Source organism: Glycine max, chromosome 18 (genome assembly GCF_000004515.6).
Source record: "Glycine max cultivar Williams 82 chromosome 18, Glycine_max_v4.0, whole genome shotgun sequence".
Taxonomy (NCBI): Eukaryota; Viridiplantae; Streptophyta; class Magnoliopsida; order Fabales; family Fabaceae; genus Glycine; species Glycine max.
This window is the reverse complement of record NC_038254.2, coordinates 40,299,584-40,360,531: the sequence shown is the minus strand read 5'-3', so window position 1 is coordinate 40,360,531 and position 60,948 is coordinate 40,299,584. Positions and strand designations below refer to the sequence as shown.

At 37.2% G+C, this 60,948-nt stretch overlaps 1 pseudogene; it reads right to left on the bottom strand.

Annotated features, from left to right (window-relative positions):
* Positions 1–432: 432 nt before the first annotated feature.
* Positions 433–26,562, bottom strand: LOC100779156 (uncharacterized; annotated as a pseudogene).
* Between the last annotated feature and the right edge of the window lie 34,386 nt (positions 26,563–60,948).

Genomic DNA, 60,948 nt, shown 5'->3' with positions numbered 1-60,948 from the left:
TACACGGGATCTAATTCGCCAAAATTGAAATTATAGTTGTATTGGTATTTGTATGTCTCAGATGAGATGGATCAAATCTGAAGCATGTAGCTTACATATTTGAAATCTCAATTTTCTAGTTCAAGCTACACTCTTTAGTCCCAATTATTTTTGAATATGGCTGATTTTCAGAAAACATTCACAAAGTTGAACCATGAAAAACATGAATTGATTGAACATGATATATGAGTTGATATAAAATTTTCTGATATATATCTTTAATTCCTAATAATAAAAACCGTTTTAGAATTGAGTGTGTTTTTAAATACTCTTTTCCAGAAATCCTAATTCACCCATTTTTTCTTCTCCCTCCTCCTCCTTCCTCATTTCACTTTCCCCGCCACCACCACAAAGCCTTCACGTTCGGTCCCTCTGACACTTCATTTGGCATCCTCATCGCGTTGCTGGAGAAGACCACACCTCCCCGAACGAATCATACTTCTTCCACCAATAACCCTCAGTTTCTGTCTCCGTCTCCATCTCGCATTCCTTGTCCTCATCCTCCTCCTTTGACGCGCGCCTTATTCCAACGATGCTAAAACCCCGTCGGAGCGGACTCCCTCCTCCTCCTCCTCCCTCGAGTTCTGCCAATCTATGCCGGTGAATGTACTGCTTATGCCAATGAGAAGACACCACCGCCTCGACTTTGATGGCGACAACGGTGACAACTGATGCAATCCTACCCCGCAAGGGCATTGGATAGAAGACTCCAAGTAGATTGGGCCAGAGATGCAAGAGAAGGCCTTAGGGTTCTCATGAACCTTAGCGTAGATTTCGGACCCATGGGCTAAGTATGAGCCCACTTATCTTTGTACATATTAGATTAAGGTTTCATTAATTTTGGGCCTTGTATTTAGGGCTCCATAATGTAGGTAGGATACCCTAGAAATGTAGGATTTTTCAGCCCTTGTATTTTAGGGCACCTAGACTAGTTTTTGTATTAAGGGTAGTTTTGTAATTTCACATGCATTAAGTGAATATTTGATGTGTGTGTTGAGAAATAAATTTAATTGAATTGGGAGAAGCCCAATCCAATTAAATTTTAGAGGGGGGGTAAGAATTTTCTTGCTACACCCCATTGCCACATCAGATAGTCACACTTTCTGCAAATTGAAGAGTATTCGATAAAGTGCAATAAAATCCCTGTGGAAACGATACTCCGACTTTTGAGGATTACTACGTAGAGTGATTTGGTACACTTGCCAAACACCTCAACAGTTATTCAAGATAATTGAGAATAAGCAAACACAAATTGTAACTATCTAAGCCTTAAGCAACATAAACACTACTCTTGATTTCTAGGTTCAAATCGCTGGTGCTGGCAACTTGAACATACGAACTTGTATAAATTACTAGGAATTGGTCACTATGGATTTTGGGCTGAAAAGTTTACTGAATTTTCTAGACATCTAGACCAAAATTAGAAAAAAAGAACCAAGTGATTTGGATAAAAGGAACAAATAAGAAAAATCACATAAGTTGGCAGGAAAATCAGTGTCCCAGAAAAATAAAAGTGAAAGGGAAGTGTGCTTGTTGTTTTGGCTCGAAATCTGTTCTACAATTGGTGCCTATTTTATACCAATCTCAGTTCTGAAATCTCAATTGAAAATTAGTGTGGAAACAAGTGTCAAAACTAGAGGTTTCTTGAGTCTTATTTTTTTTTTGTTTTTTTTACTATACTCTAGAGCCATTCTAGGTTTCTCTTTGAGTCCTAGATTGCTTTTGTGTGCTTTTTATTGTTTTAATTGTTGAATAATCCTTGAAAATTTGTCTTGTTAAAACTCTATTGGTTTAGCTTGCATTTCATTTTTTGGTCTTTGGTTATTACTTGTCTCTTTGTTTCGTTGTTTGTGAGTTACCATATAGGGAATTGGAAAGGAGGATTGGTGCCAACTCTTGAAGAATTTGAGTCAAGAAGCAAGGGGCCAACCACCTTAAGAGCTATTGGACTAAGAAGCACTCCAAATTGAGTGAAATAGTAAAGAGAGAATAGCCACCACAATTGAGGACTTTTTTTTTGTAATTTTGTAATTGGCAATTTGCTTTGCTTTCAAATTTTGTAACAAAAAGGTCTTTCATTGGAAGTAAGTTGGGAGCCTCCAATAGGTCACCCTACTTCCATTTGTGTGTAATAATTTTAGGCAATTTTCCCTTAGGATAGTGAGTGTTTTGTTGGGAACCTTAAATGAGGTCATCCAAACACTCTTAGGATCCGCCTAGTGTGCATTTCTTGCACTTTAACTTGTTGCTTACTTTCATTGCTTATTTCCTTTACCTTCCATTGTCAAACCACCTAGATAGCTTTCCTTTTACCAATTAGTTTTTATCTTATCTTTCACACCTCTTTTAGTGTTTATTTTGGTTAGTTTCAACCATAGTTTCTTTGACCTTTTCTTTCCAAACCCCCAACAAGAAAGAACCACAACTTATGAACCAACATGAGTCTTTATTCTTCATCTAGTGTTAATGGTGAGCGTTCTACTCCTAAGGACCCCTTGTATAAGATATTAGATGAGTTGAGATCCCTTAAGTTGTGAAAAGAAAAACAAGAGAGAAAAGAAAAAGGAAAAAAAAGATTGGAAGAAATAAGTCAAGATGAAAGAGAGAAAACAAGAGAGGAAGAAAGAAGAAAAATAATGAAAGAAATGAAAAGATAAAAACACGCTCTTTAGTCCCAATTATTTTTAAATATGGCTGATTTTCAGAAAACATTCACAAAGTTGAACCATGAATTGAGTATGTTTAAGAATTCCTAAGAATAAAAACCGTTTTAGAATTGAGTGTGTTTTTAAATACTCTTTTCCAGAAATCCTAATTCACCCATTTTTTCTTCTCCCTCCTTCCTCATTTCACTTTCCCCGCCACCACCACAAAGCCTTCACGTTCGGTCCCTCTGACACTTCATTTGGCATCCTCATCGCGTTGCTGGAGAAGACCACACCTCCCCGAACGAATCATACTTCTTCCACCAATAACCCTCAGTTTCTGTCTCCGTCTCCATCTCGCATTCCTTGTCCTCATCCTCCTCCTCTGACGTGTGCCTTATTCCGACGATGCTAAAACCCCGTCAGAGCGGACTCCCTCCTCCTCCTCCTCCTCCCTCGAGTTCTACCAATCTATGCCGGTGAATGTACTGCTTATGCCAATGAGAAGACACCACCGCCTCAACTTCGTTGGTGACAACGGTGACAACTGATGCAATCCTACCCCGCAAGGGCATTGGATAGAAGACTCCAAGTAGATTGGGCCAGAGATGCAAGTGAAGGCCCTAGGGTTCTCATGAGCCTTAGGGTAGATTTCGGACCCATGGGCTAAGTATGAGCCCACTTATCTTTGTACATATTAGATTAAGGTTTCATTAATTTTGGGCCTTGTATTTAGGGCTCCATAATGTAAGTAGGATACCTTAGAAATGTAGGATTTTTCAACCCTTGTATTTTAGGGCACCTAGACTAGTTTTTGTATTAGGGGTAGTTTTGTAATTTCACATACATTAAGTGAATATTTGATGTGTGTGTTGAGAAATAAATGGCCACGGCGCGGCCAAGACATTTAGAGGTAGGGGCGGAGCGTTGACATTGTTTGCGAATGTCTGGCATTTGTGACACTTCCTCACATGGAGATAGCAATCGCTCTACATGGTGAGCCAATAATAACCCGCCCTCAAGATTTTTCTAGCCATGGCGTGCCCATTAGCGTGCGTACCAAAAGAGCCTTCATGAACCTCCCCCAGCATGTTTTCTGCTTCCTTAGCGTTCACGCAGTGTAGCAGCACCATGTCATGGTTTCTCTTGTATAGTATGCTTCCGTTCATGAAGAAGCCGACTACCTATCTCCTCATTGTGTGGGTCTGCCACGACACCAGAATTCAATGTACGGTAGGTCCCCGTGCGGTTTTAGCTGGAACATGGACACTAAAGTGGTAAGCGCATCTGCCATCTGATTTTCCTCTCGGGGAACGTGATGGAAGGAGATCTCATCAAAGAAACCAGCCAATTCCTTGATATAGGCTTGGTAGGGTATCAACTTGTGGTCTCTAGTTTCCCATTCGCCTCTCAGCTGGTGAATCACCAGTGCTGAGTCCCCGTACACCTTGAGTAGCCTGACATTGGAGTCAATTGCTGCCTAGATGGCCAGGGCGCACGCTTCATACTCAGCCATATTGTCCGGAGAGACCAATACTGCCCCAACACCATGGCCTAGAATGTTTGACGCTCCATCAAACCACACAATCCACTTGTCCCGGTCCTCGTCTAGCTTTTCCTCAAACAAGGCCATGATGTCCTCATCCGGGAACTTGGGATGCATGGGTTGATAGTCGTTGAGAGGCTGCTGAGCCAAATAATCTGCCAAGGCACTTCCTTTTATCGCCTTTTGGGTGACGTAGACTATATCGAACTCGGATAGCAAAACCTGCCACCGGGCGATCCGCCCTGTGAGAGCAGGCTTCTCAAAGATGTACTTAACCGGGTCCATCTTGGATATTAACCAGGTGGTATGGCTCAACATGTATTGTCTTAGATGGTGGGACGCCCAGACTAAAGCACAACACGTTCTTTCGAGCAGGGAGTAGTTCATTTCACAGGCCGTGAACTTCTTACTCAAGTAGTAGACAATGCGCTCTCTCTTCTCGGACTCGTCATGTTGCCCCAGCATACATCCCATCGACTCATCCAAAATCGTCATATACAAGATGAGAGGCCTTCCGGGTACCGATGGCATAAGCACGGGAGGGTTCATGAGACACTGTTTAATCCTTCCAAATGCCTCTTGATAATCCTCGTTCCAGCGGACGGATTGGTTTTTGCTTAAGAGTTTGAACAACGACTCACAGATAGCGATGAGCTGTGATATGAATCTGGCAATGTAGTTCAAACGCCCCAGGAAACCTTGGACCTGCCTCTCGGTGCGTGGTTCTGGCATCTCAAGGATGGCTTTCACCTTTTCGGGGTCCACCTTTATCCCTTTCTGGCTTATGATGAAACCTAGCAATTTCCCTCACTTGACCCCAAAGGTGCACTTAGCGGGGTTTAACCTCAATTGATATTTCCTAAGCCTTTCGAACAACTTCCGCAAGTTGACAAGGTGTTCCTCCTCGGTCTTAGACTTGGCAATTATGTCGTCCACATAGACCTCGATTTCTCAGTGCATCATATCGTGGAACAAAGCCACCATAGCCCGTTGATAAGTTGCCCTAGCTTTCTTGAGTCCAAAGGACATCACCTTATAACAGAACGTCCCCCACAGGGTGACGAAGGTAGTCTTTTCCATATCCTCTGTGCCATTTTTATTTGATTGTAACCGGAGAACCCATCCATGAAGGAAAACAAAGCGAAATTGGTCGTATTATCCATGAGGATATCCATGTGTGGCAGAGGAAAATTGTCCTTGGGACTGGCCCGATTCAGGTCCCGATGATCTACGCATATTCGTACCTTCCCATCCTTCTTAGGGACTGGTACAATGTTGGCAACCCATTCTGGGTTTCGAGCGACAGCCAAAAAACCAGCGTCAAATTGTTTCTTTACCTCTTCTTTTATTTTCAAAGATGTCTCGGGCTTCATCCTCCTTAGCTTTTGTTTTATCGGGGAACACTCAGGATTTAGAGGTAATCTGTGTTGTACGATGTCAGAACTCAAACCAGGCATATCTTGGTATGACCATGCAAAGATGTCTTGGTAGTTTTTTAGCAGGGCCATCAATTCTTCACGGATGGGTGCGGTCATACCCGTGCCTATCTTCACTTCCTTTTTCCTGCTGCCTGTTCCTAAGCCTACTAGTTCCATCTCTTCCTGATGAGGCCCCATCTCTTGGTCCTCATGGGCAACTATTTTCTCCAACTCCGGGGGAAGTCCCACATCCTCATCTTCTTCACTCTCCGTCTGATCCGTTTCTTACTTGAAATCGATGGTGTTTTCAGCGTAAAGAAATAAACATGCAAATGAATGAGAATGGGTAGAGGCACAGGAACAGATGAAGAAAGATCTTTATATTATAAATTCAGGAACAAAAGACATAAAGCCTTAACAAAAGGAAACTCTAAAGCCTAGGCCCAACCATAGAGTTTAAAAGCCACAAAGGGTTACATTATGCTTGTCGCGTAAATGTCCGGGTGCTCCTCCACTTGCCAATTTCCTAGTCGAAAACTAGGAGGGCATGGTCGTACAAAATCTGACCTACTCGGAGAGTCATCCTCGCATATCGCAATGAGTTGGCCTTCATGTCCTAGACCCGCACTTATAAAGCTCGTACTGATGTGGCAGGGCGGGCCCCCTTCGACTTTTCGTCCCAATTGCTAACCTTGGCTTCCGCTCTTCCTTCCTGCGACACTTTTCCTTATGTCCGCTTGCGTGGGTTTATAGCCTAATCCAAACTTCCCACGATTTCCTCTGGTGCTTATTAGGCTGGTTCTGTCGTCGTTGTTCTTGCCTAAACCCATTCCGGGCTCGTAGCCATTCCCCAACATCACCCGGGCCACCATCATAGTCGTATTGGACAAGCAAGGTTGCCCAGAGAAGTAATCTACGAAGGCAATGCTTACTACCTCAAAAGATTGGAAGGTTGTTTCCAATGACTCCTCCGCGGCTTCCACATATGGCATAGAGAACGGGCAACTTACCAAGATGTCTTCCTCCTCCGACACAATGACCAAATGCCCCTCTACTATGAACTTCAGTTTTTGGTGGAGTGTAGAGGGAACGACTCCCACCGAGTGGATCCACGGGTGTCCCAAAAGACAGTTGTAAGTCGGGTTAATATCCATTACTTGGAAGGTAACCTGACAGGTATGGGGGCCTATCTGTACAAGGAGGTCGATCTCTCCCCTCACCTCTCGACGGCTGCCGTCGAAGGCACGTACCACCATGGAACTTGGCCTTAGATGGGAAGCGTTAAACGAAAATTTCTCCAACGTGCTTTTAGGCATTACGTTTAAACTAAAACCATTATCGATGAGTACCTTGGCCACGACGTGGTCCATGCATTTGACTGACACATGCAAAGCCCTGTTATGCCCTCTCCCCTCGACAAGGATTTCTTCTTTAGCGAAGGCGAGATAGTTGTTGGTGGTGATGTTATTGACGAGTCCTCCAAAGCCTTCTACGGAGATGTCTTGGGCTACATGAGCTTCGTTCAAGACCTTCATTAGAAAAGCCCGATGAGGCTCAGAGCTCATGAGGAGTTCCAAAAGAGAGACTATGGTCGGGGTTTTGTTGAGCTGCTTAATGACTTTGAACTTGCTTTGCTGAATAATAAGGAGGAACTCGCCTGCCTCTTCTAGCGATACTTCTTTCTTGCCACAGCCATCCTTTTTCTCCGGAAGACCTTTCACTGGAATATTCTCATTTGGAGTGGGGATTATTTTGTCATCTTGTCCTTCCGTTATCTTTGCCTTCCCTTTAACGTTTGTGGATTGTGTCAGCAGGTCAGGGGGTGCAAACACGCAACCGTTGCGGGTCACGCCGCTCAGTCTCGTGATATTGGTTACCTTGGCCGACAGCGAGCTGATGTCAGTGGCTTTTTCCTTCCTTTCGCTTGGGTGATGTTGCACGTACTGATGGGTACCGTGAGAGGTCTGCGGTGGCTTGATCCATGCGGGGGCTGAAGTGACAACATGGGTATCTCCTTCCTTCCTTTTTGCCCCAGTTGCTCCGATCCTCCTAGCGTTGGTACTTGTGGAGGAGACGTAATCGAACTTCCCTCTCTTCAAACCTACTTCAATTCTTTTCCCAGCGAATACCAAGTCCGTGAAGCTGGAGGGCATGTAGCCCACTAACTTCTCATAGTAAAACACCGGCAAGGTGTCTACCATCATGGTAATCATTTCCCTTTCGACCATGGGAGGAGCCACTTGTGCTGCCAGATTCCTCCACCGCTGAGCGTACTCTTTAAAGGTCTCACTTTCCTTTTTAACCATGTTCTGCAGCTGAGTCTGATCGGGAGCCATATCGGAATTGTACTGATATTGCCTAAGGAAGGCAGTATTCAGATCCTTCCAAGTGCGGATGCGGGAAGCTTCCAGATTAGTGTACCAAATGATCGCGGCTCCAGCCAAGCTTTCTTGGAAAAAGTGCATTAGCAACTTTTCATCCCTAGAATGCGCCCCCATCTTGTGACAATACATCTTGAGATGGTTCTTAGGACAAGTCGTCCCTTTGTACCTGTCGAAATCAAGTACCTTGAATTTTGGGGGGATGACGACGTCCGATACTAAGCAAAGATCCGCCATGTCCGTGAACGGATAATCGCCAAGGGCTTCAATAGCTCTCAATCTCTCTTCGATGAGATCGAGTTTCCTTCTTTCTTCCGCTGTCGGGGGTGGTCCTTCTGTGGACAAGAATATTGGCTGTGCTAGGAGGTTGGGCTGAGGCAGTATGTTAGGTGCCGGCCCCTCGACGGGGACCGGGGGGTAGAAATCGATGTCTCCTTGGGCATACTCTCTACGATCCTCGTGAACCTCGTCCGACTGTCGAGGAGGCTCCCCTTCAAGGATGGGGGAAGGGACATGACCCGTGTCATCACGCATGACTGGTGGCGTGTAATTAGGTGGTAATCCATAAGGGTAAGCCACCTGGTTGTATCCCAAATGGGGGTTGCTGATGTGCCCCAGTGTGCTTTTTTCTCGTCTTACCACGTTTGGGAGAGGATGGTGCGCGGTAGCTGGGAGAGTTGGGTCTGCTTCGGCAGCCGAACTAACAACGGCAGCACTGGCCACGTTATTCTCCATGAGTTGTCTCATTCCTATCATGGCATCCATCATGGAAGCCATTTGCTCTTTCAAAGCCGACATGTCGGCTTTCATCTATTCCTATATCTCCTCTTGGTCACCCATCGTCCTAGATTTGGATCTAGTGCAATTGGAATGCCTTGGGGCGCGTTTAGTTATGGCGTTTTTCCTAAAAAACCAAACGTGAGGAGTAGGTAAAGAAAAATGAATGCATGCTAGAGATAAAAATGTGGAAGTGATTTGATTCGCACTGATCTTTGGAGTAAAAACTCGGGATAAACTCATTTTATTTAGAAAGTTATAACTAGTCAAGATTTGAGTGACAATACAAACTTCCTAGCGGTTTCTAATTATATGGGCCATTAAGTCTATCATATGCTGACAATAGCTGAGAAGTTCGTGGATCTCCTCGGGGGCGGAGTAGGTGTCCGCCATTGCTTTGGCCTTGGCTAGCAATCGGGGAAGTTCTTGACTCCCATTCAAAGTAAGAGCAAATCGGTCCATCCACATTGTTGCCTCTTGATGTAACGAGTCGATCACCCTTCCTCTAGCCTCCTTTTCCGCGTACACTCGGGCATACTCGTCTGCCACTTTGTGCTCGTGGGCCATAGCTAGATTTAATTCTTCTTGGTACTTGCTGACGATGGCTAACATGTTGGTCTTTGTCTCGCATAAACGCTGAGACAAACTTCTCTTGGACCTTGAGCAAGCAGCTAACTCCTCTTTTAAAACCATGCTATGTGCTCGTGACTGGTCTCTCTCTTCCTTTCGAAGCTTGAGCTCATTGTTGCTGCCCCACAAAGCTCCACATAATTTGTCTCGGCCATGCTCTTCCTTGCGAGCCTTCTTGGTTTCTCGTTCAAGGGCTCTTACGGTAGCTGCATTTTCTTCTCGTAACCCGGCACACTCTTTCCGGACGTTTGTAGCGACTAACTTGAATTTTTCTTTGGCAAGTCTTGTTTTTCCTAGTTCTATTTTTAGAGCTCGGACTTCTTCATCCTCTTCTAGAGCTTCGAAGTTCTCCTCGTTGATAATTTTCAACTTGGAGAGCCAATCTAACCCTCATGTACGAACTTTCAGCCATTCATGATAACCACCGATGATGCCATTACGGATGCCCATAAGTTCTTTATCTTTCCATAAAGGGCTTTCCCACGCCTTGTGGACTCTTTGTATAATCTTGAAACTTTGCACGCCGAAATCTCTCACAAGGAAAGGAGAGAGGCTCTCTTTCGTCGGTGCTCCCCTCATGGGGTACCCTAACTGTCTTATAGCAAGTGCGGGATTGTAGTTAATACAACCCCTCGTCCTTATCAACGGGATGTTTGGGTAGTCCCCACATGAGAAGAGAACTCCCTCATTTCCTTCCTTCCATCGAGGAAACCAGTTGATTGTTCTGCCTCATATCCCAGCCAAGTGTTGGTCCCAATTTACTCTTCTCTTTTTGACACACGAGCGATGGGTTCAGGGCGGACATGGGTGTCTTATGTCTTGTTGAAATAGGTGCGAAACCAACCATACACAAAGAGCGGGTAAGAAGAAATCGGTCAAATGTATCAAATAAGTCCACCAAGATAGCTACCACTGGGCTCTCTTTGCTATGGTGATATGCAAGGAAAGCATCAATCGCGGCTAGGTCCACCAAACCGTCCACGTTTGGAAAGAGGAAAACCCCAAAGATTAGCAACGCTAATACGTCCACAAACGGGACCCACGCCTCTTGATTCGCCATATCCCTTGCCTTGCCTTCCAAGTACTTCCGTGGTAGGCCCACTACGCCATTTCGAGTTTGCTTTACACGATCCAACTCTCTTGCGGAATCCCTGACCACAACTGCAATCTTGCTCAAGGAAGGAGGAAACCCAGAGAAAAGATACGGTTTTCTTCCCCCAAGAGGACATCCTAGAATTTCCTCAAATTCTTCAACAGTCGGTACTAATTGGAAGTCTCCAAACGTGAAGCATCTCAAATGCTGGTCATCGTATTGGGTGAGTGATACAACGGCCTCCGTGAATATCTCCGCTATGGTCAAATCTAAAATCTTTCCATACGCCTTGCGGAAGGCTTACATTTGGAGAGGTCCCATCAACCGCCCCAACTCCTTAAGGCTGGTGACATCTAGGCCCTTAATCTTGACTTGATAGAATCTTTTTCCGGTTTGATTTGTTCCCATGTTTTACTAAAGTGAAACAAAACCAGTGCGAATCAAAACTCCGACATCTATCATGGGTGGAATGGATGAATGCATGAAGAAATGCATATGACACAAATGCAATTTTATGAATACGGGAGCCCGGGAAATTGTCTCCTTATTAGATACAACATTTGGGGCAGCACGGCGCCCGACGTATGTATTTAAGAAGGTGACACAGACCCTCCGTTGGTTTGCCAAAGTGAGGGGATCAAGACGAAACCCGCGCAAGATGCCTATGCGAAAGGCACAACACGGGGATGTACATAGTACGACAATATCCACAAACAAATATAATCAAAGGGGTACATGACATTTGACTACATGCATGGCAATGTAAAAAATGGCACGCAGCGTGTTTGCTTCACGCCCCTATTTTAGGGACCTACATGGGAGGGAGCTAAAAGGGCTTTTAGTGATAATTCCCAAGGTGGTCATATCTCTCTTGATGGTCTCTAGAGGTATCATCCCCTTCGAAGAACATATTGCGACAGTAGTGACTACTAGCAATAATATGTTATCAAAGAGAAAAACTCTAGATGAGGGTTCACTGTAATCAAGCAAGTCGGAGACCTAGCATGACCACAGATTCACCTCCTCTCCTTATGTTCCCACAAACCCGGGTATAGGGCCCTTTTTCAACTCACCGCGTGTGCAAATAGTGTTGGTGTTTGTGTGCATCAAATGAATAAATATTTACCTCATGCATACCTCTTAAAACACACTAAAAGCATCAAAAGAGTTTATATACACAAGAACATAAGAAAAAAAAAGGCAAAGAAAAAGAACAAACGAGAAGTCATAGTAAGGAAAGCACACTGATTGATTGGCCTAACTCTCTAACAATAATCCCCAGTGGAGTCGCCAACTTTCGCAACCTACCCTTCCGCCGGAGGGCGACACGAGGCTCACGGGTGCATCTTCCAAGGAAGGAAAACGTGCGGAGTCGCCACCAACATTTATTCGAGGAAAACGTCGGAAAAATCGGAAAAGGCGTGGTCTACGAACTTTACGTGTGAAAGGTTCGGGAGTTGTATTTACGCACAGGGAAGGTATTAGCACCCCACGCGTCCATCACAAGGGACGACAACCTTTAATCAAGTGTGCAAACATGACTTGAATTTATTTTATTTTCCCTTTTTTACGTTTTTATGTCTTTTTATGCCTTTTTGTATTTTTTATCTTTTTGTGGTCGACAAGGGTGTTTCCCTTGCTCCTACGTATTCCTCAATTGTGATAAGGAAATCAGACCTACGTAGTTCTTTGAGAACTAAACATTGGTTAAATTGTTTTTATCCTTTTTTGCAAGATATATTTTGATTGAATAAAAGGTCATTTAAGGCGTTGGACCATTAAACGATCTTTCGATTTTTTTTTAAAGTAGCGACAAAGTTATGCGTTGGTTTTAGGCTTTTGAAAATCCACGTTTAACCAATAAAAGCGAAAAAGACCATTTCAAGGTGTTGGACCTTAAAAATGGTTTTTAGGTGATGACAAAAGCTTGATTTATGAATTGATTTTAGCCTTAGTTTCACTTTGGTTATTAGTCAATTCAATTAAGAAAGAAAATCCCAAAGAAAAAACGTCAGATTGATTTTTTTTTATTATTTTATTCAAAGATATTTTTTGATTATTATATTATTATTTTGACTCTTTTTGGTTTTAAACGTGGTTGCGGCATGACAGATCGGTCGAATTTTATTCTAACAGAAATTAAAAGATGTTACAACTCAAATGATCGGTGGAAATTTATTTTATTTTTTATTAGGTGAGAAAATGACTTAAATAAATTATTAAAGCACGTCAAAAAGGTGAGAAAATGACTTAAATAAATGATTAAAGCACGCGAAACAAGTGGGGACCACTAAGGGTACATAGAATGAATTGAAAGGTTCAATTTCAGGAACTTACCGGTTGAAGACCGAAGAACGACGAAGAACGATGAAGAACGGTGGAAAACCTTCGCGAAATCGCCCACAGAAACGTTACGGAAGCGCCTTAGCTTGGATTTTCTTCACGAAAACTATTTTTCTCACTAATTTTAAGTGATTCTCAGATACCAGGAGGGTTGAACGAATTTGTTCTGCCCTCCTCCCCTTATTTATAGGGGAAAAGAGGGAGGTGGTTGCCACACAGCTCGCCCAGGCGAGCTGGGTTGCTTCCACCAGAAGGCACCGCCTTCTGTTGGGACATCCTGGAAGGCCCAAGTGGGCCTGATTGCTATTTGCACACCTCTGTTTACTAAATACACCCCCTCTATCCTTTTTTTGCTGATTCTTTTTCCGTAACATTACAGAACTTTACGAATTATGTAACGATACTTGTTTTCTTTCCGTAATGTCACGAAACCTTACGGATTACGCAATCGTCCCCTCTTTGGCTTCCAGAATATTACGAAACTTTACGGATTGCGCATTAACATTTCCTTTCAACTCCCGACATGTCGCGGAACTTCACGGATTGCCTAACGATGGGTGTCAAGTACCTCGAAGTGGTCAAGCGAAGGTTGCATCCCACCAAACAGATGGTCCCCGGACGAAATTAGGGTATGACATAGAGGTTTGCTTCTTTTTTTTTATATGTAGACAAACTCGTGAGGATGGTTGTTATACTTTTTAATATAATAATCACAAAGGCTAATGCTAGCAATATTTTGCACATGACAATGTTTACCGTGGTCAGTATGACTTTGTGAACCATTAATTTGATTTGCGAAAATTCTATGAACTTCCCTTAGTCTTTTCTATATCATCTTCTTGTAATTTGACAATTTCTAATTAAAAGGTATATGATTATAGTTCTTTTTTATTTGGATGTACTTCCATAAAAGTTTTGTCCTTTTCATTCTTTGAGGACGGTCAACAGGGACATTCGTTGTAGCATCAAGATTTGGCAGTGCAACCCCTGTTCCACCATCTATGCTTAGTCACGATGTTGGCTGGTTGGTACTGTGATTCTGACATTACATTTATGTGTGCATTTACTTCTAAAAAATTGGACTAATATGTTAAAGTTTGACAAGTTCAGGGCATATCTACTCTTTTGAATGGCTTTTTTGGCACAGAAGCTGGATCCACTGCATCAGTGTACATTTTGTTACCTTTAAAAATCATCTTTCCAACTTTATTCTTAGGCTATGGGTCTAAGTTGTCATGACTCTAAGCGTAATATGAGTTATCAATATTCAATCAATCAACATAAATTTCCTTGTTTCAGTTGTCATATGGAAGTCTTCAAATTTGCTTTCAAATGATATTAAGATGTTCAAGTTAGCACATAAGAAAATTTTGGAGGTTATAAAGAAGCAATTGATTTATAGTACGTAGAGTTTGTGATTGGCCTTGGACTGAAAATGATGTTAGCCAGTGGTTGTTGTAGGGACTTTTCTGACTGAAAATGATGCTCTAGATGTTGCCTATTGACCCAATATATGAATAATATGGCTGCCTAATTGCCTTCTATTAAATGTGTGAACCTTGGAAAATTTTCTTTTAGTATTATATTAAAGACATTATCTAATTGTCTTTCGTATTGGATCATATTCATAAGTTAAGTTTATGTTTATCTATAACAAGTAGAAAACTCTATATTGTTGGTTGCTACACTACTTTGTATTTTCTTGATTCAGTTTTTATACTACTTAAGTTTGGTATATTGATTATACTTTCATATGTCAAAAATCCTATTTCTATGTGGTTAATGAACCCTGCTGCATGTCTTGGATTTATTTTGGAGTAATTGAAACTTAGGAAAGAAAGATTTGGGGTGTCTATAAGTTGTGGTTGGAGCCACTTCCCATGTGTTTGGTTTGGCCCCGATGGTTTTGTATCTTCTTTTCTCTACTATATATTACATCTTTGGGGGTGCTTCATCTTTTTAGGGGTATTAGTGCCAGCCTAGCTGGGATGAGTTCCCCTTCTTAGCTATTGCTCCTCTTATTTATTAAGAAAAAAGTATTTTTTTAAGATAGTATTGTTCTTCATGTCTTGTTTTGTCTCATAACTGAGTTTGAATTCTAATGCAATTTTGTCATTGATTCGGGTCAATTTCTTTATACGTGCTAGATGCCTAGATTGTTGGATCAAGTGGCCTCAGAATAATTAAGAAGGGGGGGGGTTGAATTAATTATTATTGTACCTTGACTAATTAAAACTTATCCTTCTTAATGTTACTAGATTCAATTAGGCTTTTACTACTAAGTTAAGAAAGTAAAGAATAGAAAAAGAAACTTAATCAAAAGTAAAAGCGATAATTAAAGTGCAAAGCGGAAATTAAAGAGTGTAGGGAAGAAGAAGACAAACACAAGAGTTTTATACTGGTTTGGCAACAACCCGTGCCTACATCTAGTCCCCAAGCAACCACCGGTTCTTGAGATTTCTTTCAACTTTGTAAAATCCTTTACAAGCAAAGATCCACAAGGGATGTACCCTTCCTTGTTCTCTTTGAACAACCAAGTGGATGTACCCTCCACTTGAACTGATCCACAAGAGATGTACCCTCTCTTGTTCTCAGTTACAACAACCCAAGTAGATGTACCCTCTACTTGTACCACAAAGGATGTACCCTCCAATGTGTTAAGACAAAGGATTCTCAGGCGGTTAGTCCTTTGAATCTTTGTAAAGGGGAAACAAAAGATATCTCAGGCGGTTAGTCCTTTGAAATCTTTTATTTAGGGGAAAGGGAAGAATCACAAGAATTCTCAGACTGTATCCTTTTGAATTCTTTGAAAAGGGAGAAGGGAGACACGAAAGAATTCAGGCGGTTAGTCCTTTGTTCTTTTGGAAAAGGGAGAAGAGAGACACAAAAAGAATTCAGGCGATTAGTCCTTGTTGAATTCTTTTTGGCAAAGGGAGAAGAGAATGAAAAAGATGAATAACACAAGTTTTTGATCAAAGAACTTTTCTTGAAAGAAAAAGTTTTGAACAAAAACTTTTAAAAAGATGAAGAGAAGATGAATAAAAAAATCTGTTGAAAGAGTTGAATGATGTTGAGAGAGAAGATTGAAAGATAGATTTCTTGATAGTTATCAAAATACATGCCATGGTCACATATTTATAATTTCTTGATGACTCAAGTCAAAGTTTGTGACTCTTGGCAATTTCTTTTAAAACTAGTTACTTAGAAAAGTTGTGACTTTTGAAAGAATCTTCATAAACAAGTCATTTGAAGAATTGTGACTTTTGGAAATGTATTTTTCGAAAACAGTCACTGGTAATCGATTACCATTAAAGTGTAATCGATTACACATCAACAAATGTGACTCTTCATTTTGAATTTTGAAAATCTTAACGTTTTAAAAACACTGGTAATCAATCACTACATTCTGGTAATCGATTACCAGAGAGTAAAACTCTTTGGTAATGATTTTGTGAAAACTTCTTGTGCTACTCAATGTTTTGAAAAACTTTTTTAATACTTATCTTGATTGATTCTTCTCTTGATTCGTGAATCTTGAGTCTTGAATCTTGATCTTGATTATTCTTGAATCTTGATTCTTGAAACTTGATTCTTGAAAACTTCATTCTTGAGTCTTTGGAATTTGCTTGACTCTTGATTCTTTGGCATCATCAAAACAACATGGAACTCTTGTGTTTGGCCCCAACGGTTTTGTATCTTCTTTTCTCTGCTATATATTACATCTTTGGGGGTGCTTCATCCTTTTAGGGGGATTAGTGCCAGCCTAACTGGGATGAGTTCCCCTTCTTAGCTATTGCTCCTCTTATTTATTAAGAAAAAAGTATTGTTTTTAGGACAATATTGTTCTTCATGTCTTGTTTTGTCTCATAACTGAGTTTGAATTCTAATGCAATTTTGTCATTGGTTCGTGTCAATTTATTTATACATGCTAGATGCCTAGATGAGTTCCATGTTGTGAAGGGGGTTAAACTTTTTTATCATAGAAGTAGTGTGGATTGCCTAGTTTATTTATGGTATATGTATCAAGGAGAATCTTTGTTGCCACTGTTTTTATCAGTTGTTGTCACTTATCTCAGATGAAATTATCTTTATGTTGGGATTCCAAGCAATTTATTTATCATCATTGAGTTTCCCTTCAATCTTAGCATTTATGCAGGATGTCAACTTTGAAGTTATATTGGGTTGTAACAATTGGGGTTTATTGGCTCTTCTTCTCATCCACATTCATCACCTCAACATACTAATGAAAGTGAAACGATGAAGATAGTGATTAGTTCTTTTTTCTGGTTTGCAAAATATGTATATATTTATATTAATAATATATGAAGAGATACAATAAGTATCTCTCAGATTGGCGTTAAAGGTATGCTCTCCCTTTAGCTTCCACTTGAAGTCCTATTTTTCTATTAGATTATTTGTATCTTTCTACACACTATCCAAGCTTACAACTAGTTATTTTGGTCTATTTATGGATAAGTTTCATTCCTAATTTTGTAAGTTAGCTTTGTCCTTTCCTACCTTTTTTTTAATTATCCTTCTTTTTTATTTGTATATATCAGTTTCATTTTTCTTTTCCTTGACTGTTAACAGTCATATGGCAGTTTGGCCACTCCATGCACTTGTTACCCAGGTGATATCATGTACAAATGATTATCTTTTTCCCTCGGGACATAGTTTCTGAATACATAACAAAATAAATATAAAATCTCTTGTTCAACTCTTAAGGCCTTGTAAGTTGTTCTTGAAAAATTCAATGCTCTTATATGTTTATCAAAATTGTTAGAAAAAGTTAAATTTAATTCAAGCCTATTTTTTTCTTCATAGTAAATCTTCCGGTCTTGTTTTTTTTATACTTATATTACATCCAGAAATAAGGAGTCGAGGAATCAATAAAGATCAACTTCAACTACTACCAGATGTTAGTGGTGCTTTTAGACCAGGAATTTTGATAACACTTGTGGACGTATTGGCTGGAAGAAAAACAGGTGGATACATTAAAGGAAGCATTACCATCTCAGGTTACCCAAAGAATCAAGCAACATTTGCTAATAGAATTTTTTGAAGTGAGTATTGAAGTTTTTATATGGCTATATCGTCTTTAGACCTTAGTTTCATACATTGTGTATCATGGTATGCTTAGCGTGTGCGTGCTAACTTTGAAATTTGAAATTAAATAAAGTCATGGAAATAAACTAGGATCCATCATAGTGTATATGATTTGTTAAAAAAAATAACAAAATTAAAATTGGTGTAATAATTAATACTGTGAAATTAAGTTTTTGGAAACTAAATTAACGTCAGTGGATTAAGGAATAATATTTAACTATTATTTTATAGGATGATTTTTTTTTATATAATTAGAATTTATAAAAAATGAATATTTTTAATATAAAAATTATATTATGATTAAAATTCATAACAAATTTATGTCTTTCAATATATAAACTTAAATTGTGATGTAAAATTATTTTTAATTATTGATAATTTTTGTAAAAAATTATTAAAATTCATTTTTAATGTAGATATTAAAAAAAACCTAGATTAGAAACAAACTTGTGAGTAGAATTAAGCTTTGTTCCTTTTGCATTGTTGGGATGGATCGTGGAAGACTTCCTTGAAGAGACCATGAGATGAGGACCAAATGAATGTCATAAAAAAATCATATTCTATCCCTACAGAAAATCAGAAGTAATCACTTGGTTTTTTAATTTTTAATTTTTTATTTTAAAAATGGAATTCTAAGACGGTTCTCTGAAAAAACCCTAAGGCGGTTTTTTTGGAAAACCTTCTTAGAATCCTAAAATTATTTTAATTTTTTTCTAAGACGGTTCTCTAAAAAAACCATCTTAGATTATAGACATTCTAAGACAATTTTTTTGGAAAACCGTCTTAGAATCCTGAATTTTTATAAAAAAAAAATTATATTCTAAGACGGTTATTTGACAAACCGTCTTAGAATTCTCAATTTTTATATTTAAAAAAAAAACATTCTAAGACGGCTATTTTCCTAAGAATCATCTTAGAATGTTCAGTTTTTTTAAGATGGTTTTTTAAGAATCGTCGTAGAAACTTTTAACTTTTCACGACATTGACTACAAAGACAGTTCAAAATTGTCTTTGAATGTGTCGTAGAACCAACGTAAAAACCTCTTTTTGCAGTAGTGATAATATATTGTTCAATTAAATAATTTCTTTGAATTATTTTTTATATATATCAAAGGAATTCAAAAAATTACCTTCTATTGAATTATATGTTGTTTATTAGAGGAAATCAAAGTATTTTTTCAGATAGTAAAATATTGAATTATTTATTTTTAATAATTATCTGAAATTTCTGTCTCTTTTAAAACAATGTGAATTAAAATTCTCTTTAATTGGAAATAGATAAATTAATTTATTTATTTTCTTAAAAAGAACCAATGACCATATGGAATTAATAATTATATTACCAAATTTAATATATTATTTATTTAATTTTAAAAAAATTATTAAATTGTAGTTTAATGTTAATTTTTAAAATTGATATGTAACTACCCAATTAATTCAAATATAAATGTCTCTAGCAATCCCAAGAATTAGCATGGTAAGTGTTGAAGTAACATTTAATCCTTGCACTCAAGATATTTTATATTATAAATTTATGTTTAGGGTTTACAACTTATGTTTCTCAAATAATATAAATGCCTCCCACAATCTATGATTCTGCAAATTGATTCAAATCCTTTCTATTTATCATTGCAAGCATCTTATTGCCTTTGCCAATCACCATGACAGGTTAAGCAATGACTCTTCTTCTAATCTTTTTGCCAGCTTCTAATTATGTAGTTTGAAATTTTGGACGAGAACTACATATATAGGTATATTATAAATTTATTCTATTCCGCTCACCTCTTCCAATTTTTGCATGTCTAAAAAAAACATCTTTTCCTAACATCAGCACTGGTATTCTATATTCAAGCTTTCTTATACAAAGATTTGAAAATATAATATTTCTCCTCATCTATTAACGGTTTGTTAATTTTGTGAAAAGAAACACTTAATATATTCTTCACAAATTTATTTTTCTTTTTCTTTTTCTTTTTTATTTATCCTTTCATAGCATGGATTGATTAATTGGATTTTTGTGTTTTTCCATCTTTCAAGGTTGATCCTGTTTGTTGATAGCATTCTTGGCCATGAACAATGGTTGTTGTATCCCAATGGTAAAGATGAACACTACTAGAAAAACAACTTTCTGCATCAGTTAAATTTGACGTTCTACGTAGGTTATGACCCCTCTTCAGTGCCCTTGTCATGAAACGTAGTAAACTCTATGACAACGGTTTTGAAGTTAAATTCGTCTTAAAAGGTGTAATATTCTAAGACGGTGATGTCTCCAAAACCCGTCTTAGAATGTGCAAAATTCTAAGACGGATTTGGGGACATAAACGCCTTAGAATGTGCCACCTGCTAAGAAGGTTTTGGCGCCAAAACCGCCTTAGAATGTGGTACATTCTAAGATGGTTATGCCCCAAAAACCGTCTTAGAATGTGTTACAACATTCTAAGACGGTTTTTTCGTCATAACCGTCCTAGAATGGTTTTTTCTTTCTTTCATTGACACCTATTTTACAATAATTCAAATAATTGAATCATGCCACATTGAAATACGTTATATGCTAAATCTTTTACAAATAATGTTTCTATGAAATCTAACATCAAATCTCAAAAATAATTTTACATATAACCCAAAAAATTATATTCTTTTTTTTAACAAAATCAACACAGAAGGAAACAATTAATTTTTTCAAGGACAACCTAAAGTGTATATTATCCATTGATATTGAACACTACTAGGTGAAACTTACGACCATGAAGTCCTAATTTTTTATTTCATGGAAACTAATTAATTCAAAACTAATGCCCATGTTAGTAAAACATGAATGACATTAAAACAATTCAAACACTTCGACAATAACTATGTAACTTATTTTATGTGATGTTCATCAATCTAACCATTGAATTATGAGAAATACAGTGTTCATGAAATATCAAATTTCAAATAAATTGGTTATTGATAAGCCAAAATCTAGTAGAATGCATGAGTTGAAGAAAACCTCAAGCTTCTGAATTAAGTTCCCCTTCTCAATATCATTTGTTGTCATCTGAACATACTAGGTGCCACATCGTGCCACCACACTATTGTATTCGGTTAAGAGTGATGGGTATTCCATAGCAGAACTTAGCACACAACTGAAATGCCTCTATACCACCAGCGAACTCAGGGAGTTGGATTATTTGGTGTTGAGAAGCCGAATGCAGCAAATTCTGAACATAGCTTTTGTAGCCTCAAACATTTGGACAACAAGGGAAACTAAACAACATCACCATGAACTTCAGAATAAGTACTAACAATAAACTAAACAACATAGACCAATTTCTATGATTAACAATTTCACATACCTTCTAAAGCAGAATATATCTACTTCCCTTAACTTGAATTATGAGGTCAATAGAAACTTTAGAAGAGACTCACTTGTATACAAAAGAAAAGATATACTATAGTCATTAACCAGAAGAAAAATATATACATAAATGCTTAAATGGAAATAGAATGAAAAAAACAATATAAAAGTACCCACCATTTGTTTTGCTGGTAGGCAATAATAGCGCTATTGTACATGTTCACTTGGACTGCATGTAGGGGAATTAACTCACTTTGGGAGCTTGTGTTAGAGTTCAAGGCTTGATGAATAAGGTTCAACCACCTAGATGCTGGTCCATAATCCTTTGGTCCAAGCACATTCCCAAGTTTAGAGGTATAATTTCTTGGAACCTAAGGTTCAATGCAACAAAAACAAAATCATTAGTATATTTGATTATTTTACCCTCAAAAGAAAGAATTTAAATTTATACCCGAAAAGACATTATTTCAATTCCCTACCACGATTAGGGGCAAAATTATGAACTTGGCTCAACCATGATTTGATAATGAGGTTCAAAAGCTAAAATGCAAATGCACTATATAATGACCTGTGAACATGTTTGGGTTGACTAGCCATGTTCAAGGTTTATTGTACTAGCCCAACACTAATTAGATGCAAAATGCTCTTATGACTCTATCAGTTGTCTAATACTTGCAAGCTAGTTTTTGAATTCTGTACTTTGGCTCTATTAGAATGACATCAAAGTTACTTACAGTCCATTATGCTACTTCATCTTGTGCGCTAAAAAATATCTTAGTTCCATTATCAATAGAAGTCCATATTCTTTTAGTAGGAGGAGTGCTAGGGTCCTGCACCAAGAAATTCAAATAATTTATCAGACACATAGCTTCCAATAGTGAAATACAAAAATCAATCATTGACCTGATAGAAGTAGAGTCTAATAGACGTTCCACCAACATCAAGTTCCCAAATCCTTGGATCCCCAACCCAACCATCTTCTTTTTGGGTGGGATAGCCATAAGCACCCCATATAGGGTCAAGCAATAATTGAAATATCTCTTGTGCCTGAGGATTGTTGTAAGGATCACAAGTGCTTACAAGTTGCTCCAAATGTTTGGCATTACCGGGAGCACAGTAATAGTGATAAGCCAAGTAGGGGAAATTGGCGGTGTCATTTCTATAAATTTTTCTGTCCTCTGGAGTGATATGAAATGGCGGGTGGACGGTTCCCCAAACCAGTGGGGCTGCACCAAGCTGGTGTTTCAGGATTAATGATCATCTCACTATATCTACTGACGTCAATTAGCACATCTCCATCATAAGGAGCACCATTGTTCTTCCAGCAGCTACTCATGTATAAAAGGTAGAACCGACTCTTAGGTCCTCCATTTTTTATATCTAACCTCCATCTGACTCTAAAATTTGGTGATTCTAGAAGCTGAATCATAAAACCAAATGGTTAATTATCGTCAATCAAACCATATATATTGAAGGAAATTGAATGTTGTTAATTAGCTTACTATTTTACAAAACAGATTTCAAAGTGTGGACAAATTAAGCCTCTACATACGGTTTTAAGCATTCCCCTTGTGTCATAATGGTAACCTCCAGAAACAACCCTCTGGTTGCATTAGCTCTTAGATACAACATCAACCATGGATATTTGTTTGAAGTCTTGAGCTTATGTTTGAACATCCAACTTCCCACATTAACTTTCTTCTCCCAAACTACCTCGTAGTAAGAGTGATTACCATTTCCACCACCCTCACAATTAGAATCCAAATCATAAGTACCATAGAATCATCCTTGCATTGTAGAATCATTGTCATTGACCTGTGTCTATTGATGACACAAAATAAGTTGGTTCTTGCACCCCTATCCAAAGCATGGAAACCTCCATGGACTTATAAATGGTGGCAATAAATGGCAGAGTATTCTATTCACATTAGAACAAAAGAAGTTGTTATTAAACCTTGGTTTATGGTAAGACTCCAATTTTTTTGCATTAATATGATGGATTGTCAATTTGTAATCACTCATCAGTATACAAAGAAAACATAGAGGTTTGAAACAATTGTAGGTGTGCTAGACCATATGGAACATAACATCCAAAAATCTAAATCATTTCATAATCATTATTCAGGTTTATCTTGTAATCATGTTTGACTTTGGGTAAGTTACTATTGATATAATCAGAGATACAACAACAAATGACCAGATGAACTTCATGTATAGTCCTATGTACCCTTTTGAGGAAAGAATGAGAAAATTAAAGGACAATAAGTAGAAGACATAAAAGAGACAAACTTCTTAATAGTTGATTCTCCAAGTTGCCTCGTGGCTGGTATTCATACATAAAAAGCCTATGTTCATCCTCATAACAGTACCCAATTAACATGACAAGATGCGGATGCCTTAGTTGTCCAAGGTTTATAATCTCTACATAGAAAACAAAATATGTTCAAAACAACAATTTTTCATGAGTTGTTGTTGTTCTATTAATTCTTCTAAGGTATTTATTTATAAGTGTAGTAGTATTTTGTCAAGAAAATAAATATTTTGGTATCTTAAATTGATATGTTCCAACCAAATAAATGATTCCTCCAAGGAACAACTAACCTTGTAACAACTTAGGATCAAGATCATAGACTTCCATGTGTTCCTTATAGTACTCATTTGGTTCATATCTGAATTGCAATAACCTTGTTGTGTATGTATATATTTTTCTTTAACAAGCTACTACTTCTGCGTCTAAAATATGAGAAAGACGACATAAAATTGGGAATGATTGATGCCGCTGGAAAAAAATATGTGTAAGCTAATGAAATTTAAAAGTACATATTTTCACCTACTATCTTAGAAGAAAAATTGTGGGGAAATTCCTTGACTTTTAGAACTCTTGAATATGGATGCTAATCATGCTCTAACTATACCACACAATGTGCATGGTTTCTATTTTATTTTATTTCATTTTTAATGAATTTTTAATTTTATAACTACAACATTTGTGATACATATCTTCAATTAATTATAGGTCAAGTAATGCTAATGAATATATTCAATAAAAATGTCATATTCTCCTAAAGTTGTCCTCATCCTTTCCCGAACAAAAAATGGAGCAAAAAGAATGTCCCAAGGGGAAACTAGAGCATTAAATCCAACCAATACAAGGAACACATAGCAAGATTTATAATCACTTGCATACTCAGTAAATTGTAAAGTAAATGATAGTACAAATTCCATGAGGTGATACCCAAGGTGAGCTAAAATTGCAAGATACACAGAGGAAAACACCAAATAAGTGGAAGGCACTCATCGCCCCAACAAAAACCAGTAGCTCCAATAGCAGAAGCACCTTCCTTTTTTATGGCTTCAATAACAAGTTTTGTTGTTTCAATATCTTTTTCCTACAAAATAAATATACATGCATCAGAATGTATTATAGTTTAAAAAAAGTCACGATTTTTGTATATCTGAATTTAAACAATTTACAATATCATTAAGTAAGAATTAACCGGTTCATGATCTTTTATCCAAACAGGTAAAGGTCTGTTCTCATTCTCAGGATCAAAAGGGTCTCCATTGAAGAAGTTGGGACAAACAAATAACACTCGTTTGTTGCAACCTTGTCTGTCAACTCCCTTCACAATGTATAACAAATAGCATTACTTATCAAGGGAAATTACATTTAGTATCATAGAGAGATAGAGAGAGAATAGGCAAAGAGAGAAAATCAGAAAAGTGAAGCAGCCAATTCTCTTGGTGTATAACATACAAAAGCATAAATTAAATTTGTAAGAGAAAAAGAGACATCCCAATAGAAAAAGTAATTATATAACAAATGCACCATCTTTGGAGATTAAAAATCTAGCTATGATTTAACATTCTATATAAAGACTCCAACAATTTGAAGGTTTATTGTTGAGCTTGCAAGAAAAATATAATTTCAGCATAAACAATTTGAAGGTTTCTTTTGGCTTTCAAGTATCCTATGCTTAGGAAATGATCAAGTAGGTTGTCTCCAACTAATACTGACTCCTGCCCAAGCTGTCTTCAACAACATTGCTGCCAATTAGGTTTAAAAAAAAAAAGCATTTAAAATATAAATCACCTGCCAATTAAAAGTCCACAAATGCAACAATTACAAATGACAGTCTCAACACATGAATCAAATTACAACTGAAATAAATGTCATTTATTGACCAAAGTTGTTTATAATGTTAAAAATAAACCTTTTAATCAAGGAAACAATTTTGTCCTATATCATCTAATATGCTTCCCATTTCTTGCAAAGTGTTGTGATGGCCTCGACATCTAACGTTGTTCCATCAGAAAACTACTACAAAATTGACAAATTATGACATTAGTAACGACTGCAAACTTTAATTAACAAATATTAACCAGACTAAGAATTAAAATTTGTGTCAGTAAATATACCATGTTCCATTCATTCTTCAAACCACACACTGAACCATGACCTAAGCTTGTACCCCAGTCATCCACAAACCTATTTGGAACATTTGACATCAATATTGTTAACCTATTATATCGTCAAGAATATTCATTATGAGGTAATAAAAAAAATCTAGTAATTCAATTTACTTACATCATCCACAATTGTAGTATAGATATGTTCAAACACTTGTCACCTCATATTATTTCAGTTAGATCTGCATGTGTCATGAAAAAGGATGCTTGTACATTAGGAATCCTAAATTTTGTCCCACTCCCAATGGATCCTCTCTAGCAATTGTATTGCAGCTTTCAACAGGTCCAACTGGTTTCAGCACATTATTGTGTGAATCTTATATGGTTAATGAAAATAACAATTACAATAATATTATGAAACAACTATTAATAATGTCAATTTGAATGAAAACAAGCAGAGGGAAAATCAATTTACTTACATTAGATATAGGTTTGACAAGATGTGTCGACCATCCAATGAATGTGTTAACGATCTGTCTCACATATTGAATCTCTAACATCGGAAAAGGGACCGGAGCGTCAACATCGTAACATATTGCAACATTGACCCTAACCACATCATTTGCGTAAGGTACATTGTGTATGGTGGCGGCACTATCAAACACTTTTCCCAAGGCCACTAGCCATGTACACTCCTCACCAACTATGATTTTCAGCAGAAGGCTCTTCAACTAAAGGATTTTCAGCAGCTTCAGCACAACTTCCTTTAGTGTTGACACATGCAGCTAATACGTGTGTATCCGGTGCCTCAACTGGGGGTAAGTGTTGTGAGGCCATTTGAGATAACTCAATTTTTATCCCCTCCTTCAACTCTTTTTTCATTATCTCTAAACTACATTTGTTTTCCTCTTCTACCTCTCTCCTCCATTCTTCCTTTAGATTTCCTATGATTTCTATGAATTGTTCTAGGGTGATTGTTGTTGATGAAGTGTTAGAGCCATGCGATGCCTGTCCAAAGTACTAATTGATTGTGACACCAGTCCCAGCTACACGAACACAACCAGGATGCTCCAGTCAACCAAGTGCAGTATTCAGTATGTCCTCACAACCATCAGGAACAAAGCTGCCATGTGTCGTCTGTTCCTGTAAATCATCCTGTAACAACCACAAAAAGGAGTTATATTGTAAACTTAGACCACGTTTTTCATACCAAAATCTTTCATTCAAATTAACTTATAACATGAACTAACAATTTTGTCATAGATTTGTTGTGTCGTTGTAGATGTCATCTGCCCATATCACTTTGTTCAGGCCATCTTCCACTTCACATGTCTTGCAATCAGGGATGGAGGGTCGATGGTCATTGTTGAATTTTTAGTAAACTCAGTTTGCTGGAGTCGTGTCTTCCTTTTCTCGTCTATGATTTTTTTTCTAGAAGATCGTAACCCCCACGAGATAGTAAGTAGGGGCAGTCATTGAATTTTTGAATTTCCTGAGCTTTTTTCTGTATTCCCTGTCATGAAGTATAAACAATTTCCACTAAATAATGAATTTAACAAACTTAACGTAAATCAAGTTTTAAGAAAAACTTAGTTACATCAAACCTGCTAATTAGGGGTTTGCCGACTTTTTGCAAATTGTTCCCAAGTTTCTAGATCCAGACCATACTTAGCAAAAGGATCATTTTTATCTTGACCCTGATTGTCAGTATATACATATTTAGTGGTGAGGGAAGACTTAAATTGCCTCCATCTCGTGACGACCGTTTACATGACCTTCTGTTTGGCAGTTGAACCTTCAGGGATGTCAAATTTACCCTACAATAAAAAATTGTATTCAAATGCTTACTAAATGACGACCTTTGCAACTTAATTAAACAAAAAGAAACCCAAAGGGTTAATTAACTGCACTGACCAAAATGTCATCCCATATTAGGTTCTTTAGAGATTCCGGGACAACTTTCCAACTAGAATGTACTATTGGAAATTTTTCTACGCTACTACCCATAGGTAACTATGGAACTTTTCTTTATGGGGGGCCTGATCCTCTACCAATTGCAGGATTGATGTTAACAGTAGGTCGTGGCTGATCCAAGCTTCTGACAGTCAACCTTTTGAGCTGGGTAGTTTGTCTAGTCTTCCTTGATGTAGTTGTCGAATGAGCATCTGAAGATGGAGGGGAACTTGGGGGTGTTGCCATGGGTCCTGTCCAAAATTAAAATAAAAAACAGTAAACACAAAGCATTTATAACAACATGTAAGTACAAATTGTAAATAACCATAATTGTAAAATGTAATATAGTTGATTTAATATATTAAACATTACTTGGGTATATATCGCAATTACGTAGGCATATTCTCCCATAAACCTTCATCATGATCGTTATGATTTGCATGTACATCATCCTCCTCATTTTTAGAATTTATGAAAGGCATCTGTGGGGAGAAGTTGGGCATCTCGTTAACATCAAGTGTTGAAGCATCAATATGGTAAGGGATACCACTTGTTTTCCCCTGTAGAACAATTGACCATCTTGAGTCACTCGGATCTTGGACATAAAACACTTGTCTGGCTTGTGCTGCCATGATGAAAGGCTCGCCCTTGTAACCAACCTTTTGAAGGTCAACTAAAGTAAACCCCATTTTGTCTTAACGCACACCCACATTTTGTATTAACCTAGTTGCAATTGAAGACGGGCACTCTAAATTCACCATAATCAAGCTCAAAGATTTCTTGAATCACTTCAAAATAAGGCATGGACGCTCGAATCAGATTGTTATCTGATGCACCACTGAAGTGATTTGAATGAGTATCAACACTCACCCTACTATTTTGCACAGTACTTTTATCATCCTGTGACTTTGTGTAGAAGGAATAATTATTGATATCATATCCCTTCCAAGTGGGGACATTGAGATTTGGCCCAACAGCTAACAATCTTAATGTTTTAGAAGCATTGTCATCAGTAAAGATAGTTTTTCTAAACCAATTAATGAAAGTTCTATTGTGCTCTTGCAACACCCTCATCATGTTCATCTTTGGGTAAGTAGCTGACACATTTTGTTTGTGAGCATCTATGTACGGGATAACCTCTAATGTGTTTTTTAATACATATAGGTGCTTGTGAGACCTTCTGGTGATCCATGGTTACAACATTGATTCCTCGTGTTCCCCTACTTTGTCGTGTGTAGTCATGAAGACTTTGAGGAAGGCCGATAGGATTACCAGTTTCTATATACTCAGAACAAAACTTCATAGCTTCTTCTGTGACGTACCTTTCAACAATGCTTGCTTAGAGTCGATATTGATTCTTCGTATAACTTTTCAACTCCTTCATGTACCGCTCAACCGAATACATCCACCGTAGAAAGATGGGCCCACACAACAGTATCTCTCGTACAAGATGAACAAGTGAATCATAATGTCAAAAAATGCTGGTGGAAAATACATCTCCAATTGACAAATTATAATGGAAGCCTCATTTTTCAAATCATCCAACTGTTGAGGGTCAATGACTTTGCTGCATGTTGCATTGAAGAAAAAACACAACTGAGTTATGGCAACCCTAACTTTGTTAGGCAATATACTGCGAACGGCTACAAACAATAGTTGTTGCATTAACACATGAAAATCATGAGACTTCAACCCAGCCAATTTCATATCATTGATGGATACAAGGCTCTTGGTATTTGAAGAGTATCCTTGTGGGACTTAAACGTTTTTTAGACAATGACAAAAACTTTTCTTCTCTGTCGTTGACATTGTGTGACATGTTGGTGGCAAATACATTTGATGACCTTGTGATATTGGATGCAACTATTGTCATATACCCATGTCTACCAAGTCTTGACGACATTTCAAACCATCTTTTGTCTTGTCTTTAATGTTAAGAAGGTGGCCAATTAAACTATAACACACATTTTTCTGAACATGCATTACATCTAGACAATGTCGTACATGTAGATTGCACCAGTAAGGAAGATCAAAGAATATTGCCCTTTTCTTCCAAATGTTCTTGTCGAACCCTGATGCAATCCTACCCCCCATGGGCATTGGATAGAAGACTCCAAGAAAATTGGGCTAGAGATGTAAGAGAAGGCCCTAGGGTTCTCATGAGCCTTAGGGTAGATTTCGGGCCCATGGGCTAAGTATGAGCCCACTTATCTTTGTACGTATTAGATTAAGGTTTCATTATTTTTGGGCCTTATATTTAGGACTCCATAATGTAGGTAGAGTACCCTAAAAATGTAGGACTTTTCAGCCCTTGTATTTTAGGGCACCTAGACTAGTTTTTGTATTAGGGGTAGTTTTGTAATTTTACATGCATGAAGTGAATATTTGATGTGTGTGTCAGGAAATAAATTTAATTGAATTGGGAGAAGCCTAATCCAATTAAATTTTAGAGGGGGAGGTGAGCATTTGCTTGCTACACCCCATTGCCACATCATATAATCACACTTTGTGCATGTCGTTCATGCTTTACATGCCTCATGACACCTAAGCACACTTAGTGTAGAATCTTGGACTTGAGGTTGGATTAATGGGCTGAACCACAGCTAAAATTCACTAATCATAATTAGTGAAATTTTGGCTCCGCAAATTCAATTTCAAATTCAAGTGAAATTTGAATAGAAATTCAAATTTTCCTCCAATTTTGTATGACACTTAGGCTATAAATAGAGGCCATGTGTATGCATTTGTTTAACTATGACCATTTGAGAATTACACTTCAAATTTCAGACCTTATTTGAGGCAAAAAATTTCATGCTTCTTCTCTCCCTCTCCTTCCACTCATCTTTTCCTACCTTCAAGATCTTACTATGGCTTCCTATGGTGGTGAGTTTCTTCTTGACTCATCTTCTCCTTGAAGTGGCGTCTCCAATCATCTTTCTTCCATCTCCATTCTGCTGCCATTGATCTTCAAGAAGCAAAGCACACCATTGATGAAGAAGATCCAAGGCCTACAAGCTCCACATGGAGTTACGTCATGTGGTATCAAGAGCATCTTCGTCTAGGTGATGTTCTTCTGCTTCCTCTATCTTTTTGTATGGTCAATTCACTTTAATTCCTTGTTCTTCATCTTATTCTCCATGTATATCCTCCATTTTATTGTGGTTTGGTGCTGTTTAGAGTAGATTCAAAAAAATTAATCGATTAAATATTAGATCTACGCTTGTTCTTGCATTTCTATGGTTCAAATTTTATAGATCTACTCTTGAATCATGTTTTTGTGTTGATTTTAGCTTCTATCACTTTTCAGTCATAATCTTCTTGTGCTGAACCTTTAGATCTAAATTTTCTTCCAAAATATTTATTAGAAAAAAAACACAAAAATCTAAGTGTAAATCACTTAATTCATGTTGTCTTAGAGTCATGTTTAGTCATAATAACTATCACATTATGCTCTAAGTTTGTGTTGAATTTTGATTTTGTTGATTGAATTCTAGATACATTTGCTCATGTATTCTTGTCATTCTTAGCCTATCTTTTGAATTTTGAGTCTAATTCATGCATGTTATTTAGTTCATAACATGTTCTAAATCAATTCCTAGAAGTAGTCTTGTTGTTGAACTTTGTTTTGTTTTCTAAGTTTCCTATATGATGCCTATGAAGAAATTGAGTTGTGGATGGATTTCTGAATCAAAATATGTCTTAAGATCTCTTGAATTGTGTTATTCAAGACAATTGAGAATAGGCAAACACAAATTGTAATTATCCAAGTCTTAAGCAACATAAACACTACTCTTGATTTCAAGGTTGAAATCGCTGGTGCTGGTAGCTTGAACAACTTGTAAAAATTACTGGGAATTGGTCACTGTGGATTTTGAGCTGAAAAGTTTACTTAATTTTCTAGACATCTTGACCAAAATTAGAAAAAAAAGAACCAAGTGATTTGGATAAAAGGAACAAATAAGAAAAATCACACAAGTTGGTAGGAAAATCAGTGTCCCAGAAAAATAAAAGTGAAAGGGAAGTGTGCTTGTTGTTTTGGCTCGAAATTTGTTCTACAATTGGTGCCTATTTTATACCAATCTCAGTTCTGAAATCTCAATTGAAAATTAGTGTGAAAACAAGTGCCAAAACTAGAGGTTTCTTGAGTCTTTTTTTTTTTTTTTTACTCTACTCTAGAGTCATTCTAGGTTTCTCTTTGAGTCCTAGATTGCTTTTGTGTGCTTTTTATTGTTTTAATTGTTGAATAATCCTTGAAAATTTATCTTGTTAAAACTATATGGGTTTAGCTTTCATTTCATTTTATGGTCTTTGGTTATTACTTGTCTCTTTGTTTCGTTGTTTGTGAGTTACCATATAGGGAATTGGAAAGGAGGATTGGTGCCATCTCTTGAAGAATTTGAGTCAAGAAGCAAGGGGCCAACCAACTTAAGAGCTATTGGACTAAGAAGCACTCCAAATTGAGTGAATCACCAAAGAGAGCATAACCACCAAAATTGAGGACTGTTTTGTAATTTTGTAATTGGCAATTTACTTACCTTCATTGCTTTCAAATTTTGTAACAAAAATGCCTTTCATTGGAAGTGTATTGGGAGCCTCCAATAGGTTACCAAACTTCCATTTGTGTGTGATAATTTTAGGCAATTTTTCCCTTAGGATAGTGAGTGTTTTGTTGGGAACCTTAAATGTGGTCATCCAAACACTCTTAGGATCCGCCTAGTTTACATTTCTTGCTTACTTTCATAGCTTATTTTCTTTACTAGTCACGCCTAGTTTATCTTGTTATTACATAATACTTTCTTCTTGCTTATCACGCTTATCTTTAGTTCTTTTGAACCCTAGCTTTTACCTTTTGCAAACCCTCAACATGAAAGAACCACAACTTAGGAACCAACATGAGTCATCGTTCATCTAGTGTTAATGGTGAGGGTACTAGTCATAAGGACACTCTATCTAAAATCTTAGATGAGTTGAGTTCCCTCAAGTTATGGAAAGAAAAGAAAAAGGAAAAGAGAGGGTAGAAATAAATCAAGATGAGAGGAAAAAAATAAGGGAAGAAGAAAGAAGGAAAATACTAAAAGAATTAAGAAAAGAAAAACATGCCTCCTATAGTAGTCATGACCCTTGCAAGAGCATAAGTGAAGAACTTCGTGACTATTATGAAGGAAGGCATAGGTCACATCTTAGAGCTCATTCCCATAGTAGAGAAAAGGAAAGAAAGCCTCAAGAGGCTAACATTAATCTCCCATACTTCCATGGGAAGGACGATGTAGAGGCTTACTTGGATTTGGAAATAAGGGTAGAGCAACGACTTAAAAGGAAGTCTACTTCAAAATCTTATTGCCCTCACTCTTATCCAAAGAAAGGCCAAGGTCAAGGCATCTTAGGGGCAATACCTTCTAAGCCCAAAGATGATAAGGGGAAGACAATAGAAAAGCAACCCCCTAAGGCATACAAGAGAAGACTAGCTCTATAAAGTGCTTTAAATGTCTTGGAAGAGGACACATTACTTCTCAATGCCCCACCATGAAAACCATGATTATGAGGGGCCAAGACATTTATAGTAGCCAAGATGAAGCTACTACTTCACCTTCCTCTAGTTAAAGTGAAGAAGCAAAAAGGGAAGAATCTAGTAAAGAAATCTACCCCCAAGAAGAAGGACAATCTTTAATGGTTAAGGAGGAGTGTAAGGAGGTAAGTGTCTCCTCCAAGAGGTTAGCTAAGAAGGAAAGTCATTTTGGAATAAAGACAAACATTGAAGAAGCTTCCTCTCTTAGACAATCTCCACATCTTCTCATTTTTAAAAAGACACTTGTTAGCACTGTCACACCTCTTGGGCTTGTGATTATTCCTCAACTAAAGGAGTTGTTGGATGATGGTTTGGTTCGTAAGAGCTTAAATCCTTGTTCTTTTTTGGTGCCCAAAATAGGTATTATGAGGCACCAAATCCCTATGAAAGGTGGTATGATGAATGTGTTGAGTGGTGCAACCCTCTTTTGTAAAATCACCCATGCATCCAACATCTTCATGATTCACATACATAGGGACTCATTAGGTAGGTTTGTTCTTATTTTATGTTTCAATACAAACCTAGGTGCTCATATGGGACACCTTAGGTTTGTCATACTTTTTGGTAGGAGTAATCAACATGAAAATATAAAAAAAAGGTACGATTTATTGCATTACTTTCCTTAATTTTTTTAATGGGGATTAAGGGGTTCCCACGAACCCTAAGAGAATAAAGGTCATTCTTGAGTGGCCCACTCCACTAAGTATAAGGAAAATTTGGGGCTTCCATGACTTAACAAACTTTTGCAAAAGGTTTGTCCCATATTTTTCTATATTTGTAGCACCACTCATTAATTTGGTGAGGAACCATGTTCCCTCATGGGAAAATGCCCAAGAAATAGGTTTTCAGACCTTACCTTACTCCAACATACCAAACACCATTAATATATATGTTTTTATTATTTTTACAATTGTTGAGGGAAGAAGGCCAGAGTTTTAAGAACCTCTGGATTTGAGGTCAAATCCTTTTCAAGGGGGAGAGAATGATGCAACCCTACCCCCCAAGGGCATTGGACAGAAGACTCCAAGAAGATTGGGCCAAAGATGCAAGAGAAGGCCCTAGGGTTCTCATAAGCCTTAGGGTAGATTTCGGGCCCATGGGCTAAGTATGAGCCCACTTATCCTTGTACATATTAGATTAAGGTTTGATTATTTTTGGGCCTTGTATTTAAGACTCCATAATGTAGGTAGGGTACCCTAGAAATGTAGGATTTTTCAGCCCTTATATTTTAGGGCACCTAGACTAGTTTTTGTATTAGGGATAGTTTTGTAATTTCACATGCATTAAGTGAATATTTGATGTGTGTTGGGAAATACATTTGATTGAATTGGGAGAAGCCCAATACAATTAAATTTTAGAGGGGGAGGTGAGCATTTGCTTGCTACACCTCATTGCCACATCATATAGTCACACTTTGTTCATGTCGTTCATGCTTTACATGCCTCATGACACCTAAGCACACTTAGTGGAGAATCTAGGACTTGATCTTGGATTAGTGGGTTGAACCATAGCTAAAATTCACTAATCATAATTAGTGAAATTTTGGCTCCGCAAATTCAATTTCAAATTCAAGTGAAATTTGAATAGAAATTCAAATTTCCCTCCAATTTTGTGTGACACTTAGGCTATAAATAGAGGCCATGTGTATGCATTTGTTTAACTTTGATCACTTGAGAATTACACTTCAAAGATCAGACCTCATTTGAGGCACAAAATTTTGTGCTCCTTTTCTCCCTCTCCCTCCACTCATCTTCTCCTACCTTCAAGCTCTTATCCATGGCTTCCTATGGTGGCGAGCTTCTTCTTGACTCATCTTCTCCTTGAAGTGGTGTCTCCAATCATATTTCTTCCATCTCCATTTTGCGGCCATTGATCTTCAAGAAGCAAAGGACTTCATTGATGAAGAAGATCCAAGGCCTACAAGCTCCACATGGAGCTACATCAAAACCATCCTTTTTTGTGTTTTCCCAAAGATAGTTGCGATGTCCTTGACCCGATAAAAAACTTTGGTCCAGCTAATGATTTTGGTGCACTGTCAATCTCTAATGTTCCATTAAATGCTTTCTTCATTCACCGGTATAGGTGATAATGTTTTGGAAATCATTGATGCCTTGTATATACTGCCTTCTTTCCATGCTTTAGTTGGATGTAACTTTTGTCTTTCTCACATATAGGACATGTGTGGTGTCCTTTGACACTATATCCACTCAAATTCCCATAAGTTGAAAAGTTGTTAATGGTGCAAAATATCATTGCACACAACCTGAAGCTCTGCTAAAGATTCCCATCATACACATCAACCCCTTCTACCCACAATTTTGTCGAGTCTTCAATCAAGGGAACAAGATAGACATCAATATCATTTCCTGGCTGTCTTAGACCGACTATCATCATACACAACATAATGTATTTTTTCTTGATGCACAACCAACGAGGAAGGTTGTAAATCATTAGCAAACCAAGCCATGAACTACGGCTGGTGCTCAAGTTACCAAAAGGATTAATTCTGTCGGAAGCAAGACCAACCCTTAGGTTTCTGGGATCCTGTCCAAAATCCGGATACAACTGATCAATTATCTTCCATTGGGTAGAATCAGCGGGATGACGGAGCAATCCATTATTTTCTACCATCTTCATGCCATGTTAGGTTTTTTGTGTCATCTGCATTAGGAAACAATCGCTTAAACCTTGGTATTGTTGGAAGATACCAGTACACCTTTGCTTGACAGTCGTTGTTTATGGCTGCATCATCACGAACTGATTTCTATACAAAATACAATCATTAGGGCATGCATGTATTTTCTGGTATTCCATACCCATAGGACATAATATCTTCTCTGCCTCGTAATGATTCTTGGATAAGGTGTTATCTTTCGGAAGCATATTCCTCAATAATAAAAGCAATTCAGTGAAGCTTTTGTCACTCCACCCAAATCTTGTCTTCAAGTTCACCAAAGCTAACACCCCCAATAACAGTGTGAAGGTTGTGCATCCCAAATACAATGGCTTCTTAGAATTAGTTTCTAATTTTTCATAATAAGGTGCATGAGCTTGCCTAAAACCCTCTTGCCCCAGATCGTGTATCATGTCTTCTATACAATCTTTGATTTGTAAATCAATTGCCTCAATCAGAGGGACTGTTGATATATGTGGTAATTCATCATGCCATATCCATTTTGTATAAGTAGGACGGATACCCTCACATATAAGATGTGATCTATTGTCATTCAATGACTGTCGTCTCCAATTCAAACATTTAACACATGGAAACAAATATTTTCCACCCATTTTTGGTTCATTTTGTTACACAAATTGCAAGAAATCTTCAACCCCCTTCTCATAGTCGTTAGTTATGCTTGTTGTTTTCATCCAACTTCAATCCATGTTTTGTGTACTGTGATACGGGGTATATTATCCCATATGCATGAAAATCTCACTTTTTCATAAAAGGTGTGGCCCTGTCCCATTCGGGAAGACATTTTTTTTACTTGATTCATACGTACAAGTTAAGTAGATTATGTTAAATTTGATGAAATTTCGGAAACATTTCACATGGGCCTCCAGGTACACGACATGAAAATGGTGACATGAATTCACCACCATCAACTATGCATCTGGAGAACAAAGCAATATGCACTAAACTGAAATTTAATCAAAAGTAACACGACATACTTAACCTATAAGTAAGAACTAAGTAAAAAAAAATAGTCTTCCTAAACTGTCCAAACGGACAATTCAAGATTCAATACAACGATGAATTCAAACTGTCCGTGTTAATCGTTGTATTCAATCTCAAACGGGGAACTATGGTTCTCTCACAATGCAGAAAATTGTAATATTAAACAATACTCATATATGAACAACAAATGTAATAATGACATAAGTGTTAGAATGACATACATACCTCGAAAGATGCTAGTAACAGAAACTATGAGTGCAGTAACGACATTGATATTTAGTCAAGCAACAAGAAGTTCTTCGGTAGCCTTAACATCGTTAGACACTTAAATAGTAGTACCTACAAGCAATTGCAATTTTTTAAGATAAAAGTAGGAATACAATTCTGATAAGAAAATTAATTCAAACACACAAATGATATATGTATTTGTAAAGGACAAAAAGAGTGGATATGGCTTTTCAACGGACCATATTTTTGTAACTGGTCATTAAAGTACAACAAATTATGTTAATAAGCAATACATATGAAATGGCCATTACATGCCTGCCTTTATTATGTACGGTTTGTAGTTTGTGATCCTAAGGTTACACATTGTTTGTTAACGAAGACAATAACTATGCATGTTATTTGTTTTTTTGTTTTTATCATTTCATTTTCCCATTGCTTTCAAAAGAGAAATTAAAAGAAAAGAGCTTAACGTCCAATCAACCATTTAGGTATTTACTTGAAATTTATATATGTAAAGAAGAAAATGAAAAATCAAGGGAAGCAAGTGAGTTTCATTATCCACTTAACAAAGGTGTACAATTAGGTATTTATAAACAGTAATGTCACTAAGACAACTATCATAACTAATCTATCTGTCTATAACTACCCGGGATTGCAATTGAATAAAAGCATCTCTTACAATACTCTAATACAACTAGTCTCAAGGGTTTGATATCCGGAATTTTAGTCCACGGTTATTACTATGTAGGATACACTTGCTCTTGTGCGAGTATTATTTTTAGGCATCATGTGATGTGGGGCAAGTACTAATTTAATGCCTTACTTAGTTTTCAAGAAAATAGGTTTGAGGGAAACACAACTCAAAAACATCACCCTACAACTCGGTGACATGTGTCTATTGTCTATCCTAAAGGCATAGTTGAGAACGTGCTGGTTAAGGTGGACAAGTTCGTCTTTCTGGATGATTTAGTGGTGCTCGATATGGAGGAATATAGGAATGTCCCAATCATACTAAGATGTATATTCTTCAATACTTATGACATAGTTGTAAAGGTTAGGCAAGGTAAGCCCACTCTTAGATGGGTGATGAGAAAGTTGTTTTTAATTTATCTAATATTGTGAAAAAGCCTACCTATTTTCCTACCTGTAATTTAATTCAGGCAAGAGATCCCATTGATGCTTTGTTGGAATCTTCATTCTCTAGTGTGGGAGTGGAGGATCCTCTGGAAAGAGTTCTTACTGCTGAGGAGGAAATACTGATGTTCTCCTCCAAGCTTAGAGTAATGGTAAGCCAATAAGAAATCATAGGTTTGAAGAGTTGGAAGGAGTAATGGACCAAATCCTAAATCCTCCATTGAGGAACCTCCCGTGTTAGAGTTAAAGCCCCTACCCTCCAAATTAAAATAATTTTTTCTTGACCCTCCTTTTTCTTTGTCAGTTGTTATTGCTACAAGTTTGAATGCAATAGAAAAGGAGAAACTTTTAAGGGTCTTGCGGGACAACAAGGAGGCATTTGGGTGGACCATTCATGACATCAAGGCTATTGACCTTACTGTAGGCACCCATAGGATCCATATGAAAGAAGGCCAAGAAACTAAGTCGTTGCCTCAAAGGAGGCTCAACCCCAACATGATGGAGGTTGTGAAGGGAGAGGTGCCTAAGTTGTTGGATGCAAAAATCATATAACCCGTCTCCGATAGTGAATGGGTAAGTCTGATGAAATATGTCCCTAAAAAAGGGGCACAACTATCATGGAAAATGAGCAAAAATAGCTCATAGCTGTAAGGAAAAAACTATTGCGTGGTGGACGTGTATTGATTATAGGAAGTTGAATGAAGCCACCTACAAAAGAATCATCTCCTTTCCTTTATTAATCAAATGCTTGAGACACTTTCTATTCATGCATTCTATTATTGTCTAGATGAGTATTTTGACTATTTGGAAGTGTGTTTGGTTGACAAAGATTAGCACAAAACAACTTTTACCCGCCCTTACAAGACATTTGCATATAGACGAATGTCTGTTGGTTTTCGTAATTGCTCACAACGCATGATTTGTTTATTTGTAGTGCTTTTTTTCCTATTAGATAGAACTTTTTGAGCGCTCTTGCTATGGGGTATATATTTATAAAAAGTGTTGTATATATGAAACTGATATATAGCTCTTATCGAAACAAACACAATATACACAACAAGACACCACATTATCCAATAATATATATAGCTTCATTTTAAAGGAAAAGCATTGTATATGGTACATTGTAAACAACGCTTAATCAAAGAAAGGCTATATATAGTTCATTCTCTGGTTTATTTCACATGCAGTGCTAGCTGCATTCTCTCTGTCTTTCCCTTGCCTGAGCTACATAAGGAGCATCCTCCAACCACATAAAACTATGGAAGTTAATATACAATGATAAAATGCAATGCAAGGAACATGGGAACATGGTTGATTTTCAAAGGGAGCATAAGGAAATAGGAAGCAATCAATACACACAAAACTCAAAAATAAAAGATAATTATAAAAGAAATGGCAAGCCTTGGGCATAAGGAATTTGAGTCACATACTATATATTGTGGATCTAAAAGATATATTCAAATCTACATAAAAGAGGATTGATATACATGTATAGTTCTTCTAAGATATGGTTATGTATTAAGTGATCTCATGCTAGACCTGATTTGAAAGATTGATTTTGGAAAAAAAATGGGAAAGACAAAAGACAAGAACATGATAATGTAGTATGTTGATATTGAAAACACTAACCTTTTAGCATGCTGATAAATGACTCGCAAGGATATTTTGGCTTCAATACATATCTGTCAGAACAACTTTTAACAAGTTAGCAAACCTTCAATGCAAAACACCAGTTAGTCTACCCAAATAAGAAAAGTGCTAAAAGTTTTATAAAACAAAAGAAAAGGATGAAGAAAAAATCATAATCAAGTATGATGACAGAAAATGCAATGTTGACAATGCAATTATAATGAAATTATACATTATACTTGTTTTATAAGGAGCTGAGGCACATGGTTCACTAATCATTAATGTCACTCATGGTCAAGCCTGTCAAACATTTGTAAAGCATCAATAATTCATTTTAATAAATCTTACTAAACTTAACTAAGTGTTGTGCCAACAACTATCAGAGGGAATACAACTTAAAAAAGAAAAATGCAGTTCAATCATTCTTTTTCCCTGTGTTTCTTTCCTTCCCTCCTAAAAACACCATATCACAAACCACCCCCGGGGGGTTGGAGGCACAAATTAAAAAATATAACATCAAAAGGCCATTATAGAACCAATTTACATGTTGCTTGCAGACATTCATTCTATTGGAAACCCCCCTAAAATCAGATTCACAGTGGGGTACAAGTATGGACAAAGAAGACTATACTTTATACCCGCAAAGATGAAAAATACAAAAGTTGGTATCGCAACCTACACTTTTGCGGGTGAGCGAGGCGAGGCTCACGGGTGCGTCTTCCATAGGAGGAAAATGCGTGGAGTCGCCACCAACGTTTATTGAAAGGAAAACGTTAGAAAAACCAAAGGGAACCGGTCATGAAGAATATTACAGATTTGGGAGTTATCTTTACGTTTGAGGAAGGTATTAGCACCTCTCACGTTTGTCCCAAAGGACAACAGCCTTAGATTAGAATTGTGTGAAATTATGTATCTAAACTTTATTTTTTATTTTTTTATTTTTGAGGTCGACAAAAGCGGGGCTCTTGCTCCTACGTACCCTCCATCGAAAAGGAAATCAGACCCACGTAGTTCTTTCAAAAGGCAGTGATGTGTTGATTTTACACTTTCGAACGGTCCATGTTAACCAATAAAAAAGCAAAAAGGGCTGTTTAAGGCATTGGATCTTAAAACGTTTTTTCAGTGATTTTTGCGGACAAAGCTTGATTTTGTGAGTTGATTTTAGCCTTAGTTTCACATTAGTTATTAGTCAATTCAATTAAGAAAGAAAAATCCCAAAGAGAAACGTCTGATTGATTTTTTTTTGTTTTATTTTACTAAAAGATATTTTTTTGATTATTATATTATTATTTTGCCTCTTTTTTGTTTCCAACGTGGTTACGGCATGACCGAACTGTCGAATTTCATTTTAACAGAAATTAACAGATGTTACAATTCAAATGATCGGTGGAATTTTATTTTATTTTTTTATTAGGCGAGAAAATGACTTAAATAAATGACTAAAGCACGTCAAAAGGGGGTACCGAAAGTAAATGAAATGAAAATAAAAGTACGAGAAACAAGTGGGGACCACCAAGGGTACATAGAATGAATTGAAAAGTTTGATTTTGGGAACTTACCGGTTGAAGACCGAAGAACAACGAAGAACAAGTGAAAGACGGCGGAAAATCTTCACGAAATCACCCACGGAAATGTTTCGGACGCGTTACGGAAGCGCTTCGGCTTGGATTTTCTTCACGGAAATGATTTTTTTCACTAATTTCAAGTGATCCTCAGATACCAAGAAGGTTGAACGTTTTTGTTCTTCCCTCCTCCCCCTATTTATAGGGAAAAGAGGGAGAAGCTTGCCACCCAGCTCGCCCAGGCGAGCTAGGTTGCTTCCTCCAGAAAGCACCGCCTTCTGGAGGAACTTCCTGGAAGGCCCAAGTGGGCCTAGTTGCTATTTGCACCCCTTGTTTACTAAATACACCCCTGCCTTTTTTTGCTAATTCTTTTTCCGTAACATTACGGAACTTTACGAATTTCGTAACGATACTTGCTTTCCTTCCGTAATGTTACGGAACCTTATGGATTACGTAATCATCCCATTTTTGACTTTCGAAATGTTACGGAATCTCATGGATTGTGTAACAATGCTTCCTTTTGATTTCCAGCATGTTACGGAACTTCACGGATCGTGCAACAATGCTCTCTTTTGACTTCTGGCACGTTATGGAACATTACGTATTGTGCAACAATGGGTGCCAAGTACCTCGAAGCAGTCAAGCAAAGGTTGCATGCCATCAAACAATGGTCCCCGGACGAAATTAGCGTATGACAGTTGGCAACGGCCTACCTATAACAAAAACTCCCAACATTTTGAATATATGATACATGTTAGTTGTAGATAACTTCATATCATTCAAAAATTTTGAATATCAATTTATTAAACACATCCTCAAATCAAATAACTAAGGTCCCAATTGGAAGAACTTATTATAAAAAAACTTTGTTGGACTTATAAAAAGACCTTATAAAAATATCTAATAACTACGAAATTTGAGTTAATTTAGGCTAAGAATGATTGCAATTTCTTTACTTTATTGTTGTTTTTAATGAAATAATAAAGAAATTAATATCTTTGCATTTTTTTATCAACAAAATTTAAAAGAAGAAGATTTCAAGTTCTTTGAAGGAAAATTGATGCAAAAACTTGAAGAAAAAGTTGAAGATTGGAACAACTAGCTTAGCACGCAAGACAGGCCTAGCGCGGCTCCTCACTTAGCGGCCAGTTCACGCTTAGCATGAATAAGGCCCACGAAAAAGCCCAGAGGTGCGCTTAGCGCGAAAGACCGCACTTAGCGCGAGGTCGGGTGAAAATTAAGCTACCTTAGACCTATAAAAGGAGTAGGAAGCAGAAGGGAGAGACACAACCTACACATGGGGACAACACCACCCCGGAGACTCAGAGCTCTCTAATGAATACATCCTAAGCCTGAGTATCTCTAATAGGGGAAATCCTCTATCTATATCCATTATCCCATTTTCCTCCTCTACCCATCCCCCTTCTTCTATCCACATCATCCCCTAAAGTGTAAAGCCTCTCATGACAATGAGAGGATAAACCCCCTTAGTTGGGGCCTACCAGGCCTAAAAAGCCAAAAGTTGTATTGTATGCTTCATATCTATCAATGCAAACAGGTGTTTTCTTTCTTATTATCCTTTCTTATTTTAATTTCATGTATCATTCATCCTTGCATCATCTTTACGGGTTAGGCGCTCAAAAGAGGGTAATCATTAGTAGAAATACAAGGAAGGTCTTATATGCATCAATTTTAGGGATTAGTCGCTCGAAAAAGGGTAATTTCTAATACGACTCAGAGGAAGTGGTATCTTGATAAAATCATTGTTAGACATAGAGTGATTGCATTATGCCCATACATCAAAGCAAACATCTAGAATTAAAACTTCATGCATTTTATCTATTGAGTCTTTGCAAAGACATTTGGGAGATAGCTAGGTAAGATAGGCTTATCATCGTGAGACATCAGGGGCAAGTATTCTAATAGATGTGGGTAGGAAAAATACACCAAATTGATAGAGAAAAATCTAAAATCATACATCTTAGACAAATAAGGCATGCTAGGTCCCAACATTATTACATCCTACGTTCATCTTTCTTATCATTATCTTTATCTTTTACTTATCTTATCTATTTTATCTTATACTTTTTTATCTTTATCATCTTTTAATTTAAATTTTTTTATCTTTTCTATCTTCTAATTTTTTATCTTTAAATCTCTTATCTTTTCTTTTAAATATGTATCTTATCTTCTATCTTTCTTTATCTTTTATTTTAAATTCTTTATCTCTTACTTGTAAATTGAGTTTGCATCAATCTAAGTACAAACAAAGTCATTGTGGATTCGATACTCAGACTTCTGAGTACTTTACTACTTGAGACAAATCGGTACACTTGTCAATGAGTTAACAATATTTTATGACTAAGATCATATGTTAAGTTTTTGTGAAAGTGTTAGCGAGAACTTACAAACTTATGTTATAACTAATCCATATATAAGATGTTTTTAACTTATTTTTACAAGTTCTGTAAGATACCTTATATGAATAGCTTATGCAAAGCTTATAAAAAGACCCACTTTCGAATCATGTGAAGGCCAAATTGTTATCCAACCAAAGGGGGAAAAACAATTATCCATAAGACTAGTTAAGGAGGTGTAAATTTAATTGTCTTTGTTTATGATGAGTCAAATCTCATAGTATATTTGTTTTTGACATGAAAGTACAATAAACATGGTGAGATCCAGCTAGAATAGTGATAAGGCGTGAGAGTTCCATCACTTTAACACGACATGTAAGGAGATGAGATGTTCATGTGCAGTGTATTGTTGCAATGAAAATCAATATTTGAATTATTGTGGTGAAAAGCACTGTCAAACTCTTTATAATAGGACAAGATTCAATGAGTCAATTTATTTAAAATTGAAAAAAAAGCTATGAAGATGTTTTTAACTTATTTTTACAAGTTCGCTTAGATACCTTATATGAATAGCTTATGCAAAGCTTATAAAAAGACCCACTTTTGAATCATTTCAAGGCCAAATTTACTATACACACAATCCTACTTCCAAAATGACTTAGGTTCTTCATTAAAGGCTTATACCACTAATTGACCATACACACAAATACCAAAGATATTTTGTGCAACATTTATCAAGGCTAACCCCGAACCAAATATGAAATGTAAAACTTGTGAACAACAGTCAGTTTTCATGGAAACTCAAGTGTAAAACAAAGGTAAAATACCACTTCAATGAAAGTCATACGATCATGCCATTCAGTCATAGTATTAAAAGCGCAACTGCTCGTGGAATCTGGTTAAACAAAACTTCATGGCAAGAAAATAGAAGTTACCCTAATGGCACTAGGGTGTGTAGCAATGCTTACAATGCGAGCAACTCAAAGTCTAGGAAAAACTGTATCTTGACATTGCTCACGGAACGAAATTTCAATGTCAACTAAACCATTCCTCATATCAAAACAAATGCTAAGCATTGTCAAACCTAATCAGGGTACCCAAAAAGGACCTTATTTCATCAAACTTGTAAGGGAGCAGTCTCTAACACGGTGATGAAAGGCCTCACTGATGGAGGCGGCGAGAGCTTGGTATCATCACGACAGAGCTGCAGTGGGTGATAGAGATAAATGACAGAGGTGAAGGACGAATGAGGTAGCGCGTGCAGTGTCAATAGTGGATTTAATTAGGAGTGTTAAAAACGACGACAGTTATCAACAAAAAACCGTCGTTGTCTTTTTTAGTTTATTTACAATTTTGTCATAAGCGTACATTCTAAGATGATTCCTTATAACCGTCTTAGAATGTGGTTCTTTTCTTTTAAAAGATTTGATAATCATAAGAGCAAACTTTTGTTAACCTTGATGCTTATCAATATATTATTTTTTTGTGGTTTTAGTCAATGGCTTTCTCCTTTAAATATTCTTCTATTTTTCTGTAGGAGATCCAACACTGTCACATAAAGATGTTTGGGGAATTTCTCATATTGCATCATCTAGCAGTTTAACCAATGACTTTTTAATTAATCTCTTATACTCCACAAATTTATTTGTTTCAAGTTGTAACTTTTAATTCCAATTGAAGTCCCATCTCGTGTATCACTACCTTTTCTAGAATCTTTTTTTCCACTCTCTCTCTCTTTTATTAGTCTGGATATTTTCTTTTATAAAGAAATTGAAACAAGTTCACTTGAATGATTTTGTCAAGATAATTAATGACCTTATGGAAGATTTGAAATTACCAAAATCAAAGCCAAAAGTGCGTATTTATGAAACCTAGCTTCTACGAGCAATAAAACGATAAGTCTCTTAAAAACCTTGATGTTTTAATAAAATTATGCATTACATGCACTCCACATAGTTGTGTGGTTCATCCATTAACCTTTTATTTTATAATAATCTAATTTTATTATGAAATTAGTGGATCAATTTTTCAAGCCTTGGCCATTTCAAATTATTAAAAATTATATATTGTGTACCATATAGTAAAAACTATTTTACACCTAAATTTTATATTAATTATAAGGGGAGGGATAAGTTATTCTAAGAATAACAATAACTTTAAGAGAGTACGCCACTCTCATCCTTATTTATATAATTTTAAATGAGTTTATCATTACAAAATTATATTAATATTAAAATCATGGATTATATATTTTATAACAGAAAGTAAATTTTTATTTAATTATAATTTATTAAAGCATATATTCACTCTACAACATAAATAATCATATCAGTAAGAATATTGAGTATAACAAAAATACTCATATTTATCTTATAATAAATAATTATATAATTTAATATATAATAAGTTTAACAAAAATATTTATATGTATAAAACTAAAAATATGATCTACTACTAACAAAAAAAATTAAGCAAATATTAACTCAAAAAAATATTCTTCTCATACATTTTCCTTTATTAACATTTAGTTCATTTTAAGTTTTATTTTTTTCTCATACATTCATAAACTTCTTTAAGCAAAAAAATAGTTTTCCTATTAAAATTTACATATATTATTATGAAATAGCATGTGGCCAAATTTAAAAATTTGTGACATGAGAAGTCAATAGTTGGCCAATTGTAGCTGCTAAAAAATAATGTAGTTACAATTTTGATTTAATTTTTGCATATAAGTATAACATGTATGTTGTGACACCCTCTACCCCAACATATATATAAATAAATAAAATATATAAAAATATCGGTAAACAAATTTACGTGGATAAAATGTTTACATTCACTTCACTATTATCAATTAAAACTCACTAAAATATATTTGGCTCAAAATAAGGCTGTCAAAATTTACAAAAATATTTTGTTAAATCAGTGAGGTAAAATAAAATAGACTAACATCATGTAATTAATATAAAAACTTATGCCCCAATGTCACATCCTATCAGAGCATTGTGTCCCGACGTCCTTCAGCACAAGGTTCCTTAAAATAATTCACCTAGTTATCTGCTCCCCCGAACACAAAGTTCAAGATCATCATAAGATCCAAACACAAACAACACACGGGAAGTGAGTTATCACATTCCTAACTAATAGAGAAGCAAGACAACTAGATATACATATCATATAAATAAAATAAAACTTACTTAAACATAACCCACGTAATTCCATCACTTTGTCATTCAAAATTCACTTTTCAATCATCAATCACATTACACAAGAATCACACACTCCGATCAAGACATAATAATACATCAATTTCATAATAAACAATTAGCAAGCGTATGCAACAGTTATGCTAAGACTCAAGCCTATATGCAATGTGATACCATGTCAGTGAAAAACCACCATGGGGCGCTTAGGAGTACATAACAAGACAAATCACACAATGGGTATGTTAGGTCACTCTCACTAAGTAAAATCATAAGGAGACCAGTCAGAGTCACGCTGTTTTGCGAGAATACTCTAACCATGTGGGATCGGCACAGGCTTAAAGGAGCACTCATACCAGGTGACCCCCAAGGCCTACACTCCAAAGAGTCCGTCAGGGCCTCTCTCTCTTGATTCAGGTCCAACCCCTAAAATATTTTTTTTTGCATGTAGACTGTAACACCCTAATATATATATATATATATTAGTAATTATGTTTGATGTTTGATTATATTTGTTGTGTTATTTTATCCATAATTATTTTCAACAAGGTGAATTTAGTTAATAGAGGGGTGTGGGTAGATAAGGATCTAGCTTCTCAAAGAAGCCACGAAGAAGCTTGAAGCTTCTCAAGGAAGCTACATGAAGCTTTCTCGGTAAAAATGCTTCCCAGCCTTCGTTAACCATTGGATCTTCTCAAAATTTTGTCTGCAGCTTCACAAGACAATTTTCCATAATCTGACCGTTGGGATTTTTTAGAAGATGTCTCGAGGGCATGCGACGTTTCCGTTTCTGAGAGCATTGCTCACTTGTGCGTTTTGAGCCTTGTAGTCCAAGTAGCTTACGAAAAACGTCATTTCTTCTCCTTTCTTTCTTCCAAAACCATTTCCAATGTTTCAAGCTTCTTCTCCATCACCCACAGCCACCATTAGCCACCACAAACCGCCGTTGTTCTCCGTTAAAACCCCACACCGAGAGGAACCCTTCAACCGAAGCGAAATCTTTCAACTTTGCTTGCGATTTCGGTAGAGAACGAAACCCTAATCTGACCTTTCATTTTCCTTTGAGGTAACCATGGTTCTATGCTTGTTCCTTGTTAGTTTCAGCTTGTCTTTTCATCTTTTCTGACTTTGGAACCGTCATTGCATGTTTTACACTTCCTTTGAAAAACCCTAGAGAAAGAAACTTTGTAAACGCTATCCTTTCGTGAAATGCAAGTTATTTTCGTAACCTACACTGAACCCCGGTCACATTGGCGTGATCGAAACTTCAAAATGATGTCCCTTTGTAAAACCCGAAATGCTCTCAGCACTTTTATGTAGTGACGTGGGTGTTTGACCCAGAGCATTGTTATTAGCTTTCTTTTCTAAAATCCATATTAAGTCTCCTTCATTTTGGTATGGTAGAAGATTGCGTGAAACCAACGAGCGGGGGCAAAAAAGAAATCTTCAAGTGACGTGATGAGGAACCCACAGGTAGCTCACAATAGGTGAGGGGAGTTTATTATAAAATTTACCGTTTTAACACCATAGTTAGGGTCAGGGAACCTAGTTATGAGGATAATTGTCTGTCCCTGTTGCATGCTGATTTTTCTTTTATAGAAAACGATGTTTTTAACTAATGGGATATGTTTTGACGAATGGGATGTGATATATATATATATGTGTGTGTGTGTGTGTGTGTGTGTGTGTGTGTGTGTGTGTGTGTGTGCGGAATGCGATTTGTTGTTGATGTTGCTATTGAGGATTTTAATTGATATGTGGTGATATTAATAATTATGATGATATTGATTTGAGATGACGTTGTTAATAAAGACTATGTCAACATGAATTGATGTTAATGTTGATGATTATGTGAATATGAAATGATGTTGTTGTTGTTGTTGATAACGTCATTGAGACGAGATGATATCTATGTTGAGAATGATGTGAAAATGGAATGTTGATTGATGTTGGAAATGCATTGGCATGTGCATGTTGTGTATGTTCGTGGGGGGCGAAGTGCACTGACCTTCCGAGGTCTTTGGCACTTGCTTTGGGCCACGTTCATACATTGGATGTTGGGTATGATCGTGGGGGGCAAAGTGTACTAACCTTCTAGGGTCTTTGGCACTTGCTTTGAGCCACGTTCATACGTCATATGTAGTGTATGTCATGGGGGGTTAAGTGCACTGACCTTGTCGGACGGCCCAGACGTGGGTGACAAGTGTGGTTAAAGAATCTAAGTATTTCTGAGGGGATGCTTAGGCGCTTTAATTGGTCCATGGTCTTTGGCACTTACTTTTGGCCGTGTTCATAACTCATACGACACAGGAAATAGAGTAATTGTGGCAGAGTGTACTTTGTACTGAGGGGGCTTGTCACCTGGTAGGGAACTCCTTTGGGCTCCTAGGCTGATCACCTATGGGAGGGGGGCAGTTATGTGCACAACCGGGTGGTCTCGATGAACTCTGCATGGTTCCCTAAGTGAGAGTGTCGTGTGGACACGCTTAGGCTATTTCCTGAGATTTGGTTGTTGGTATGTACCACATTGCATCTGAGAGTTGATTCAGGTGCATGCATCATTCTGTGCAGTCTTGATTGGATCCATGGATGGATGATGAGAAGTTGTTGAATATGGATGATGAGAAATTGTTGAATATGGATGATGAGTAATTGTTGAATGTGGATGATGAATAATTGTTGGATGCGAGTGTTGAATAATGAATGTTGTGTAAGCTCATAATGTTGCCTATGTTTCTTGCTAATTGTGGTTATTTGGAATTGGTATTTGTTCTTTTTATAATGAACTCACCCTTGCAATTTTGTATCGTGTGGTTGATACCTGTGATGATCGCGAACATTGTTCATGGGAGCAGAATGACAATACCAGGGTGCAGGAAGTAAGATTTTGGTGAGGAGTCGTTGGGCTGATGTGATGATGTTGGCACTATTTTGGGAGAGAGTTGTGTTTTGTAATCAACTCCTCCGTAGTTGGTTTTAAGTTTTATTTTGTTGAGTTAAAGATGTAAAACTTGGATTTTAATCATATGTATGAATAGATTTAATTTTACCTCATGTGTATGACGTGTACCGAGTTACTGTTTCTATATAATTATGTATATTCACTTAAGTAATAGCGTGTTGTTGGGTGAATGTATGTTGTGACAAAATTACTTATATTTTCATAAGCAAATGAAGGAAGCTCTTTTTATAAAAATTGAAATTATCGCATATTAGAGTGTTGATATCTTAGTGATGAGGTGAGTCATTACACAGACATTGCTCATGAATTATACAATATCCACGATCTGACACTCGTGTCTTAAACATGTTTAACATAATTGCACTACAATTTAACACTGTTTTCTAAATAGGAAACCTACACTTTCTCTTTAACACTGGTTCCTAAATAGAAAACCTACACTTTCTCTATAACACTGTGCATCAAAACTTTTGTCAAGATAACACTGGTCGGGTTATTGTACAATTCACAGCTTACAACACAAGTAATGTCACATCAAGTGTTAACCACACACTTATTCACAGCCAAAATTCATTCACAATTTCACATCTCATAGTATCACAATCCACCATCATATGTTTACACGTATCTCACAAATTAACACATGTTCAACTTTGCACCTATACTCAATCTCAATAACAATACTATAATCTCAAAGCAACATGTTATTCAACAATTCATCACATATTTCATTTATAAACACTGTTCATGAATTATACAATACTCACGACCTCACACTCGTGTTTCAAACACGTTTAACACCAGTTCCTAAATAGGAAACCTACACTTTCTCTTTAACATTGCGCATCAACACTTTTTTCAATATCAACACTGGTCGGGTTATTGTATAATTCACAGCTCACAACTCAATACACACATCTCAATACACATGTACCTCAAATCTAACCATAATATTCTCAAACTCCAACACTTGAGTAATTTTGGAATCACACTATAACAACACTACAATATTATTTACATAAAATATTGATATAAATAAATATATAGCTAAATCTTTATATACAAAACCAGCAACATACATCATATTGGATCATGAATTTTAAAGTAAGATTTCAATGTAGCAATTCTAAATAATTATATGAATACTTTCCTGTATATATAAGAATACATGAATTTATATATATTATCTAAGAATACAACACACAGTCTATTAGAAATCTTTGGTCAATTTCAAATATAATATTAATTTTAAACTATAAAAAAAAACCTAAAATGCATGAAAAGGAGAAAATACAAAATCAATATCTCACTCCCTTTTACGCTAAATTTCTACTTACTTAATTTCATCAATTCGCGCTAATTAGACAAAGGTTCAATTTATAGGGTTCACACTCAACACAAGCACACATCAATTTCATAGCAATTTCTCATTGGGACATCACTGGTTTATCAAACACATATAATTCACAGTTATAATTATAAAGATAAAATAAAAAATTGTGAAAACACCTCAAAACTCATTCCAATTAATACTCTAAGGATCTCTAGATATGTTCTCACTAATCCCCAATTGTGAATAACTCATCCCTTACCTTGATGTAGTCGCTCAAGCATTCTCCGTTATCAATTGTGTCATTTCTGGTGCTCTCTAGAGCTCCTCCTTCCTATTAAGGTTCCCAAACGTTAGAGAGAAGGAAAATGGATTGAAACCTCCATTCCACAGTCCCACGTGCGATGCACCTCTACCCATCCACAAGCATTATTTTACAAATCACAATGGTTAAGACGTGTGGATATGAATCCCAAAGCACATATCAAAATTTCACAACAATCCAACGGTTAACAAATCCAGGACCATAGATTTTACTGAGACAGTTTTGGGTTTCTGCAGGAAAAGAAAAAGCTACGATGCAAAGGATATTTCTCTCAGCTTCGACATCTTTTCGTAATTCCCAATGGTGAGAATGCTCATAATTGAGTTGCGAACCTGATGCTTAAATTTCACGATGATCCAACAGTGGATGAGTCCGAAATCGTTATTTTTCTGAGTTAGGTTTGGTGGTATGCGGAAAAAAGAGAGTTTTGGAAGGAGAAGAGGGGAAAACGAAATTTCAAGGAAAAGGAGGCATACATAAGTCTCAAAACTGATCTAAAATGTCTCTATTTATAGTTAGGGATACTCAAAGTCTATTATTTACTCTATTTATTTATTTTTATTATTTTATAAAAAGAAATTATATTTTATTCTCTATCAAATTAATAAATAAAATATAATTTTTTCTTCAAATAATTTTTTAATATAGACATTTCTCTTTATTTATTTAATTATAAAAATTTCACAATTTTTTTAAAACTCTATTTATTTATAAATAAAAATCCTTTCTAAATTAATTTAGATATTACATATGTGACAATTATTTAATAACCTTAGGAGGAGTTATACTGTTACGTTGAGTGAGATTATGTTGTCAAAACTATATAAACACAAACATAATTTAAATGTTTTAAAATAAAAATTTGTAGAAAGAATGTCAATAGTTTGTTATTGTTAGTGTTATTTAGCTTCAATTGTTTCATAGTACTGCATAAAGTAGATGAATAAATTATTTGATTCATACTCAAGTTTATTATTAGTAAGCTTCATCTTGACGGGTAACTAGGTTATGTTTCATGGACTTGTAGTTTGATTCTCAATAAAATTTTTTTATGGTAAATCCATAAGTAGTTGATAGAAAAATAAAATCGGTTTACTATAGTTGTTAACTAAAAAGGAAATATACATAAAATTTAAGTAAAATAGTTTTTTATGAAAATTTTCATATATTGTTATACAATAGAAGACGGCCACATTTGAAAATTTGTGTGACATGAACAACAACCGGCTAATTGTGAGCCACTAAAAGAATCCTCAAATTTTAATTTTGAAAAATTAAAGGGAGAAGGATGTGACAGTAGTTAAATAACCTTCTAAGGAGTTATATTATGATGCTATGTGAGAGTATGTTGTCATAACTATATAGAACAAAAACATAATTTAAATGTTTTAGTACCTAAAGTTTGAAATAATGTGAATAATTTGTTCATTGTTATTTTTTTTTAACGACAATCATTTTTTTCATAGTCCTGTATAGATGAATAAATAATTTGATTCATACCCAAGTTTATTATTGGTGCATGAGCTGCTTCACACACAACGGGTAAGTAATCTATGTTTTACAATTTTATAGTTTGATTCTTGATAATGTGTGTATTATGGTAACTAGTAAATCTATAAGCAATTGATAAAAAAAAATATAAATTGTTTTTAATAGTTGTTAAATAAAAAGGGAAAACAATTAAAAAAAAGGAAAATAGACATGAAATGTTATGGAAATCAACTTTTGGTGTTAAATACATTTAATGTCACACTTGATCAACTCACATTATGTACACAAAATCCAAATAAAAATATTCAAATATTAAGTTAATCCAGTGCAACGCATCGATCAAAAGTCTAGTTATTATAAAAGGAAATGATTAATTAGATATTAGGCTTGAAGAGTTATAGATGAATGGTATTAATGCTACTCAAGTCTTTGATCAACACTTTTTCTCCGTTTGGTGAGTTTGGCTCTAGTTGACAGCAGCAGCAATTGAAGAAACACTTCCAATCACCGTGAAGCCTCAGTCCATTTGATCATCTAGCCTGCTTTTGTACGTAGCTCTGCTTATGCATGTATCACGTTTAGTTCTACTATATGTGGATTATGCAGAGGATTTTGATCAGATTTCTTAAAGCAGGGAAGGCCACATTTTTTATGCAAGGGTGCCTTAAGCACTGTTACACTGAATTGTGGTGTTTGGCACTCAACCAATTGATTTATGGTCCAAGCAATCCTAGCAAGGAGCATTGACAAAAGTCTTCAAATTGGGCCCACGTGGGTATTAAATTTATTTTTCAGGATCATTGGATCATGAGTTGAAAACTACTAGTGCCTCCTCATTTATCTCTGGAAGCAAGAGGATTCAGTTCATTCAATATTGGTTCATAAGTATCTCTTTCTTTGATGGATGCTAGCACTTTTGGTGTTAGCATCCACCAAAAGTGCTAGCCACCACATGGCTATCAGAACAGAAATTTTTACACACCAAAATTTTTGTATCTCTTTCTTTGATGGATGCTAGCACTTTTGGTGTGTAAAAATTTCTGTTCTGATAGCCATATGGTGGCAGGGGTTTATAGATTCTTTTGTCTTTGCATTGTTTGTAATGTTTGATAGCTTAAACCTTGGCACTACACTACTAGTGCTATTGTTTAGCTTTTATCAATACGAAATTGTTAGTGCTTAGCTCTACTGAGTTTTAAAAAGATTGGCTAAGATTTTGTTAAAACATAAACACTTAGACAATGAAGGAAAGCTGGAGTTGCTGCACATGATGTCCAACGTTATGTCAAGGAATCAGATCGGGCTGCACAATGCACAAGGCAAGATAAAATGTCAAATGAAGAATTGAAGCTGCAGGATCCACGATGTCGGATACAATGTCCAGGACATCCTGCCCGAAAATACTGGAGTTGCTGCACAATGCACAATGCAGGATCCACGATGTCGGATACAATGTCCAGGACATCCTGCCCGAAAATACTGGACACATAAATCTGTTATATCTTTAACAGATTATTGTGCAGTTAGCAACAGATTAGATGATCTATCTTTTGGAACGAATTAAAAGATAATTAAAGTTCGAATTACAAACTTGAATAGTTCGTTCAGGGATTAGAGATTAAAGATAAAAACTAAAAGATCAAACTTTATCCTTTAGATCTTCAAGTGCAGATTTTTCAGGAGAATGATAGATCTCATCCAGCACAAGTTGTTGCAGCCCAGATACGCACACTGCTATATAAACATGAAGGCTGCACGAGTTTCCTACCAAGTCCGAGATTGAAGAGTTATTTTGTGAGTTTTGGGACTTGAGTGTTTTGTGAGCCACCTTGATGTTACCCTAACATCAAGTGTTGGACCTGAGTGTGTAGAGTTGATCTCTATTGTTCAGAGAGCAATCTCTGGTGTGTATTTGATTTAATTGTAAACACGGGAGAGTGATTGAGAGGGAGTGAGAGGGGTTCTCATATCTAAGAGTGGCTCTTAGGTAGAGGTTGCACGGGTAGTGGTTAGGTGAGAAGGTTGTAAACAGTGGCTGTTAGATCTTCGAACTAACACTATTTTAGTGGATTTCCTCCCTGGCTTGGTAGCCCCCAGATGTAGGTGACGTTGCACCGAACTGGGTTAACAATTCTCTTGTGTTATTTACTTGTTTAATCTGTTCATACTCTCAAATATAATCTGCATGTTCTGAAGCGTGATGTCGTGACATCCTGTACGACATCTGGCATTGGTATCAGAATTTCAATTGGTATCAGAGCGGGCACTCGAAATCACTGAGTGAGATCTAGGGAGATAAATTCTGATGAACATGGAGAAAGAAGGAGGACCAGTGAATAGACCACCAATTCTGGATGGAACCAACTATGAATACTGGAAAGCAAGGATGGTGGCCTTCCTCAAATCACTGGATAGCAGAACCTGGAAAGCTGTCATCAAAGGCTGGGAACATCCCAAGATGCTGGACACAGAAGGAAAGCCCACTGATGGATTGAAGCCAGAAGAAGACTGGACAAAAGAAGAAGACGAATTGGCACTTGGAAACTCCAAAGCCTTGAATGCCCTATTCAATGGAGTTGACAAGAATATCTTCAGACTGATCAACACATGCACAGTGGCCAAGGATGCATGGGAGATCCTGAAAACCACTCATGAAGGAACCTCCAAAGTGAAGATGTCCAGATTGCAACTATTGGCTACAAAATTCGAAAATCTGAAGATGAAGGAGGAAGAATGTATTCATGACTTCCACATGAACATTCTTGAAATTGCCAATGCTTGCACTGCCTTGGGAGAAAGGATGACAGATGAAAAGCTGGTGAGAAAGATCCTCAGATCCTTGCCTAAGAGATTTGACATGAAAGTCACTGCAATAGAGGAGGCCCAAGACATTTGCAACATGAGAGTAGATGAACTCATTGGTTCCCTTCAAACCTTTGAGCTAGGACTCTCGGATAGGGCTGAAAAAAAGAGCAAAAATCTGGCGTTCGTGTCCAATGATGAAGGAGAAGAAGATGAGTATGACCTGGATACTGATGAAGGTCTAACTAACGCAGTTGTGCTCCTTGGAAAACAGTTCAACAAAGTGCTGAACAGAATGGACAGGAGGCAGAAACCACATGTCCGGAACATCCCTTTCGACATCAGGAAAGGTAGTGAACACCAGAAAAGGTCAGATGAAAAGCCCAGTCACAGCAAAGGAATTCAATGCCATGGATGTGAAGGCTATGGGCACATCAAAGCCGAATGTCCCACTCATCTCAAGAAGCAGAGGAAAGGACTTTCTGTATGTCGGTCTGATGATACAGAGAGTGAACAAGAAAGTGATTCTGACAGAGATGTGAATGCACTCACTGGGAGATTTGAATCTGCTGAAGATTCAAGTGATACAGATAGTGAAATCACTTTTGATGAGCTTGCTATATCCTATAGAGAACTATGCATCAAAAGTGAGAAGATTCTTCAGCAAGAAGCACAACTAAAGAAGGTCATTGCAAATCTGGAGGCTGAGAAGGAGGCACATGAAGAGGAAATCTCTGAACTTAAAGGAGAAATTGGTTTTCTGAACTCTAAACTGGAAAACATGACAAAGTCAATAAAGATGCTGAATAAAGGCTCAGATTTGCTTGATGAGGTGCTACAGCTTGGGAAGAATGTTGGAAACCAGAGAGGACTTGGATTTAATCATAAATCTACTGGCAGAACAACCATGACAGAATTTGTTCCTGCCAAAAACAGCACTGGAGCCACGATGTCACAACATCGGTCTCGACATCATGGAACGCAGCAGAAAAGGAGCAAAAGAAAGAAGTGGAGGTGTCACTACTGTGGCAAGTATGGTCACATAAAGCCCTTTTGCTATCATTTACATCCACATCATGGAACTCAAAGTAGCAGCAGTGGAAGGAAGATGATGTGGGTTCCAAAACACAAGACTGTTAGTCTTGTTGTTCATACTTCACTTAGAGCATCAGCTAAGGAAGATTGGTACCTAGATAGCGGCTGTTCCAGACACATGACAGGAGTTAAAGAATTCCTGGTGAACATTGAACCTTGCTCTTCTAGCTATGTGACATTTGGAGATGGCTCTAAAGGAAAGATCACTGGAATGGGAAAGCTAGTCCATGATGGACTTCCTAGTCTGAATAAAGTACTGCTGGTGAAGGGACTGACTGCAAACTTGATCAGCATCAGTCAGTTGTGTGATGAAGGATTCAATGTAAACTTCACAAAGTCAGAATGCTTGGTGACAAATGAGAAGAGTGAAGTCCTAATGAAGGGCAGCAGATCAAAGGACAACTGTTACCTATGGACACCTCAAGAAACCAGTTACTCCTCCACATGTCTATTCTCCAAAGAAGATGAAGTCAAAATATGGCATCAAAGATTTGGACATCTGCACTTAAGAGGCATGAAGAAAATTATTGACAAAGGTGCTGTTAGAGGCATTCCCAATCTGAAAATAGAAGAAGGCAGAATCTGTGGTGAATGTCAGATTGGAAAGCAAGTCAAGATGTCCCACCAGAAGCTTCAACATCAGACCACTTCCAGGGTACTGGAACTACTTCACATGGACTTGATGGGGCCTATGCAAGTTGAAAGCCTTGGAGGAAAGAGGTATGCCTATGTTGTTGTGGATGATTTCTCCAGATTTACCTGGGTCAACTTTATCAGAGAGAAATCAGACACCTTTGAAGTATTCAAGGAGTTGAGTCTAAGACTTCATAGAGAAAAGGACTGTGTCATCAAGAGAATCAGGAGTGACCATGGCAGAGAGTTTGAAAACAGCAAGTTTACTGAATTCTGCACATCCGAAGGCATCACTCATGAGTTCTCTGCAGCCATTACACCACAACAAAATGGCATAGTTGAAAGGAAAAACAGGACTTTGCAAGAAGCTGCTAGGGTCATGCTTCATGCCAAAGAACTTCCCTATAATCTCTGGGCTGAAGCCATGAACACAGCATGCTACATCCACAACAGAGTCACACTTAGAAGAGGGACTCCAACCACACTGTATGAAATCTGGAAAGGGAGGAAGCCTACTGTCAAGCACTTCCACATCTTTGGAAGTCCATGTTACATTTTGGCAGATAGAGAGCAAAGGAGAAAGATGGATCCCAAGAGTGATGCAGGGATATTCTTGGGATACTCTACAAACAGCAGAGCATATAGAGTATTCAATTCCAGAACCAGAACTGTGATGGAATCCATCAATGTGGTTGTTGATGATCTAACTCCAGCAAGAAAGAAGGATGTCGAAGAAGATGTCAGAACATCGGGAGACAATGTAGCAGATACAGCTAAAAGTGCAGAAAATGCAGAAAACTCTGATTCTGCTACAGATGAACCAAACATCAACCAACCTGACAAGAGACCCTCCATTAGAATCCAGAAGATGCACCCCAAGGAGCTGATTATAGGAGATCCAAACAGAGGAGTCACTACAAGATCAAGGGAGATTGAGATTGTCTCCAACTCATGTTTTGTCTCCAAAATTGAGCCCAAGAATGTGAAAGAGGCACTGACTGATGAGTTCTGGATCAATGCTATGCAAGAAGAATTGGAGCAATTCAAAAGGAATGAAGTTTGGGAGCTAGTTCCTAGACCCGAGGGAACTAATGTGATTGGCACCAAGTGGATCTTCAAGAACAAAACCAATGAAGAAGGTGTTATAACCAGAAACAAGGCCAGACTTGTTGCTCAAGGCTACACTCAGATTGAAGGTGTAGACTTTGATGAAACTTTCGCCCCTGTTGCTAGACTTGAGTCCATCAGATTGTTACTTGGCGTAGCTTGCATCCTCAAATTCAAGCTGTACCAGATGGATGTGAAGAGCGCGTTTCTGAATGGATACCTGAATGAAGAAGCCTATGTGGAGCAGCCAAAGGGATTTGTAGATCCAACTCATCCAGATCATGTATACAGGCTCAAGAAGGCTCTCTATGGATTGAAGCAAGCTCCAAGAGCTTGGTATGAAAGGCTAACAGAATTCCTTACTCAGCAAGGGTATAGGAAGGGAGGAATTGACAAGACTCTCTTTGTCAAACAAGATGCTGAAAACCTGATGATAGCACAGATATATGTTGATGACATTGTGTTTGGAGGGATGTCGAATGAGATGCTTCGACATTTTGTCCAACAGATGCAATCTGAATTTGAGATGAGTCTTGTTGGAGAGCTGACTTATTTTCTGGGACTCCAAGTGAAGCAGATGGAAGACTCCATATTCCTCTCACAAAGCAAGTATGCAAAGAACATTGTCAAGAAGTTTGGGATGGAAAATGCCAGCCATAAAAGAACACCTGCACCTACTCACTTGAAGCTGTCAAAAGATGAAGCTGGCACCAGTGTTGATCAAAGTCTGTACAGAAGCATGATTGGGAGCTTACTATATTTAACAGCTAGCAGACCCGACATCACCTATGCAGTAGGTGTTTGTGCAAGATATCAAGCCAATCCTAAGATAAGTCACTTGACTCAAGTAAAGAGAATTCTGAAATATGTAAATGGCACCAGTGACTATGGGATTATGTACTGTCATTGTTCAGATTCAATGCTGGTTGGGTATTGTGATGCTGATTGGGCTGGAAGTGCAGATGACAGAAAAAGCACTTCTGGTGGATGTTTCTATTTGGGAACCAATCTTATTTCATGGTTCAGCAAGAAGCAGAACTGTGTGTCCCTATCTACTGCTGAAGCAGAGTATATTGCAGCAGGAAGCAGCTGTTCACAACTAGTTTGGATGAAGCAGATGCTGAAGGAGTACAATGTCGAACAAGATGTCATGACATTGTACTGTGACAACTTGAGTGCTATTAATATTTCTAAAAATCATGTTCAACACAGCAGAACCAAGCACATTGACATTAGACATCACTACATCAGAGATCTTGTCGATGATAAAGTTATCACACTGGAGCATGTTGACACTGAGGAACAAATAGCGGATATTTTCACAAAGGCATTGGATGCAAATCAGTTTGAAAAACTGAGGGGCAAGCTGGGCATTTGTCTGCTAGAGGATTTATAGCAATTACTGTTATCTGAACGTGCTCAAATGTTAATAGCGCGTTCTCTACTGGGCCAAAACAAATTCGACCGTTGCTTCACACGTCCCTCTACATTCCTCATTCAAACTCATATTTTAGAGGCAATCTCGTTTTCATCAGCATTCCTCAACACCTCTCTGACATTCCCGAAACCACTCCAAAAGCTCTGCTCCTCCATGGCTACCTCACCAAAAGAAACTTCAGCTCCTGGTTCACCCTCTGTACCATCATCTCCATCATCCACCAAAGCACCATCAAACCAGGAACGACCTGAATTCAATATCCAACCCATACAAATAATTCCTGGTCCAGCCCCTGTTCCTGAAAAACTGGTCCCCAAACGACAACAGGGAGTGAAGATTTCTGAAAACCCTAGCCTTGCAACAAGTCCTAGGGAAGTAGACACAGAGATGGACAAGAAGATCCGCAGTATTGTGAGTAACATTCTGAAAAATGCGTCTGTCCCTGATGCTGATAAAGATGTTCCAACATCTTCCACCCCAAATGTTTCTGTTCCTGATGCTGAGAAAGATGTTCCAACATCTTCCACCCCAAATGCTGAAGTCCTCTCTTCCTCCAGCAAAGAGAGATCAACAGAGGAAGATGATCAAGCCACAGAGGAGACCCCTGCACCACGGGCACCAGAACCTGCTCCAGGTGACCTCATTGACCTAGAAGAAGTAGAATCTGATGAGGAACCCATTGCCAACAAGTTGGCACCTGGCATTGCAGAAAGATTACAAAGCCGA